Consider the following 72,089-nt stretch of genomic DNA (forward strand, 5'->3'; position numbering starts at 1 on the left):
CAGAGATAACGAGCCGACAGCTGACACTCGTTACCTCCGATTGGGAGTCACATGACGAGACAAGACACTATAACCAAAACCAAACACAACCAAAAGAACACACCCTATACCCAACACAACCAAATGAATACACCCTGGCTCAAACTACACAGTCCCGGAGCCAGAGCGTGACAGAAACCTGCGCTGTGAAACAATGCACCCAAGCAGCACAGGAAAAAAGACATCAAGCTATGATGAATAAATGAAAACCTTTACCAGACGATAACTATTATCCCTCAAATATAAAATAGAGACAATTAGTTAAACAATCACCATCCTCCTGAGCTTCTCCCTGCCTCGGTATCACTAACGATAGCATACATCTCTAACAAGAAACAAGCCAGCAAACGTAATAGTAGCTAAAAATTCCCTGAAGTAATATCAACACCATAGTTAGGCTTGAAACCCAGTCAAAAGCCACATCACTATTTAACCAAACCCGACTGGACCTCTATGGGTAAAATAAAAGTATCCAGAAAGAAAATGTAACTACCTGGCATAGTGTGGCTGTAGCTATAGTAACACCCTGGTAAACTTAGCGAGCTGGCTAAATAGCGCAGTCAACATTAGCTATGATACAACTTTACCTGGCCTGTCATTATGGCGCTAGCCATCTAGCCAGCCAGCCAGTCAACATTAGCTATGATCCAACTTTACCTGGCCTGTCATTATGGCGCTAGCCATCTAGCCAGCCAGCCAGTCAACATTAGCTATGATCCAACTTTACCTGGCCTGTCATTATGATGCTAGCCATCTAGCCAGCCAGCCAGTCAACATTAGCTATGATCCAACTTTACCTGGCCTGTCATTATCTCGCTAGTCATCTAGCCAGCCAGCCAGCCGATCCTATGAGTCATTTGGTTGTATCCTCATGTTCTAACAGTTCACTATCGACTGTATCCAAGTTCAAAAGACAGTTCCTCCTGATGTAGTAGACGGGAACAAGTCAGGGAGTTCTTTCCTCATGTATGTTTCAGCCGTCTTCACAGAGTCAAATGTGCGCTCACCATTCTTGGTTTCCATCCACAAAGTCGTCGGGTAGCAGCAGGCCGTATGCCGAGCCAGCCTGCCGCAGAAGCCTCTTCAGTGGGGAGAAAGCCATCCTCCTCTTGTGTAGTATGGGAGAAAGATCCGGAAAGATCATGATTCAGGCATCTCCGTTCTTGAGCTCTCCCTTTGCTCGGGCAGCAGAGAGGATGCGGACAGGACCTCCTGATCCTCCTGATGTAGTAGAAGTGGTAATAAATAATAGTCAGATGTACAACATTGGAGAGACTGAGAGTGATGTCAGCCAATCCCAGGAGGAGCCACCGGTGCAGCCAGGTGATGAACATGGACCCAAGAACTCTGATGGGGGGACAGGAGGAGGAGCTTCAAGGCGGCCTGGTACCACATCCACCCCTGGCTTCAATATTCAAACAAATCAGACTCTGGGTTTTGTTACGCCTGTCTCAGAGACTGGATTGGATTCAAAATTGGGTTTTAAACAACTGGAAGAAAGCAACTTACAAAGACGGGGGATTTGCAATTCATGCAAGGGGGCTGGAGCGGCACAAACAAGCAACGATTACATGGAGAGACTATCAGAAAGCTGTAAAAAGTAATGCAACACTGGTAAATGCCCTAAACAAGGAACACAATAAACAGGTTCAAGAAAATGGGGACTATATTAAAACAATAGGAGAAGTACTACTACTTACAGCCTCACAAAACATTGCACAAAGAGGACACGATGAGTCTGCAGAGTCTGATAATAAAGGGAACTTCATGGCAATCCTAGAAACAATAGCTAGCATGACACAACTGTGGAAAAAGGTTGACTTCCATTCATAATGCAAAATACACAAGCAAAGGGATTCAGAATGAGGTTCTGAGTTGTTTGGCAGACATGGTTCCAACAGAGATGATAGAAGAAGTGGAAGACAGTGAGGTCTTTAGCATAATGGCAGACGGAAAACAAAAGATGTTAAAACAAAAGGATCAGATATCTCCAGTACTCAGGTACTATTTCAGTGGAGCTGCTGATATTGAAACCATATACAATATGTACTAGAAATGGTTGTAATGAAAACCTGGGACACTCCTATAGACCTATGGAATTATGAGGGGGGGAAATTATGTATTTCTGAAAGATATCAAGTAATTTAGGATTTGAAGTCAATTATTGCGTGGGAAACTGCAGTCTGGTTTGTTTGTCTGAGTGAACAGAGCAGTTGGGGGAGGGGAATACACATACAATGTTTCAATCTCCAACTGTCTTGTTTCACAGACTCCTGTGAGAGAGAATATAGCAGACGGTTGCTGTCAAAAAGTGATTGGGGAGTTTTCCTGTGTCCTGGGAATTTTTTGTAGTGAACTTATGGAGCTGCTGTGTAGTGAGCTTGTGACCCCTTGTAGAATGAAAAAGTAATTTCCGGGTAGGTCTGCCTGAGTATAAGTAAGTGTTAGACTTGTCCTGTGAACACTACGAGCGACAAGAAACCTCAAGAGAGATCAACCACAGAAAGCTCCAGAAAACACGTCTCCTAGACCAATTCTAGGTGTGTTGTGTCCTTCATGTCTGGGCCACAAGGACAAAACCATCGATGCCATTCTTTGTGATGCACCTGATTGTTTTAACGGTGGGATTGATATTAGTGGAGGCCAACCGGACGATTCAACAGTGAAGATTTTCACACACAGCTGTCTCAACAACCTGTTTCAGCCAAAAACCGTGAGTTTTTCTCCTGCATTTCGCATGAGGGAATGGCTTAAGATAAGACTTGCTCTATGTCAGATCTAAAAGGCCCTGAATGGACCATCCCTGCCTGGGTACGCACTGGAAGAGGAAGTCTGTGGGCCAGATGATTTGAAAGTCATACGAATCTCTTCAGTAGCGTATAGTCCAGACTCCAAAGTGACAATTTTAGATTGTTCTGAATTTAATAGCGCAAATGCCACCAAATCTGTTAGTTCGTATGACAGAGGTCAACTATTTTGTGCCTGTCTTTAGCTTCAAGTGGCGAGATTGGTTTAAGGTGCTTGATATGATGAAACAAATGCAACGGTTTTTCCACCATCGTGAACATTTACGAAGATGGTCCCTTCTGTCCTCAAGACAAAACTTGGGCTTATCGGCAAGAAGGTTGATCTATCATGGAAAAGAAAACATGCGAAACCTTGAAGGCCATGGAGAGCCTGGTGGAAGAGGCAACGTCTGAGTCCCTCACAGTTTGAAGACGGGGATTTGGAGACTGATGGGGGTGTCGGGTTACAAAAGGCCCCTGAAAAGGAGAAAAATGCTGATTCTGCTTTTTTTCTAAGAATGTTTTTATTATTATAATATAATTATTAATAATTATTATATAATTATTATTTAAACATGTATTGTTTAGTACGGTGCAGTATTGTGTAATAATACAGTTTATGATCCATATATAGGTTTAGTAGTAAACATTAGTGTCATAGTTTAATATTCAATATTGTATAGTGAACTTTAATAATTTGTATATGTATGCTTACATTTATGTAGTAACATTTTAGAAGAAAATAAAAGGTTTGAAAGAAAATTGTATTTCCCTTCAATGAATTACAGCTCTCTCTCTCTCTCTCTCTCTCTCTCTCTCTCTCTCTCTCTCTCTCTCTCTCTCTCTCTCTCTCTCTCTCTCTCTCTCTCTCTCTCTCCACAAGAGCCACTGGTTCTTTGGGTTGTGTGTGTGTGTGAGCGTGTGTGGTGTGTCTTTGAAACAACTGTGTTTTAAACTGGTTTTACCTTTGTAAACCTGTTTACCCCTTTTAGAAAGAGTTCTCAGCTATCCATATTTTAATGGTCAACAGTTTGCTCATCTAGGGGTCCCTTACACACAAGGGAACTGTATGTACACATGGGGTCCCCCAAGTGTCTTTGAAACTACTTTTTTAAACCTGTTTATCCTTTAACCTTTTAAAAATAGCTCTCGGGGGGGGGGTCCGTGAATGTCCGGGAGGCGTCCGAGGATGGAATGTCCAGTGGATGTCTCAGTCAATTAAAAACAAAAAAAGGTAATTGTATTCTTAAAGATGTCCCGTTTTACTGTTGACCTAAACAGATCAATTTGACCCCATAAAAGAGCGTCCGTGGGATGTCAACCAAGAAAAAAGACCCAGAGGACCAGAAGGCCTGAAGACATACATCTTAAAGAGACTCCTTGAATCATTTATTCCTCATGGAGCATTTTGAAGGTGAGTTGAATTTTCAATATTATGAAGGCTTTTATATATAACTATGCATATATATATTATTTATGTTGTATATTATAAATGAATATTTTTAATAATGTATTGTATAAAATGATATAGTATATAATGAATGAGATGTTGTGTTATTGATTTTTTAAAACGAGAATGGACTCTACCTACATATGTATATATCCTACTGTTTATACCAAACAAATGTCAATTTTATGTGACATGTCTCAAGGTGTCTCAGAACCCATGAAAATGCATGCCAAACCAAGTCTCTACTCAAGAGTGGACCACTGGCTCCACCTAGTGGATATTCAGTTACATCACAGTTATAGAAAAATTACTAGTCAATTGATTATGTGTGTGTGTTTGTGTGTGTGTGTGTGTGTGTGTGTGTGTGTGTGTGTGTGTGTGTGTGTGTGTTTGTGTGTGCATCTAGAATGATAGTATATATATATATATATATCTACCTACATATGTATTTATCCTACTGTTTTTACCAAACAAATTTCTATTTTATGTGAAGTGTCTAATGAAGAGTGGACCACTGGCTCCACCTAGTGGATGTTCAGTTACATCACAGTTGTAGAAATAAATTACCTATCACGTTAGTATACTATTCTATATCCCTCTCTCAATGGATAACAATTCACTCAATGTATAACAATGTTTTTTTTAAATATTTAACAGTATTTCAATATTTGGTTTTTGCAGACATTTTAAGACTGAATGACATACAATTTTCAGGTAATTAATGTTATTACTATATTGTATTTTATGTTCAATATCTGTATTTTTAAGTAAAACATGTATATTGTAATATAATGTAAATTCTACAGGTTACCCTACATTTATGCAGGAGGTACCCGAAGTCATTGATGTGGATCAAGAAGCAACACCACAAACAGAAGTGATTGTTATAGAGGATAACGAGTTTGAGGAACAACAGACAGAAGCTGTATCTTTACTCAGTCACTCGCCATCAAGATATTTTAGACGTGAGTCAACATTTAAATGGGTAATAATCTTTATATAATAAGCAATAAACAAAAGGTGTACTATGTTTTAAAAACCTAATCTTGTGTTTACAGCTGACTCTCCATGTAGAAGCGTGTACAGCGTTCAACCCAGGCATTATGGACTCCTCCGTTGAATGACTGCTTGAATGATTGTGAAAACGACGTTCTCCTCTCTTTCTGTACAGCAGGCTTTGATATAGACGAAACTCCAACCAACCCAAGAACAGAGGGATTGTCATACCTAGACACGCCTCCAAACCCCCCCGAGGCGTTCAGTATATAATAGGGCACCGACACTACTTCAAAGTCCAGCACGGCTCCACAGACACATAGTTCAAGTTGACAGAATGGCTTCACCTTTGACCGAGGAGAACGATTGGTCTGAAAAGGACTGGATTGAAGAACATGCTCTTTATGGATATGGCCTGTTTTATTATAGATATAACTTTTAATGACTATGTTAAAATCAATATTATGATTATTATTTTTGTAAAAAGACTCAGACTCAGACAATGGACAGTGGGAAGAAAACACGCCTTCCATGACTCCACAGAAAAACAGGTTTAGTCAACAAACAGACAGCTATTTCCCTGTAACCCAAGTCCGAACAGTGAGAAACAGAAACAGTGAGTTAGGATATATTGATATGTTAACATATAATACATTAACTGATATACTGATTACTGCATCTAAACAAGTCAATACATTCAATGATGATAATGTCAATGATGTTAATGTTGAGGATGATGTGTTGAGCTATGATGAGGATGATGTGTTGAGGTATGATGAGGATGATGTGTTGAGGTATGATGAGGATGATGTGTTGATGTATGATGAGGATGATGTGTTGAGCTATGATGAGGATGATGTGTTGAGCTATGATGAGGATGATGTGTTGAGGTATGATGAGGATGATGTGTTGAGGTATGATGAGGATGATGTGTTGAGGTATGATGAGGATGATGTGTTGAGGTATGATGAGGATGATGTGTTGAGGTATGATGAGGATGATGTGTTGAGGTATGATGAGGATGATTGTTGAGGTATGATGAGGATGATGTGTTGAGGTATGATGAGGATGATGTGTTGAGGTATGATGCGGCTAATCAGCTTGATACAATACATTCTGAGGTAGAGCCTATACTGATTGAGGACAGCGTCAGTGGGGACGAGGATCAGGATATAGATCTTCAAGATAGGTTTCTCACAGCCTTTTACAGGGCTCTGAAAGCCAGAGAGGTCCAGTTACACACACGTATGGTTGCTTTGCTAAAACGTCAGTACATCCAAGACATAGCCATCTGGAAGAAAAACATGTCAAGTTTGATAAGCAGCAATCTGATTAAAAAACGCCCAAACAAAGGATATAGCCGTATGTAACATGGATACTTCTAGAATAGCCCTAGAACTAAGCTCATTAATCAAACAAATGAAGGATCCAGGACCAACACCTACACAACAACACACACCTCATTTAACTCATACAAATGAGGACACATTATCACAGGTACTCCCAGAACTTAGCTCCTTAATTAAACAAATTAACGAGCTAACCCCAACCTTAAATTAGACAACCCCCAACCTCACGTATATGGTGTCCTACACTGCCCTATCTGTAAAGGGCCTTTGAAAAGCAGAGACCCAGAAGTGGCTCAAGAATTGGAACATGAGTGCTACCTTCAACCATCTGATGAAGATGAACATTCAGAGAAATGTGTGTTTTATGACTTTGAGAGTAATCAGCAATCAGGGTTTGATCTGCCTATTTCTGTATCTACCATGACTTTCAAGGGTGAAAAGTGGTCGGCAGAGGACCCCAATGGTGCACTACTCTTTCTGAAACATTTCTGAAAACCCCAGTACAAAAACTGTACTTTAATAGCTCACAATTCTAGATCCTGTGATTCCTATCTTCTTTCCAATCCTTTGATCAAATCAAATCAAATTGTATTTGTCACATGCGCCAAATACAGCAGGTGTAGACCTTACAGTGAAATACTTACTTACAAGCCCTTAACCAACAATGCAGTTTTAAGAAAAAAAAGTGTTAAGAAAGTATTTAGTAAAATAAACTGAAGTAAAATAATAATAATAATAATAATAATAATTAAGGAGCAACAATAAAATAACAGTAGCGAGGCTATATACAGGGGGTACCGGTACAGAGTCAATGTGCGGGGGCACCGGTTAGTCCAGGTAATTGAGGTAATATGTACATGCAGGTAGAGGTAAATGGACTATGGTTAATAAACAGAGAGTAGCAGCAGCGTAAAAATGGGGTGGAAGCTGTTAAGAAGCCTTTTGGACCTAGACTTGGCGCTCCGGTACCGCTTGCCGTGCGGTAGCAGAGAGAACAGTTTATGACTAGGGTGGCTGGAGTCTTTCACAATTATTTGGGCCTTCCTCTGACACCGCCTGGTATAGAGGTCCTGGATGGAAGGAAGCTTGGTCCCAGTGATGTACTGGGCCGTACACACTACCCTCTCTAATGCCAACAAGGTGTTGCACCCAATGTCATAGCCCAAGGTAGTCAAATCTTGTGTTTTGTAGACCCAGCCTTTAACCAGAGATACATTGACAGTTTAAGTTTCTTGCCCATGAGATTGGCTCAAATGCCAGAGGCATTGGGGTTTTGAAAACTCTGTGAAAGGATGGTTTCTTCATTTCTTCACATCTGAGGAGAATCGACATTATATTGGATCTTATCCTGGTCCCGAAATGTACAGGTGTGATCAAATGTCTCCCAAAGAGACAGAGAGAGATTCATGACTTAGTATGAGACAGTACGCCATAATACCTTTGATTTCCATAAAGAGATGGAATTATATTGTGATAATGATGTGGCTATACTGCGAGAAGGATGCCTCAGATTCAGAGCAGAGGTAATCAAAGATGCATGCATTGACCCCTTTAGTTGTACAACTATTGCATCGGCATGCATGAAAACTTATCGTAGACACTTTTTACCTCCAGCCTCTAATGCTATTCCATCGCCCTGACAACTACCGTAGACAATACAAGTCATACTCTAATGCTATTCCATCGCCCTGACAACTACCATAGACAATACAAGTCATACTCTAATGCTATTCCATCGCCCTGACAACTACCGTAGACAATACAAGTCATACTCTAACGCTATTCCGTCGCCCTGACAACTACCGTAGACAATACAAGTCATACTCTAATGCTATTCCACCGCCCTGACAACTACCGTAGACAATACAAGTCATACTCTAATGCTATTCCATCGCCCTGACAACTACCGTAAACAATACAAGTCATACTCTAATGCTATTCCATCGCCCGGACAACTACCGTAGACAATACAAGTCATACTCTAATGCTATTCCATCGCCCTGACAACTACCGTAGACAATACAAGTCATACTCTAATGCTATTCCGTCACCCTGACAACTACCGTAGACAATACAAGTCATACTCTAATGCTATTCCGTCGTCCTGACAATTACCGTAGACAATACAAGTCATACTCTAATGCTATTCCATCGCCCTGACAACTACCGTAGACAATACAAGTCATACATTAATGCTATTCCGTCGCCCTGACAACTACCGTAGACAATACAAGTCATACTCTAATGCTATTCCGTCGCCCTGACAACTACCGTAGACAATACAAGTCATACTCTAATGCTATTCCGTCGCCCTGACAACTACCGTAGACAATACAAGTCAGACTCTAATGCTATTCCATCGCCCTGACAACTACCGTAGACAATACAAGTCATACTCTAATGCTATTCCATCGCCCTGACAACTACCGTAGACAATACAAGTCATACTCTAATGCTATTCCATCGCCCTGACAACTACCGTAGACAATGCAAGTCAGACTCTAGCGGCTCCATTCAATGGTTGGAGTACTTGTCCCAGGCTAAAAACATCTTTATTCAACATGCTTTGAATAAAGGTGAAAAAAAGATTTGCCCCTACCATGTAGATGAGTACACACAGATTGTTGAGACAGTGTTTGAGTACAACGGTTGTTTCTTCTATGGTTGTAAATCTTGCTTTCTGCCCCAGGCCATGTGTGTCTTAACCCAGAAGACTTTGGGGGAAATGTACCAAGACAAGTGGTCCTCTTTCCAGGCTGCTTATGGGGTGAAAGGGAAGGTGATGTGGGAGTACGAGGGGACAGAACTCACAAGGTCTGATCCTCATGTTCCAGCTTTCCTTTCCACCTTTGACCCCAACCCCTGGAGCCCTGCCAGGCCTTGTTTGGGGGTCGTACCAATGCTTTGACCTTACGTTATATAGCTGATGAGGAAATTGGATATATAGATTATACTTCCCTTTATCCTCATGTAATGAGTTCCTCTTGTTATCCTTTGGGACATCCTGAAATTATTCACTGTGACTTTGACTTACCACAAAACTATTTTGCTTTGATAAAAACAACTGTTTACCCTCCCGGGGGCTTGTTTTTGTCAGTGTTGCCTTACAAAGGACCTCAAGGAAAACTTTTCTTTCCCCTTTGTCGCACCTGCAGTGAAAACCACAACCAGGAAAAGCCTTGTGATCATTCAGATCAAGAAAGAGCCCTGACCGGTGTATGGTGTATGGTCGCAGTTGTAAATGAGAACTTGTTCTAAACTGGCTTACCTGGTTAAATAAAGGTGAAATAAAAAATAAAATGGGTCACCGGTGAATTCTCTAAGGCTATAGAGAAGGGGTATCGTGTGGCCAAAGTCTTTGAAGTGTGGAACTTTCCCAGGAAATCAGACACTCTTTTTTAAAGAGTACATCAAGACCTTCTTGAGAGGCAAGCAAATGGCTTCAGGGTTTCTGCATCAGTCACTGATCAAGAGAGCAAAGACAGATACATTCAGGACTATCATGAAAAAGAGGGCATACATTTACATTTACATTTACGTCATTTTTGAAGAGCTCTTATCCAGAGCGACTTACAGTTAGTGAGTGCATACATTATATATATTTTTATACCCCGTGGGTACTGGGAGGCATACGTCTTGACCCTGACAGAATAGAGGTCAACAAAGCCAAAATAAAGGTGTGCAAGCTTTTCTTGAACAGTTTGGGGGGCATATTTGCCCAGAGAAGCAATATGTTAACAACATCTATCATTAAAGATCCCGAAGAATTTATGGGATTGGTTTTTTCAGACCAATCTGACATTTCAAATGTTTTGTTCTTGAATCAAGACAAAGCTCTGGTGTAATGGAGACGTAACAAGAAGTGGTTCTACCCCCGAGTAATGGAAACGTGTTTCTAGCAGCTTTTACCACGGCCTATGGGCGACTTGAACTACACACCCTCATGGAGCACCTGCAGAGTGTGGTTCTTTACCATGACACAGACTCTGTGGTCTATGGAAGCAAACCTGGTGATTGGAACCCCCCTCTTAGCAACTATCTGGGAGGTTTAACGAGTGAACTGGAAGATGGTGACCATATCATAGAGTGGTCATCCTGTGGACCCAAACGCTATGCTTTTAGGACTAAAAACTATCACGTAGTGTTGAAAACCAAAGGCGTGACACAAAACTATGAAAATTCCCTGCGTGTAAATTTGGAATCAATCACACGCTTAGTCGAGGGTTTTATAAACGACCGAAATAGTGTTTTAGAAATGTGAAACTCCTACAAAAAGATTGTTAGGGATTAAAAGGGGTTCCATCTACGTAATGCCCCACTTACTAAAATATTCCTGGTCGTCTGTGACAAGAGATGACTTTTACCTGACGGGACCACCTTACCCTTTGGTTACTGACTTTATGTTCCAATCCTTTTACCTGACGGGACCACTTTACCCTTTGGTTACTGACTTTATGTTCCAATCCTTTTACCTGGACGGGACCACCTTACCCTTTGGTTACTGACTTTATGTTCCAATCCTTTTACCTGACGGGACCACCTTACCCTTTGGTTACTGACTTTATGTTCCAATCCTTTTACCTGACGGGACCACCTTACCCTTTGGTTACTGACTTTATGTTCCAATCCTTTTACCTGACGGGACCACTTTACCCTTTGGTTACTGACTTTATGTTCCAATCCTTTTACCTGACGGGACCACCTTACCCTTTGGTTACTGACTTTATGTTCCAATCCTTTTACCTGACGGGACCACCTTACCCTTTGGTTGCTGACTTTATGTTCCAATCCTTTTACCTGACGGGACCACCTTACCCTTTGGTTACTGACTTTATGTTCCAATCCTTTTACCTGACGGGACCACCTTACCCTTTGGTTACTGACTTTATGTTCCAATCCTTTTACCTGACGGGACCACCTTACCCTTTGGTTACTGACTTTATGTTCCAATCCTTTTACCTGACGGGACCACCTTACCCTTTGGTTACTGACTTTATGTTCCAATCCTTTTACCTGGACGGGACCACCTTACCCTTTGGTTACTGACTTTATGTTCCAATCTTTTACCTGACGGGACCACCTTACCCTTTGGTTACTGACTTTATGTTCCAATCCTTTTACCTGACGGGACCACCTTACCCTTTGGTTACTGACTTTATGTTCCAATCCTTTTACCTGACGGGACCACCTTACCCTTTGGTTACTGACTTTATGTTCCAATCCTTTTACCTGACGGGACCACCTTACCCTTTGGTTACTGACTTTATGTTCCAATCCTTTTACCTGACGGGACCACCTTACCCTTTGGTTACTGACTTTATGTTCCAATCCTTTTACCTGACGGGACCACCTTACCCTTTGGTTACTGACTTTATGTTCCAATCCTTTTACCTGACGGGACCACCTTACCCTTTGGTTACTGACTTTATGTTCCAATCCTTTTACCTGACGGGACCACCTTACCCTTTGGTTACTGACTTTATGTTCCAATCCTTTTACCTGACGGGACCACCTTACCCTTTGGTTACTGACTTTATGTTCCAATCCTTTTACCTGACGGGACCACCTTACCCTTTGGTTACTGACTTTATGTTCCAATCCTTTTACCTGACGGGACCACCTTACCCTTTGGTTACTGACTTTATGTTCCAATCCTTTTACCTGACGGGACCACCTTACCCTTTGGTTACTGACTTTATGTTCCAATCCTTTTACCTGACGGGACCACCTTACCCTTTGGTTACTGACTTTATGTTCCAATCCTTTTACCTGACGGGACCACCTTACCCTTTGGTTACTGACTTTATGTTCCAATCCTTTTACCTGACGGGACCACCTTACCCTTTGGTTACTGACTTTATGTTCCAATCCTTTTACCTGACGGGACCACCTTACCCTTTGGTTACTGACTTTATGTTCCAATCCTTTTACCTGACGGGACCACCTTACCCTTTGGTTACTGACTTTATGTTCCAATCCTTTTACCTGACGGGACCACCTTACCCTTTGGTTACTGACTTTATGTTCCAATCCTTTTACCTGACGGGACCACCTTACCCTTTGGTTACTGACTTTATGTTCCAATCCTTTTACCTGACGGGACCACCTTACCCTTTGGTTACTGACTTTATGTTCCAATCCTTTACCTGACGGGACCACCTTACCCTTTGGTTACTGACTTTATGTTCCAATCCTTTTACCTGACGGGACCACCTTACCCTTTGGTTACTGACTTTATGTTCCAATCCTTTTACCTGACGGGACCACCTTACCCTTTGGTTACTGACTTTATGTTCCAATCCTTTTACCTGACGGGACCACCTTACCCTTTGGTTACTGACTTTATGTTCCAATCCTTTTACCTGACGGGACCACCTTACCCTTTGGTTACTGACTTTATGTTCCAATCCTTTTACCTGACGGGACCACCTTACCCTTTGGTTACTGACTTTATGTTCCAATCCTTTTACCTGACGGGACCACCTTACCCTTTGGTTACTGACTTTATGTTCCAATCCTTTTACCTGACGGGACCACCTTACCCTTTGGTTACTGACTTTATGTTCCAATCCTTTTACCTGACGGGACCACCTTACCCTTTGGTTACTGACTTTATGTTCCAATCCTTTTACCTGACGGGACCACCTTACCCTTTGGTTACTGACTTTATGTTCCAATCCTTTTACCTGACGGGACCACCTTACCCTTTGGTTACTGACTTTATGTTCCAATCCTTTTACCTGACGGGACCACCTTACCCTTTGGTTACTGACTTTATGTTCCAATCCTTTTACCTGACGGGACCACCTTACCCTTTGGTTACTGACTTTATGTTCCAATCCTTTTACCTGACGGGACCACCTTACCCTTTGGTTACTGACTTTATGTTCCAATCCTTTTACCTGACGGGACCACCTTACCCTTTGGTTACTGACTTTATGTTCCAATCCTTTTACCTGACGGGACCACCTTACCCTTTGGTTACTGACTTTATGTTCCAATCCTTTTACCTGACGGGACCACCTTACCCTTTGGTTACTGACTTTATGTTCCAATCCTTTTACCTGACGGGACCACCTTACCCTTTGGTTACTGACTTTATGTTCCAATCCTTTTACCTGACGGGACCACCTTACCCTTTGGTTACTGACTTTATGTTCCAATCCTTTTACCTGACGGGACCACCTTACCCTTTGGTTACTGACTTTATGTTCCAATCCTTTTACCTGACGGGACCACCTTACCCTTTGGTTACTGACTTTATGTTCCAATCCTTTTACCTGACGGGACCACCTTACCCTTTGGTTACTGACTTTATGTTCCAATCCTTTTACCTGACGGGACCACCTTACCCTTTGGTTACTGACTTTATGTTCCAATCCTTTTACCTGACGGGACCACCTTACCCTTTGGTTACTGACTTTATGTTCCAATCCTTTTACCTGACGGGACCACCTTACCCTTTGGTTACTGACTTTATGTTCCAATCCTTTACCTGACGGGACCACCTTACCCTTTGGTTACTGACTTTATGTTCCAATCCTTTTACCTGACGGGACCACCTTACCCTTTGGTTACTGACTTTATGTTCCAATCCTTTTACCTGACGGGACCACCTTACCCCTTTGGTTACTGACTTTATGTTCCAATCCTTTTACCTGGACGGGACCACCTTACCCTTTGGTTACTGACTTTATGTTCCAATCCTTTTACCTGGACGGGACCACCTTACCCTTTGGTTACTGACTTTATGTTCCAATCCTTTTTACCTGACGGGACCACCTTACCCTTTGGTTACTGACTTTATGTTCCAATCCTTTTACCTGACGGGACCACCTTACCCTTTGGTTACTGACTTTATGTTCCAATCCTTTTACCTGACGGGACCACCTTACCCTTTGGTTACTGACTTTATGTTCCAATCCTTTTACCTGACGGGACCACCTTACCCTTTGGTTACTGACTTTATGTTCCAATCCTTTTACCTGGACGGGACCACCTTACCCTTTGGTTACTGACTTTATGTTCCAATCCTTTTACCTGACGGGACCACCTTACCCTTTGGTTACTGACTTTATGTTCCAATCCTTTTACCTGACGGGACCACCTTACCCTTTGGTTACTGACTTTATGTTCCAATCCTTTTACCTGACGGGACCACCTTACCCTTTGGTTACTGACTTTATGTTCCAATCCTTTTACCTGACGGGACCACCTTACCCTTTGGTTACTGACTTTATGTTCCAATCCTTTTACCTGGACGGGACCACCTTACCCTTTGGTTACTGACTTTATGTTCCAATCCTTTTACCTGACGGGACCACCTTACCCTTTGGTTACTGACTTTATGTTCCAATCCTTTTACCTGACGGGACCACCTTACCCTTTGGTTACTGACTTTATGTTCCAATCCTTTTACCTGACGGGACCACCTTACCCTTTGGTTACTGACTTTATGTTCCAATCCTTTTACCTGACGGGACCACCTTACCCTTTGGTTACTGACTTTATGTTCCAATCCTTTTACCTGACGGGACCACCTTACCCTTTGGTTACTGACTTTATGTTCCAATCCTTTTACCTGACGGGACCACCTTACCCTTTGGTTACTGACTTTATGTTCCAATCCTTTTACCTGACGGGACCACCTTACCCTTTGGTTACTGACTTTATGTTCCAATCCTTTTACCTGACGGGACCACCTTACCCTTTGGTTACTGACTTTATGTTCCAATCCTTTTACCTGACGGGACCACCTTACCCTTTGGTTACTGACTTTATGTTCCAATCCTTTTACCTGACGGGACCACCTTACCCTTTGGTTACTGACTTTATGTTCCAATCCTTTTACCTGACGGGACCACCTTACCCTTTGGTTACTGACTTTATGTTCCAATCCTTTTACCTGACGGGACCACCTTACCCTTTGGTTACTGACTTTATGTTCCAATCCTTTTACCTGACGGGACCACCTTACCCTTTGGTTACTGACTTTATGTTCCAATCCTTTTACCTGACGGGACCACCTTACCCTTTGGTTACTGACTTTATGTTCCAATCCTTTTACCTGACGGGACCACCTTACCCTTTGGTTACTGACTTTATGTTCCAATCCTTTTACCTGACGGGACCACCTTACCCTTTGGTTACTGACTTTATGTTCCAATCCTTTTACCTGACGGGACCACCTTACCCTTTGGTTACTGACTTTATGTTCCAATCCTTTTACCTGACGGGACCACCTTACCCTTTGGTTACTGACTTTATGTTCCAATCCTTTTACCTGACGGGACCACCTTACCCTTTGGTTACTGACTTTATGTTCCAATCCTTTTACCTGACGGGACCACCTTACCCTTTGGTTACTGACTTTATGTTACAATCCTTGTGTGTCTTAACCCTGAAGATACAATGGATGCTGTAGAAGGTTTTGATCCTAGGTTGCAACTACCATTTTCAGCCTTAATCGCAGGACCATCCAATAGTGGTAAAACTTGTTTTGTAAAAAGGATTTTAGAGAATTCTGAACATGTATTATCTCAGAAACCTGACAATATTGTGTGGTGTTATTCATGTTATCAAATTTTGTATGATGAGTTGTTGAAGAAAATAAAAATCTAATTTGTTGAAGGGATACCAGCATCCCTGTCTGATGATGAACTCTTACCACCTCATAAAAAAAAAATCTGCTGGTTTTGGATGATATGGTTTTTGCCGGTAGTGAACATCCTGAAATAGCTCAAGCTTTTATTCAATACACTCATCATCGAATCTTGTCAGTACTTTACTTGGTACAAAATGTGTTTCACCAAGGTAAAATAGCCGTACCGTTAGCTTGAACGCCAATTACTTGGTTTTGCGCAAAAACCCTAGAGACAAACTACAAATAAACATTCTAGCTCAGCAGAATTCCTACTTTATGGAAAGCTATGAGGATGCTACCAAAGCACAATTTTCTTATTTAATCGTGGATTTAAAATCGAATACTCCAGAACACCTGAGGCTCAGAACAGGATTGTTTCTGTGGGAGTGGCCAACAGTTTACATTCCGATTTTTATTTATTTTAATCTGCGTTTAAAAAGAAACCAACCGCTCTTGAGATCCCTAGTTGTGGCTACCCATAAATGACGTAAAGCCATCTTGGGCCGTTGTTCTTCAGATCTCATATTATCCCTATGTGAGGTTGCTTTGGATCTTCTCAAAGGACGCATTCCACTCACCCCGACCCAATTAAAACAGTCTAAGAGACCAAAGGCAGCGATCAAACTCTTTGCCAATAAAAGGGCAAGTATTCAGAAGAAAAGACCATACAACAGTCTGGAGGTTTTCTTCTACCTTCACTCAGTATAGCCCCTGCCCTTCATCACCAGCCTTATTGTTGCCGGGGGGGTTGAACACAGAGTGTGATGGCCAGGCGTGGGGGTTGAACACAGAGTGTGATGGCCAGGCGTGGGGGGTTGAACACAGAGTGTGATGGCCAGACGTGAGGGTTGAACACAGAGGGTGATGGCCAGGCGTGGGGTTGAACACAGAGTGTGATGGCCAGGCGTGGGGGGTTGAACACAGAGGGTGATGGCCAGGGCGTGGGGTTGAACACAGAGTGTGATGGCCAGGCGTGGGGGTTGAACACAGAGTGTGATGGCCAGGCGTGGGAGTTGAACACAGAGTGTGATGGCCAGGCGTGGGGGTTGAACACAGAGTGTGATGGCCAGGCGTGGGGGTTGAACACAGAGGGTGATGGCCAGGCGTGGGGGTTGAACACAGAGTGTGATGGCCAGGCATGGGGGTTGAACACAGAGTGTGATGGCCAGGCGTGGGGGTTGAACACAGAGGGTGATGGCCAGGCGTGGGGGTTGAACACAGAGGGTGATGGCCAGGCGTGGGGGTTGAACACAGAGTGTGATGGCCAGGCGTGGGGTTGAACACAGAGTGTGATGGCCAGGCGTGGGGGTTGAACACAGAGTGTGATGGCCAGGCGTGGGGGTTGAACACAGAGTGTGATGGCCAATAAAATGTACTTAGTGCCTCAACAAGATTTGGATAGACTTAAACAACAATTACAGGGCCCTGAAAATATCAGACAAACAGCAGGAAATGATTTGGATACGGCCATGAAGGATATTTTGAACAGAAAAGGATTGAATCCCTATGATAAGGTCCAAAAATACACAAACCTCTTTGCAAAGGTATTTTGGCCTTGGTAAAACAAGGTGAGAGAGAGACCAACCATTTATCGCTTTCTCTACCAGAACTCTTAAAGGAGGAAGAGCACAGAGAGAGGCCTGCCCTGGTAATGCCTGGACCCGGAGACCTTACAGGTTGAAGATCAAATACATGTTGAAGATAATGTTCTGCATGACATGTGGACACATGTTCCAGCACGTAACCAGAGGAAATGTTAGATACATTATGAACAAAATAAAAGACTCACCAGTCGTGGGGTCTATGTCTTCCATGGAAGCTCCAGCAGTATCCTCCAGTCCTTTGTTTCCACCAGTCGTGGGTCTATGTCTTCCATAGAAGCTCCAGCAGTATCCTCCAGTCCTTTGTTTCCACCAGTCGTGGGGTCTATGCCTTCCATAGAAGCTCCAGCAGTATCCTCCAGTCCTTTGTTTCCACCAGTCGTGGGGGTCTATGTCTTCCATAGAAGCTCCAGCAGTATCCTTGCTAAACAGCCCAGCGCTGAACTGTGTCTTCAAAGTGTCTTCGGAGTAGTTTAGTAAACATTCCAGGATAGCCCTGTAAGGATAGGTGGCACTGCTTTGACTGATAAGGCGTTCACCCAAAGTCACATCCACTTGGGAGAAGATGGTAGCCGGGGTAATTAATGAGGCTCACCTTGGCATCATTTGCAATATTGGTCCCATCTCTTTAGGCCACTCTGAGACGCAAAGGTAATAAGGTGTTGTTGAGGTCCAGGTAGTTGTCACCATGGCCTGGGATGGACAACTCTATAGGTCCATTGTCTGTGTTGTTGAGGTCCAGGTAGTTGTCACCATGGCCTGGGATGGACAACTCTATAGGTCCATTGTCTGTGTTGTTGAGGTCCAGGTAGTTGTCACCATGGCCTGGGGGTGAACAACTCTATAGGTCCATTGTCTGTGTTGTTGAGGTCCAGGTAGTTGTCACCATGGCCTGGGGTGAACAACTCTATAGGTCCATTGTCTGTAATGGCAGAGAGTGGGGGCTATCTCCACATAACAGGACCTATCTATTGGAAACTGGGTTAAGGGGTCCGTGAAAAGATGGAGCTCTGTCTTTATAGCTCCAGAGGACATGCGGTGTAAAAGAGACATGTTGATTGTTCTTTTAGAAAACGCTTCTGAGTTTATATTTTAGCAGTTTTTGGTCGAGACCTCCTCACTTTACGTCAGTCTTTGACTTACTGACTTTCTTCCAGCGGTTAACCTCCGCTTTTTAAGGAAGGACATACGTCTTCTACCCAGAGGTCTCTTTTTAAGGGAGGACATACGTCTTCTACCCAGAGTTCTCTTTTTAAGGGAGGACATACGTCTTCTACCCAGAGGTCTCTTTTTAAGGGAGGACATACGTCTCATACCCAGAGGTCTCTTTTTAAGGGAGGACATACGTCTTCTACCCAGAGGTCTCTTTTTAAGGGAGCACATACGTCTTATACCCAGAAGTGTCTTTTTAAGGGAGGACATACGTCTTCTACCCAGAGGTCTCTTTTTAAGGGAGCACATACGTCTTCTACCCAGAGGTCTCTTTTTAAGGGAGCACATACGTCTTCTACCCAGAGGTCTCTTTTTAAGGGAGGACATACGTCTTATACCCAGAGGTCTCTTTTTAAGGGAGGACATACGTCTTCTACCCAGAGGTCTCTTTTTTAAGGGAGGACATACGTCTTCTACCCAGAGGTCTCTTTTTAAGGGAGGACATACGTCTCATACCCAGAGGTCTCTTTTTAAGGGAGGACATACGTCTTCTACCCAGAGGTCTCTTTTTAAGGGAGGACATACGTCTTCTACCCAGAGGTCTCTTTTTAAGGGAGGACATACGTCTTCTACCCAGAGGTCTCTTTTTAAGGGAGGACATATGTCTTCTACCCAGAGGTCTCTTTTTAAGGGAGGACATACGTCTTCTACCCAGAGGTCTCTTTTTAAGGGAGGACATACGTCTTCTACCCAGAGGTCTCTTTTTAAGGGAGGACATACGTCTTATACCCAGAGGTCTCTTTTTAAGGGAGGACATATGTCTTCTACTCAGAGGTCTCTTTTTAAGGGAGGACATACGTCTTCTACCCAGAGGTCTCTTTTTAAGGGAGGACATATGTCTTCTACCCAGAGGTCTCTTTTTTAAAGGGAGGACATACGTCTTCTACCCAGAGGTCTCTTTTTAAGGGAGGGCATATGTCTTATTCCCAGAGGTCTCTTTTTAAGGGAGGACATACGTCTTCTACCCAGAGGTCTCTTTTTAAGGGAGGACATATGTCTTATACCCAGAGGTCTCTTTTTAAGGGAGGACATACGTCTTCTACCCAGAGGTCTCTTTTTAAGGGAGGACATACGTCTTCTACCCAGAGGTCTCTTTTTTGGTCTTTGAGACAACAGCATGAGGCCTGATCCTTCTTGATGGTCAGGATCTGATGACCCACGTCTAGTCATAGCAATAGCCACCACTTCACTTACTATGTTTTTGGCTGCTGATTTTAAATGAGGTTTGGCTATGCTAATGCCTCTCTTCATAAAGGGTATAACCATCCTAGAGAGGTTACGATATATACCCCCTATCCCCGAACCATACATGGTCTGGGTTCCATAATAACCGGGAAATCCATTACCCACTTGATCAACATAGTATGATACATAGTGGTTAGGATCAAGATGGTATTTGTCTACCATAACCATTTTATTTTTGTATTGAAATATACATATTTTATTATTATTATTGTTTTTGTTTTTTATTAGATATGTAGAGAAGCTTTGACAGGTCTAAAGTGGAGTTTTACAATCACTTTTCCAGAAGGAAACTCTATATTTTGGTTCTGATCCGTTTTGATCTCAAGCTGAATGTTTTCAAAAATATTTATTGCTTACAGTTACGTAGTGTGGCTTGTCATAGTTAACACTGACTACATCCCCATCCTTGCCATCTATATGAACTGTTCTCAGGAGGGTACATAACTGTCTCCTACCCTTTGTGTCACAGTTCCCTCAGCCAGAACCCAGAAGCAGACCAGGACAAGGAGAGTTGAACGAAGGTGAGGGTTTATTCAGATACAAAAAGGTGCAGAATAATCCAGGGACAGAGCGGGCGGCGTGGATGAGTAGTTGGGGTGCAGTTCTAGGTCCAGTGATGGCTCGGCAGCCGCCGACCATCAGGCAGAGGTGGGGTGAAGGTTCCGGACGTGTGACTGCAGATGGGACAAAAACGGAGGTAAGGAAACAATAACCCAACAAAGTACAAAACAACAAAACTCACGTTAGATACTCTAAACTGATACTCAGAACACCTACTGTTCATGGCTAACGATCCGGCAGGAACTGGATGTTTGGCCAGAGCCTAAGAAGGGTGATGATGAGGACCAGGTGTGCAGATTGCTGACGGGATGCAGGTGTGGAAAACAAGAGAGCTCCCCGGAGCGTTCCCGAACCCTCGGGAAACTGGAAACTACGAACCGTAACACTAGTCACCAGACAGGACCCGACTCAGACTGCCGGGATCGTTACAGTACCCCCTCCGACGAAACGCCACCGGGCGGACTCCCGGAGCGCCAGGATGGAGGCGGTAGAATTCGCTGATGAGGTCAGCATCTAGGACCTGTCGCCGCGGAATCCAACTCCTCTCTTCAGGACCATACCCCTCCCAGTCCACGAGGTACTGGAAACCCCGGCCCCGCCGTCTGGAATCCATGATGCGACGCACCGTGTAGGCAGGACCACCTCCGATCATCCGAGGAGGAGGAGGAGGGGGCGGAGGAGGCAACAGAGGACTGAGGAAGACAGGCTTGAGGCAGGAGACATGAAAGGTGGGATGGACTCTGAGCGTCCTCGGTAGTTTGAGTCGAACTGCCACCGGATTGATCACCTTCTCCACCACAAACGGACCAATGAACTTCGGTAACAACTTCCTAGACTCAGTCCGTAACGGAAGATCCCGTGTGGCCAACCAAACCCTATCTCCCGATGGTATAGGTGGGAGCGGGGATCCGGCGACGATTCGCCTGGAGCTGATACCGGTCCGAACCTCTAAGGAGTGCCTTTCTGGCCCGATGCCAGGTCCGGTGGCAACGACGAATATGGGCCTGAACAGAAGGCACTGAGAGCTCCTTCTCCTGAGAAGGGAACAGGGGAGGTTGGTAGCCATACAGGCACTGGAAGGGAGACATCCCAGTGGCAGATGTAGGGAGAGTATTGTGGGAATACTCAACCCAAGGCAACTGAGAGGCCCAGGAGGTGGGGTTGGAAGAGACCAGACAGCGTAGCGTGGATTCCATCTTCTGGTTGGCTCTCTCCGCCTGACCATTGGATTGGGGGTGAAAACCAGATGTGAGACTGACTGTAGCTCCAATGGCCAAACAGAAGGACTTCCAGACAGCAGAGGTAAACTGAGGGCCACGGTCGGAAACGATATCACTGGGCAAACCGTGGACCCTGAAAACCTCCCTAACCAGGATCTCGGACGTCTCCGAGGCAGAGGGAAGCTTGGCAATAGGCACAAAGTGGGCGAACTTGCTGAATCTGTCCACGATAGTCAGAACGACCGTGTTCCCCTCAGAAGCGGGCAACCCCGTGACGAAGTCCAGGGCCAGATGCGACCATGGACGCGGGGAATAGGAAGGGGGTGAAGTAGTCCAGAGCTGGGCCGATTGGTACTCTTATTCTGCGCACACACTGGACAGGCAGCAACAAAACCCCGAGTATCCTCGGCCATGGCAGGCCACCAAAAACGTCTGCGAAGAAACGCCATTGTCCGAGCCACGCCAGGGTGACAAGCCATCTTACTGGCGTGGGACCATTTGAGGACAGCAGGACGAACCGACTCAGGCACAAACAACCGACCGGGTGGACCGTTACAGGGACCGGGCTGAGTCCGAAGGGCCGCCAGCACCTCCTCCTCAATCTTCCACATAACTGCTCCCACGACGCAGTTCCGGGGGAGAATTGTCTCGGTCTTGGACCCACTCTCCTCCGTCTTGGAGAACATCCGGGACAAGGCGTCCGCCTTGCCGTTCTTAGACCCAGGTCGGAACGTCAGGACAAACCTGAATCGTCCAAAAACAACGCCCACCTGGCCTGACGGGAGTTGAGACGTTTAGCCGATTGCACGTAAGCAAGATTCTTGTGGTCAGTCCAGACAATAAACGGTTGCTCCGCCCCCTCCAACCAGGTGGCGCCACTCCTCCAAGGCAAGTTTCACCGCGAGAAGCTCCCCGGTTACCCACATCGTAATTCCTCTCCGCAGGCGAAAGGCGACGAGAGTAGTAGGCGCAGGGATGGAGTTTACTGTCCGTGGAGCATCGCTGCGACAGGATGGCGCCAACTCCCACATCAGACGCGTCCACTTCAACGACTAACTGACGGGCCGTGTCCGGTTGGAGAGAGAATCGGTGCGTTGGTGAATCGCCTCTTCAACTCCAGAAACGCTCGATCCGCCTCCGGATTCCACTTGAAGGTCCTGATACTGGAAGTCAAGGCAGTTAATGGAGCGGCCACACGGCTGTAATCCCGGATGAATCTGCGGTAGAAATTCGCAAACCCCAAAAATCTCTGGAGCTGCAATCTCGTACCGGGCTGGGCCCATTCCAGAACCGCTCTAACCTTCTCCTGGTCCATCCTAATCTCACCCCTGGAGATGATGTACCCGAGAAAGGATGTTGTGTGGGCGTGAAACTCGCACTTCTCGGCCTTCACGAACAGGCGATTCTCCAATAATCGCTGCAGAACCTGCCGGACATGCTGGACGTGGTCGGAAGGTTCCTTCGAGAAGATCAGAATGTCATCCAGGTAAACAAACACGAAGAGACCGATCATATCTCTCAGGACGTCGTTCACCATACTCTGGAATACCGCTGGAGCATTGGTCAGTCCAAACGGCATCACCTGATACTCGAAGTGCCCCATCGGTGTATTGAACCCCGTCAACCACTCGTCCCCCTCTCTGATCCGGACCAGGTGATACGCATTGCGTAGGTCTAGCTTGGTGAACACCGTAGCCCCCTGTAAGGAGTCGAAGGCAGAACTCATCAAGGGCAGGGGATACTTGTTCTTGACCGTGATGTCATTCAACCCCCGATAATCAATACACGGTCGAAGAGAGCCATCCTTCTTACCCACAAAGAAGAATCCTGCCCCCAGGGGTGATGACGAGGGACGAACGAGACCAGCAGCTAGGGACTCCTTGATGTAGGTCTCCAACGCCTCACGTTCAGGTCGGGAGATACTGTATAACCTTCCCTTGGGGTAGACAGCTCCAGGGACCAGGTTGATGGCACAATCATATGGTCGGTGGGGAGGGAGTGACAGAGCCTTCTGCTTACTGAAAACTTCCCCCAAATCGTGATATGTCTCGGGAACCAGGGACAAATCTGGGGTTTAGCCTCAATCACCTGACTGGGAACCGAATGGGGGGCAGGCAGTCTTGAGACAGTTAGCATGACAATCCAGGCTCCAACTCGTTACCTTGCCCGTCACCCAATCGAACGTGGGATTGTGTTCCTTCAGCCAGGGGTATCCAAGGACCAGAGGAACATGGGAAGACGGCAGAATGAAAAAATGAAATCATCTCAGAATGATTCCCTGACAACCGCATCTTAACCGGTTCAGTCCTCATCGTGATACGTGCCAGACTACTGCCGTTCAGAGTGGTCGCTTCAATGGCTTCCGGCAATTGCTCCTTGGAAAGCCCCAGCTGTTCCACCAACTTCGGCATCAAGAAAGCTTCCATCGGCACCTGAATCGATAAAAGCGTTAAGCGCTAAGCTCTGATTCCTGTTCACAAGGGTAGCCGGGAAGCGGGGTCTGACAGAGGTACTGAGAGGTTGAAACTGGCTCGCTAAAAGTCCTCCCAACTTTAGCGAGCCGGGCAGTTTGACGACCGCCGGGAGCAAGTGGAGATGTAATGTCCCGAGCGACCACAGTAGAGGCAGCAGTTGGTCCTACGTCTATGTTGACGCTCCTCCTTGGTTAACCCGTGACGCCCCACTTGCATGGGTTCAGAATCGGGAGAGAGGTCCTCTCCACTAATCCTTTGTGGTGGAGAATGATCGACGTGTTGTGGTCCACCACCCGACCCGACTGGGAACTGAGAAGCTGATCGATTGGACGGACCCCATTGCTTCTCCCTCCTTCGCTCTCGGACTCGATTATCCACCCGAATAGACAAGGCTACCAAGCTGTCCAGGTCACTAGGCTCCGGATAGGAGATCAACTCATCCTTGAGCTGCTCCGACAGACCCTGGTAAAGGCCGCTTGCAACGACTCCTCGTTCCACCCACTCTCCACAGCCAACGTCTTGAACTCGATCACGAAGTCGGCCACGCTGCAGTTCCTTGGTGAAGAGAAAACAGGCGCCTAGCTGCGTCCCTCCCTCGGACGGAATGGTCGAAGAGCTTCCTCATCTCGGCCGTGAACCCCTGGTATGAAGCCATGCAGGGATCCTGTCGTTCCCAAACGGCTGAAGCCCACTCCAGCGCTCGACCACGCAGCAACTCAATCACAAAGGCTATCCTAGCCTTGTCTGTGGCATAAGAGTAGGGCTGTAGATCGAACACTAATCCACACTGCATAAGGAAGGAACGGCATCTTCCCAGCTCCCCCTCATATTTATCCGGCGTCGGAACCTTGGGCTCACGGAGGGACACAACTTCAGAAGCGGCAGGCGAGATGGGTGAAACCGGTAGTGGGTCCTCCACCGGACACTGGCGTTGGTTCTGGACCTCCATCAGGCCGGTAGAAAGGTTCCGAACTGACAACGCGATCTCCTGTAGTACCGTGCTATGATGGCCCAACATCTTCTCCTGCTGGGTAATGGCATGGCGAACTGAGTCCAGGTCCGCTGGGTTCATAATTGGCCGGATCGTTCTGTCACAGTTCCCTCAGCCAGAACCCAGAAGCAGACCAGGACAAGGAGAGTTGAACGAAGGTGAGGGTTTATTCAGATACAAAAAGGTGCAGAATAATCCAGGGACAGAGCGGGCGGCGTGGATGAGTAGTTGGGGGTGCAGTTCTAGGTCCAGTGATGGCTCGGCAGCCGCCGACCATCAGGCAGAGGTGGGGTGAAGGTTCCGGACGTGTGACTGCAGATGGGACAAAAACGGAGGTAAGGAAACAATAACCCAACAAAGTACAAAACAACAAAACTCACGTTAGATACTCTAAACTGATACTCAGAACACCTACTGTTCATGGCTAACGATCCGGCAGGAACTGGATGTTTGGCCAGAGCCTAAGAAGGGTGATGATGAGGACCAGGTGTGCAGATTGCTGACGGGATGCAGGTGTGGAAAACAAGAGAGCTCCCCGGAGCGTTCCCGAACCCTCGGGAAACTGGAAACTACGAACCGTAACACTAGTCACCAGACAGGACCCGACTCAGACTGCCGGGATCGTTACACTTTGATAGGATATGATGTCGGTATGCACAAACATGGGGTCAAACCCTGCATGTATATCCACAGGGTATGGGAATAATCTATCCGTCACAGCCACCCCTTTATTGGGCGTCGTCCCCAACATGGTGTAAAGCCCTGCATGCATATCCACAGGGTATGTGAATAATCTATCTGTCACAGCCACCCCTTTATTGGGCGTCGTCCCCAACATGGAGGATAAATGACCACTGGTCTGTATAGCTAGCTCATCACCCCCTGTGATTTATACACGTTGTTGAATAGGGTTGTAGGTCAACACTATTTTCATATGATTCAGGGCTAGGAGGCCGTTCATCTCAAAGACCATCCTCTCTACAGTTCTACAGAATCATTTGTTTAAGCTTAACAGGTTTAGGGGGTTCAGATATCCTTTAAAAATAAAAATCACCGTCATTTTCCTTGACATTATACCAACTATGGGGGTATGTAATCTCGCTGAGACCTACTTCCCAGGCCTCTGATAACTCGATAGGTTTTGGAAAATTGGTTGTAAAATCCAAACTTGTGTTATTCCTATATATATCTGCAGACAAATTACTGGGGAGAGTCGGGTAAAATCCACTGTGCTCCATGATGCACTCCAGTGTACACTGGAATGGAAGTGTGTTTATCATGCGTGAGGGTTTAAGTTTACGCCCCCTGCCTCCACGACCTCTTCCTCTAAAACCCAAATGTTTATTTTTTGGGGGCCAGTTTTTCCAACGGACCAACACCCATGTTTTCCCCTTTTCTCTCTTTTGATCCAGAATCTTCTCCACATGAACGACTTTGTCTATACCCATCTTTACCTTCTGGAGTTCCTTCTCGTAAAAGGACCCCTCTATATGCTCCCCATCATAATCTTTTAACTTGTAGACAGGAGGTATACGGGGTGAACATTCTGTAACTGTGAACAGCTCATCCTTTAACTTGTAGACAGGAGGTATACGGGGTGAACATTCTGTAACTGTGAACAGCTCATCCTTTAACTTGTAGACAGGAGGTATACGGGGTGAACATTCTGTAACTGTGAACAGCTCACCGCTGTAACCTTGCTCATATGTTTTGTCTAAAAACACCCCTCAACTTGGAGATACGTACCAAGTCACCAACTATGAATTTAAAATCAATTTCTTTCTTACGGTGAAGGGGATCAACCCATACAGATTTTTAAAGACATGAAAAGAGTTATCCAAAGACACCTCATAGGGCTTCATACGGACACTCTTGTGGTAGCTGTAGTTATACCCCTTTACTAAATCTTGAACTATAGCCACATATCTACGGGTGTTGTGAGCCGTAAAGTATTTCCACATCCTCTCCTTCAAAGTCCCGTTAAAGCGTTCGACCACTGAAGCTTTAAAATCCGAGCCTGTAGCAAAATGCACGATATTGTGCTTCTTCACAGTTTCTGAAAAATGCTTTACCACCGTCAGTCTGTACTTTCTTGGGTGCTCCTCCTTCCTCCAAGACAGAGTCAAAGGCCCGAGTCTCCTCTGCCCCACCTCTTATTTTTTAAGACCCTTACAAAAGCTATTTTAGAGTAAAACGTCTATAACCAAGTTAGCATGTATCGATCTCCATCATTTTTATCGGCAAGTGCCTGCATGGCACATAGATCAGCCTGAAACTGTGACAAGGGATGAATAGAAAAAAACTATATTTCGATGAAAATTGTTTTTCGCACAGGTTTATGCAAAGTGTAAGCATCCTGCTCTGCTAGCCAATCGGTCACTTGGTCATCATTTAACCTGCGGCCTGTTTCTTCAGCTGCAGCTGTCTGGAACCTCTCCTTCCCACCCAAAGACCCTGGGTTAGAGGGGTATAATACATGACCCTGGGTTAGAGGGGGTATAATACATGACCCTGGGTTAGAGGGGGTATAATACATGACCCTGGGTTAGAGGGGGGTATAATACATGACCCTTGGTTAGAGGGGGTATAATACATGACCCTGGGTTAGAGGGGGTATAATACATGACCCTGGGTTAGAGGGGGTATAATACATGACCCTGGGTTAGAGGGGGTATAATACATGACCCTGGGTTAGAGGGGTATAATACATGACCCTGGGTTAGAGGGGGGTATAATACATGACCCTGGGTTAGAGGGGTATAATACATGACCCTGGGTTAGAGGGGGTATAATACATGACCCTAGGTTAGAGGGGGTATAATACATGACCCTGGGTTAGAGGGGGTATAATACATGACCCTGGGTTAGAGGGGGTATAATACATGACCCTGGGTTAGAGGGGGTATAATACATGACTCTGGGTTAGAGGGGGTATAATACATGACCCTGGGTTAGAGGGGGTATAATACATGACCCTGGGTTAGAGGGGGTATAATACATGACCCTGGGTTAGAGGGGGTATAATACATGACCCTGGGTTAGAGGGGGTATAATACATGACCCTGGGTTAGAGGGGGTATAATACATGACCCTGGGTTAGAGGGGGTATAATACATGACCCTGGGTTAGAGGGGGTATAATACATGACCCTGGGTTAGAGGGTATAATGCATGACCCTGGGTTAGAGGGGGTATAATACATGACCCTGGGTTAGAGGGGGTATAATACATGACCCTGGGTTAGAGGGGGGTATAATACATGGCCCTGGGTTAGAGGGGGTATAATACATGACCCTGGGTTAGAGGGGGGTATAATACATGACCCTGGGTTAGAGGGGGTATAATACATGACCCTTGGTTAGAGGGGGGTATAATACATGACCCTGGGTTAGAGGGGGTATAATACATGACCCTGGGTTAGAGGGGGTATAATACATGACCCTGGGTTAGAGGGGTATAATACATGACCCTGGGTTAGAGGGGGTATAATACATGACCCTGGGTTAGAGGGGGTATAATACATGACCCTGGGTTAGAGGGGGTATAATACATGACCCTGGGTTAGAGGGTATAATACATGTTATTAATCAACTGCTCAGCCATCCTTCTGGCCTCTTTGATGACCATAACAATAATTCACCCATTTCAAATAACGAGAACATTTCATTTGCATTTTTGCATTTTATTTTTGCGTACATTTTTATGTATTACGTATCCATTCAGTTTAGGTTGTAAAGACATATCTAGGATGATCAATGGAAACAGGATGCACATGAGCTCAATTTCCAGTCTCAAAGCAAAGGGTCTGAATACATCTGTAAATAAGGCATTTCAGTTTTTATTTTTAATACATTTGCAAACATTTCTAAAAACCTGTTTTCGCTTCATCATTATGGGGTATTGTGGGTAGATTGATGAGGATTATTATTTATTTTTTTTAAATAAGGCTGTAACGTAACAAAATGTGGAAAAAGGGAAGGGGTCTGAATACTTTCTGTATATGGGGAAATGCCATTTGGAAGATATATTCTTGTTTTACTGAACCATCACAATAATAAATAGAATGTTAGATCACACATTTTGAACATACTTGGACATTGTCCCAGGTCATTGAGAACGTTCCGTACATCACCGTTTCCTCCTGGGAATAGGCCAGTCTCCTCTTAAATATCTTAGTCTGGAATTAACATTGAGATTACTGACATACACGTAATAACCACTCATTGTACTCATAAATAAGGTAGCCTGTGTAATCACCTTGAAATAACAGAATTATGAAATAGGCTGAATCAGATTGTGTTTACATATGTTTAAGACTCACACTTACCTCAGCCTGTTTCTTCCACTTCATGATCTGGGTATCATTGCCGACCCTCAACCTGTTAACATGTCCTCTAGTGGCATCAGAACATAGGCAGATGGCCATGGAGTTCAGAGTGAAGAACATCTTCTCACAGCATCCTCCCCTCCACAGCTCCATCTCCAGGCATGTTGGTACAAACTTCATTATATTTTGCCTGCTGGTGAACAAGGCCATTGACAGCACCATCCATGTCCCTCTGTCATGGAGGTCCTGCTTCTTACGTTGAAAGTCGTCTCTGAAAGAGGAGACATTAGAAGGTTTCTTGTCTTAGTTTTGTCTTTTGTTTCGGACAAGGCTTACATGTCAGAGGCGTACTTACTTTACTAATTGACTTGTAGAAACGGTACAACTATATACAACATGTCAATTGTGAAATGATTGATATTGGACATCTAGTGTGAACATGATATTGGGTTAATCCTCACATTGTGGTGATTTCTCTACCTTTGATGAGGTCTACTTTGAGGTTTCTGGCCTGGGGAAGGGTTGCCCTCTAACAGGTGGTCATCAAGGTGCCTTCTCCTCTGCCCACGCCAGGAGTCTCACTCCAGGAAAAGGTCTGAAAGACCTCTGTCTCCACCGGTTGGGACAAGGGACCATCTTTTTCCAGCACTAACTCCTTTCTCTGAGAAGTACATAGAAATCACACAAACCTATGATCCTACATTGTAGATATATGGTATGGCATATCAACTGAATTATAATCTCAAGTCTAAAAAACAATCACTCTTATCACATACTTCTACTACCTTACCTCTTGATGATGTCCTCTTTGTACTTCTTCACGTGTGACCTCATAAACAAAGCATGGAGGTATCGATGGCAATCCAGGTAATATCTGGCCATGGCAAGGGACCAGACCCATAGACTGGAGGTGTCCTCTTCACCTCGGGGACAGGGGACTTTGTTGGTCTTCCAGACAATCTCACCTTCTTCACCTTAGCTGGTGTAACAGCCAATCTCACCTTCTTCTCCTTAGCTGGTGTAACAGCCAATCTCACCTTCTTCACCTTAGCTGGTGTAACAGCCAATCTCACCTTCTCCTCCTTAGCTGGTGTAACAGCCAATCTCACCTTCTTCACCTTAGCTGGTGTAACAGCCAATCTCACCTTCTTCTCCTTAGCTGGTGTAACAGCCAATCTCACCTTCTTCACCTTAGCTGGTGTAAGAGCCAATCTCACCTTCTTCACCTTAGCTGGTGTAACAGCCAATCTCACCTTCTTCACCTTAGCTGGTGTAAGAGCCAATCTCACCTTCTTCTCCTTAGCTGCTGTAACAGCCAATCTCACCTTCTTCACCTTAGCTGGTGTAACAGCCAATCTCACCTTCTTCACATTAGCTGGTGTAACAGACAATCTCACCTTCTTCTCCTTGGCTGGTGTAACAGCCAATCTCACCTTCTTCACATTAGCTGGTGTAACAGCCAATCTCACCTTCTTCTCCTTAGCTGGTGTAACAGCCAATCTCACCTTCTCCTCCTTAGCTGGTGTTCCAGCCAATCTCACCTTCTCCTCCTTAGCTGGTGTAACAGCCAATCTCACCTTCTTCACCTTAGCTGGTGTAACAGCCAATCTCACCTTCTCCTCCTTAGCTGGTGTTCCAGCCAATCTCACCTTCTCCTCCTTAGCTGGTGTAACAGCCAATCTCACCTTCTTCTCCTTAGCTGGTGTAACAGCCAATCTCACCTTCTTCTCCTTAGCTGGTGTAACAGCCAATCTCACCTTCTTCACCTTAGCTGGTGTAACAGCCAATCTCACCTTCTTCACCTTAGCTGGTGTAAGAGCCAATCTCACCTTCTTCTCCTTAGCTGGTGTAACAGCCAATCTCACCTTCTTCACCTTAGCTGGTGTAACAGACAATCTCACCTTCTTCACCTTAGCTGGTGTTCCAGCCAATCTCACCTTCTTCACCTTAGCTGGTGTAACAGCCAATCTCACCTTCTTCTCCTTAGCTGGTGTTCCAGCCAATCTCACCCTTCTTCACCTTAGCTGGTGTAACAGACAATCTCACCTTCTTCACCTTAGGTGGTGTAACAGACAATCTTACCTTCTTCACCTTAGCTGTTTGTGTGTGTGTGTGTGTGTGTGTGTGTGTGTGTCTATATAGTAAATGCTATATATATATTATATGGTTATATATTGATCATTATATATTATATTTATATAAATGACGGTAGTGTGTGTATATATATATATATATAAATATAATGTGTAAAACTAGCAGTGTAAATGTTATAGAATAAGAGTTTACTGAAAATAATAAGTAATTAAGTGAATAATGGAACAAATGTAGTGAATGTGTCTGTTTGTAAATGAAACCTAGGCTATACAATTATTGTAATATGTAAATAAACATATATTTTTATGATTTATCTTTCCTGGTTGTTTTTTCTCAGTATCTCTAAACAGAAAATGTGCCAATCAATAAAGTTTTCTTTGGATTGAAGCACCATCTGTAGATTGTGTGATTTGATTGGACAACGAGTATTTAAAGAAAGACACGCAACTACAGAGGACAAACATTTTATGATTCATTATTTTTTGAAGTATTGACCTTGGGAGAATACCTTTTTAGTGTTTTTCAAAAATTGTATTACATGACACGTTCAAGGCAATTTTGTCTGTATTTTGAAATGATATATACTTATGTCTTATGCCTTAATTGTAGTAGCGTAACTGTGTTGTGAGATCTTAACTAGAACAATAGAAACTATTACTGGATATAGTCAATAGGATAGTTGTTGTCATGGTAGACTTTTAAAAATAATTATGTTGCTGGCCACCCCTTTACAACTCGGAAGGCATGGTTTTGCAGATAAATGAGTAAACCGTGAACTACACTCTTAAAGAAAAGCTTCCTGTAGAATCCTTTAGGATAATATAAGGTAAAAATATACTTTAAGATGAATTTCCAAGCCTATACTCTGCCATCAGCTCGTTGTTGAACCGTTGTAGACTTCAGGGGTTCTTTGAAGAAGCCTTTTCAAAAGAGGGGTTCGGTTTGGAACCAGCAGCGCCTTCCTGAGTAAAGGGCGCTCGAGCGCAGAATTCAAATTGAGACCGTTGGTGAAAAGACAACTGGAAGCGGGAAGCGCGCGGATGGTTGGAGAGACGCGACCAATAAGAGATGACTTGCAACGGATTGACGTGAAAGGTGAGTGAACCTTAGCTATTCGCTTAGCTAAGATAATAATTCATCAAACTACTATCAAATAACTTAAAAACAATACATGATGTAATGTACTCTTGGTTTTCATTAGCTAGCCAAGCTACATAGCCTGTAATGTTAGCTGGTAATTGTTGTATAAATGTTGGTACGTTTTAGCTAACGTTAGCTACAGTAGCTAGCTAGTTACAGTTACTGTAACGTTAGCTAACTTTAGCTAGCTAGACTCAATATTGAGAAATTGTAGTCATTTAAACCCATGATATACTTTCTCACCATCTCCTTCCATCCTCCTCCCTTTAGTACCTGGCTTATCCTGCCCCTGTCCAGTTAAGTGGTGGAGAGTTTGGGAGCTGTGAGCTCGGATAGAAAAATGTATCAACCACCACGAACAGGTAAAACAGACACACACACACACACACACACACACACACACACACACAGATGACCCAATGTAGATTATGTTCGACTTGACAAAAAGAAGAATACATAAAGCAGATCAGATTAGTTAGATGCATTTGATATTGAATACTCATGTTGTTTATGTTGTGTTTGTGTCTAATTGATGTCTTTCAGGTTGGTGTATTGGGGCGGATTGTTCTGTCCTCTGTATTTCAGACCAAAGCAAGACAACGTTTAAAGCTCACTATGGATCTACTAACAGGTTAGCCTCTATAAAGTATTTGGATGTATTTGAAGTGTGATTATAGTGTGTTCTGTGTAATTCCTTTAGTCTTTTCCAATACTAACTGAATGGTGAATGAATATATTTGCAGTCAATCAATCAATCAATACAGTGTTTGAACAAAATTCAACTCCAGTTGAAGAACTGGGACAAGCTACAAATGTCATTGTGGGGTAGGCCACATGTTATGAAGATGGTTAAAGCTCCTAAACTGAATTACATCATCAGCATGTTTCCACTGTCCATACCTGCCTCACCTTTAACACCATAGACAAAATGATTCATTTGGACTATTAAAAGGGCCAGGATGAACCAAGCTAGATTACAGGTAAAGACTTAGAAGGGAGGATTAAAGCTCCCTAACATGTAATTATAGCAAGAAGCCTTTATAACTGCCCAGATAGGCTCTCTTTATTGAAAACTCTAATAGGCCAATTTGGGTTGACATGGAAGAATAACTTAATGCCCCATTTGGAGCATCATATTATCTGAGTCAACACTTAAATGTGGGACTGCAGAATCCCATAATGTCCCATACTAAGAAATATGGCGTCAGATAAATAAGAGACAGACATCTTCACCTTTCCTGACAAGCTCTGCTTCGTTATGGAACAACCATAAATACAAATGAGGAGGGTGGTTGTCTGGAAAGACAACATTTTTTTTCACTTTTGCTTCATGTGTCAACTTTAATTTGAGTGTGGCTGTGGAAGACTGGTCCCGTGATGATGTCTGCAAGTGGCTGAGTACCAATGATCTCCATGATTCCATCCCATCATTCCAAGGTTCACAATCTTTCTGAAGAATGCCAACTCTATTCAATTGTCCACTTTGCAACGAGCATACTGTCTTTGTGTCCAGACGACTCACACATATTGGCCTCTATCACCAGCATGAACCACATTTTCTAATTACCTGTGGAATTAATGGGTGTGGGAAAACAAATGGATGTTTTAGCGCCTGTCGGTCACACATTTACCAAAACCACAGAGCTTTTAAGCCCCAATCTCAGGGACTTGCTTAACAACTCTGAAGTATTTGAGAATGCATTAGATGCATAAGCTCTGAGTGGATGCTGGAGCATTACTGTGTGAAAGAATTGGGCATGGTCAGGCCAATTGAAGTACCACTGAGCAACAAAGAAGGTTATAAAACAAGGTGATTTCAATACAGCTACATAGTCCCTAGGGTATTTGAATATAAAGAGACATGAGACAAAACAATCATAATGAATAAGATTACATGGACAGGGAGACCTGATCCTAGGTCAGCACTCCTCCTCTGAGACACTTCCCAGGAGTCACCAGGACCAAGAAACATAACACTTACTGTTGTAAAGTCTAGTTACAGCAGGTGTTTACTGCCATCTAGTGGAAGATACCAATAAAACACTTTATTATCAGGGTGTGGAGACTGCTGAGTGAAACAGAAAGTAAATGTTTTTTTTTTTTACAGGATCCATTTTGAGACGACAGAGCAGAAAACACTATATGGAGAGAACTAAAAAATAAAGTGAGTATTTCTAAGTATTTCTGAACAATAATCTATTCTAAAGGCGAGTAAGAATGAATACCTGGAATGAGATATTACTAGTTAGTAGAACTGCTACTTGAGTTTGAGTTGCTGACAGACAGCAGTTTTCAAAGTGGAAACTAATCAGTAGGCCCACATGTTATGAGGTAGGCTATTATCATTGTCATTAAAGTAAGCCTATAACTTCAGTTTATTGTTGTTGTAGCCTTGTGTTATTATGTAATTAATAATGGCCGTGTTTAGTTAATTCAATTGGAAGTTATCAAGTGTCACCATGGTCACAGTTCTATTGCAATTGCTGATCAGATGTTAGAATGCATTAGATTGAAGGTAACAGTCAGCCAGATTAGGCTACAGGTATAAAAATAACCCTGGCTGTTGTTGACAAGCATGGACCTATTCAGTTCATATCCATATTATTAATATTTCATTCATTGATTGAAATTACGACCCCATTCTCAGTAGCCTATTCCAGCAGGCTACTGGGCAACAGAAGCACTTCCTACCTCAACATCGCCTTGCTGTTCATGTTAAATAAATGTATCTGTCAATTTGAACTAAGCAAGCTGCTAAATCATTCAGCTTACATCTTGCCTACATCTTGCCCAGGCTATCAGGGGCTATGTTTTGGCCTAGTTTTCAGGCCTTGTTGGTGGGTTTTGAGTAGTCATTGGGCTAGAAAAAGTCATTGCATTAAATCACCTGACTGTTTGGATGCGTCTGTTAGTAAACTGTTTTATTTTTGAGAGATCATGAATAAAAGAGAACAATGGACATTCTAGAATGAGTTGTCACTGTGTTCACCACAACCAACATGCTGCATCTCTGTTTAGGGGTCAGTGCTCTAAAATGAGTCTCTCTGGGGAGAGAGAGGAGGGGGCCCTGCCTCTAAAATGAGTCTCTCTGGGGAGAGAGAGGAGGGGGGCCCTGCCTCTAAAATGAATATCTCTGGGGAGAGAGAGGAGGGGGGCCCTGCCTCTAAAATGAATCTCTTTGGGGGACATGACACCAAAACTAAGAGGTGAGCTGACAATATTGTTTAAGAATTTATATTCCAAAGTGCTATATAGGAGTAAAGAAAATCACATTTGTGTTTTTTCATCAGAAATGATTACTAATAGGTACCTTCAATATAACTATTGTAGATTTGAGATGTGATTTAAAACCATTGTTTTGCTGGAATGTAATGTTCGTATCCTGTATATTTGACTGTGATACGTGGTCGTCTCACCTAGCTACCTTAAGATGAATGCATTTACAGATGCCATATCTTAATTTGACCCAGTTTCTCACAGCAGGAACATAATCCTGGAGCAATAGCAAATGTGTATTTTTAGGTGGATTATAATTAGGGATATTTTCTGAAGGGGTTCATACATTTTTCATCAGGGAAAATCAAGTCTGACATTTTAAAGTGGAAATTACACACTTTAGACACCTTTATAAAGCCTTGTAGTGGTTTAATAATTTATTTAAACAATAAAAGCTAATTGACCAACATTTCTGAAAATTGATATATAGCGTTTTGGAATGAAACTCTTCTTATGTTTCCCCATCTGAGCTCAGAGTAGATGGAGACGTAATGTTTGTCTCTGTTGTGTTGAAGTCCAATCAAGCAGGAGAGACCCAGCCTCCCCTGTACCCAGCTGTGTGTCCATGAAGAGTGACCGGTCTATGAATCGTCCTATAAAGTTTAGAGAGGGAGACTTTTCTACTGAACAAAGGTAAGAAGAACTCATGGGTCATGGTCAGTGAGTTAAACAACACTGTCTCTAGTCATTTCTCCTATCCCATTTTCCCATTTATTTTTGTTGTTTTCACAATCCATAGGCAAATCCTTTTTTCTATTTTCATAGTCCTAAAACAATATTAAACTAACACAACATTCCTTCCCTGTGTGTGTGTGTGTGTGTGTGTGTGTGTGTGTGTGTGTGTGTGTGTGTGCACTCCCTGGATGAGGAGATTTAATCTCTATCCTGATTGCCTAGTCACTTTTACCCCCTACCTACATGTAAATATTACCTCAACTACCTGGTACCCCTGCACATTGACTCAGTACTGGTACTCCTTATAGCCTCATTATTACATAAACTACCTGGTACCTTGCACATTGACTCAGTACTGGTACTCCTTGTTTATAGTCTAGTTATTACCTCAACTACCTGGTACCCCTGCACGTTGACTCAGTACTGGTACTTCTTGTATATAGTCTAGTTATTACGTCCAACTGCCTGGTACCCCTGTACATTGACTCAGTACTGGTACTCCTTGTATATAGTCTAGTTATTACCTCAACTTCCTGGTATCCCTGCACATTGACTCAGTACTGGTACTCCTTATATATAGTCTAGTTATTACCTCAACTACCTGGTACCCTGCACATTGACTCAGTACTGGTACTCCTTGTATATAGTCTAGTTATTACGTCAACTACCTGGTACCCCTGGACATTGACTCAGTACTGGTACTCCTTGTATATAGTCTAGTTATTACCTCAACTACCTGGTACCCTGCACATTGACTCAGTACTGGTACTCCTTGTATATAGTCTAGTTATTACCTCAACTACCTGGTACCCTGCACATTGACTCAGTACTGGTACTCCTTGTATATAGTCTAGTTATTACGTCAACTACCTGGTACCCCTGGACATTGACTCAGTACTGGTACTCCTTGTATATAGTCTAGTTATTACCTCAACTACCTGGTACCCCTGTACATTGACTCAGTACTGGTACTCCTTGTATATAGTCTAGTTATTACCTCAACTACCTGGTACCCCTGGACATTGACTCAGTACTGGTACTCCTTGTATATAGTCTAGTTATTACCTCAACTACCTGGTACCCCTGGACATTGACTCAGTACTGGTACTCCTTGTATATAGTCTAGTTATTACCTCAACTACCTGGTACCCCTGCACATTGACTCAGTACTGGTACTCCTTGTATATAGTCTAGTTATTACCTCAACTACCTGGTACCCCTGCACATTGACTCAGTACTGGTACTCCTTGTATATAGTCTAGTTATTACCTCAACTACCTGGTACCCCTGTACATTGACTCAGTACTGGTACTCTTATATATAGTCTAGTTATTACCTCAACTACCTGGTACCCTGCACATTGACTCAGTACTGGTACTCCTTGTATATAGTCTAGTTATTACCTCAACTTCCTGGTACCCTGCACATTGACTCAGTACTGGTACTCCTTATATATAGTCTAGTTATTACCTCAACTACCTGGTACCCTGCACATTGACTCAGTACTGGTACTCCTTGTATATAGTCTAGTTATTACCTCAACTTCCTGGTACCCTGCACATTGACTCAGTACTGGTACTCACTTGTATATAGTCTAGTTATTACCTCAACTTCCTGGTACCCTGCACATTGACTCAGTACTGGTACTCCTTGTATATAGTCTAGTTATTACCTCAACTTCCTGGTACCCTGCACATTGACTCAGTACTGGTACTCCTTGTATATAGTCTAGTTATTACCTCAACTACCTGGTACCCCTGGACATTGACTCAGTACTGGTACTCCTTGTATATAGTCTAGTTATTACCTCAACTACCTGGTACCCTTGGACATTGACTCAGTACTGGTACTCCTTGTATATAGTCTAGTTATTACCTCAACTACCTGGTACCCCTGGACATTGACTCAGTACTGGTACTCCTTATATATAGTCTAGTTATTACCTCAACTACCTGGTGCCCCTGGACATTGACTCAGTACTGGTACTCCTTGTATATAGTCTAGTTATTACCTCAACTACCTGGTACCCCTGCACATTGACTCAGTACTGGTACTCCTTGTATATAGTCTAGTTATTACCTCAACTACCTGGTACCCCTGGACATTGACTCAGTACTGGTACTCCTTGTATATAGTCTAGTTATTACCTCAACTTCCTGGTACCCTGCACATTGACTCAGTACTGGTACTCCTTGTATATAGTCTAGTTATTACCTCAACTACCTGGTACCCCTGGACATTGACTCAGTACTGGTACTCCTTGTATATAGTCTAGTTATTACCTCAACTACCTGGTACCCCTGCACATTGACTCAGTACTGGTACTCCTTGTATATAGTCTAGTTATTACCTCAACTACCTGGTACCCCTGGACATTGACTCAGTACTGGTACTCCTTGTATATAGTCTAGTTATTACCTCAACTACCTGGTACCCCTGGACATTGACTCAGTACTGGTACTCCTTGTATATAGTCTAGTTATTACCTCAACTACCTGGTACCCCTGCACATTGACTCAGTACTGGTACTCCTTGTATATAGTCTAGTTATTACCTCAACTACCTGGTACCCCTGCACATTGACTCAGTACTGGTACTCCTGTATATAGTCTAGTTATTACCTCAACTACTGGTACCCCTGTACATTGACTCAGTACTGGTACTCTTATATATAGTCTAGTTATTACCTCAACTCTACCTGGTACCCTGCACATTGACTCAGTACTGGTACTCCTTGTATATAGTCTAGTTATTACCTCAACTTCCTGGTACCCTGCACATTGACTCAGTACTGGTACTCCTTATATATAGTCTGGTTATTACCTCAACTACCTGGTACCCTGCAAATTGACTCAGTACTGGTACTCCTTGTATATAGTCTAGTTATTACCTCAACTTCCTGGTACCCTGCACATTGACTCAGTACTGGTACTCCTTGTATATAGTCTAGTTATTACCTCAACTTCCTGGTACCCTGCACATTGACTCAGTACTGGTACTCCTTGTATATAGTCTAGTTATTACCTCAACTTCCTGGTACCCTGCACATTGACTCAGTACTGGTACTCCTTGTATATAGTCTAGTTATTACCTCAACTACCTGGTACCCCTGGACATTGACTCAGTACTGGTACTCCTTGTATATAGTCTAGTTATTACCTCAACTACCTGGTACCCCTGCACATTGACTCAGTACTGGTACTCCTTGTATATAGTCTAGTTATTACCTCAACTACCTGGTACCCCTGGACATTGACTCAGTACTGGTACTCCTTGTATATAGTCTAGTTATTACCTCAACTACCTGGTACCCCTGGACATTGACTCAGTACTGGTACTCCTTGTATATAGTCTAGTTATTACCTCAACTACCTGGTACCCCTGCACATTGACTCAGTACTGGTACTCCTTGTATATAGTCTAGTTATTACCTCAACTACCTGGTACCCCTGGACATTGACTCAGTACTGGTACTCCTTATATATAGTCTAGTTATTACCTCAACTACCTGGTACCCCTGCACATTGACTCAGTACTGGTACTCCTTGTATATAGTCTAGTTATTACCTCAACTACCTGGTCCTGTACATTGACTCAGTACTGGTACTCCTTATATATAGTCTAGTTATTACCTCAACTACCTGGTACCCTGCACATTGACTCAGTACTGGTACTCCTTGTATATAGTCTAGTTATTACCTCAACTTCCTGGTACCCTGCACATTGACTCAGTACTGGTACTCCTTATATATAGTCTAGTTATTACCTCAACTACCTGGTACCCTGCACATTGACTCAGTACTGGTACTCCTTGTATATAGTCTAGTTATTACCTCAACTACCTGGTACCCCTGGACATTGACTCAGTACTGGTACTCCTTGTATATAGTCTAGTTATTACCTCAACTACCTGGTACCCCTGCACATTGACTCAGTACTGGTACTCCTTGTATATAGTCTAGTTATTACCTCAACTACCTGGTACCCCTGCACATTGACTCAGTACTGGTACTCCTTGTATATAGTCTAGTTATTACCTCAACTACCTGGTACCCCTGCACATTGACTCAGTACTGGTACTCCTTGTATATAGTCTAGTTATTACCTCAACTACCTGGTACCCCTGTACATTGACTCAGTACTGGTACTCCTTATATATAGTCTAGTTATTACCTCAACTACCTGGTACCCTGCACATTGACTCAGTACTGGTACTCCTTGTATATAGTCTAGTTATTACCTCAACTACCTGGTACCCTGCACATTGTCATACCTAGACACGCCTCCAAACCCCCCCCCCCCGAGGCGTTCAGTATATAATAGGGCACGGACACTATTTCAAAGTCCAGCACGGCTCCACAGACACATAGTTCAAGTTGACAGAATGGCTTCACCTTTGACCGAGGAGAACGATTGGTCTGAAAAGGACTGGATTGAAGAACCAGCTCTTTATGGATATGGCCTGTTTTATTATAGTTATAACTTTTAATGACTATGTTAAAAACAATATTATGATGATTATTTTTGTAAAAGACATACTCAGACAATGGACAACGGGAAGAAATCACGCCTTCCATGACTCCACAGAAAAACAGTTTTAGTCAACAAACAGACAGCTATTTCCCTGGAACCCAAGTCCGAACAGTGAGAAACAGAAACAGTGAGTTAGGATATATTGATATGTTAACATATAATACATTAACTGATATACTGATTACTGCATCTATACAAGTCAATACATTCAATGATGATAATGTCAATGATGTTAATGTTGAGGATGATGTGTTGAGCTATGATGAGGATGATGTGTTGATGTATGATGAGGATGATGTGTTGAGGTATGATGAGGATGATGTGTTGAGGTATGATGAGGATGATGTGATGATGTATGATGAGGATGATGTGTTGACTGCAAGAAGCCGAACAGATATAATGTTTGACTAAAATATAATTACTCAAACCTTGATTATGATCAGGTACCTCTATTATGCATGGGGATACTTGAACTGATTTCTTAAATAAAATTCATTGAATTAAATAAATAAAAAATGGTGTGGGGGGGGATAGAACCACCCACGGGCCAAATTCGCCCGGAGTTGGGGAACCCTGCTTTGTTCTCACTGTCACTCAGAAACTAATTCCAATGTTGCCTGGTAATGGTTCTCTCACTGTCATCAGAAACTAATTCCAATGTTGCCTGGTAATGGTTCTCCCTCACTGTCAATTAGAAACTAATTCCAATGTTGCCTGGTAATGGTTCTCCTCCCTGTCACTCAGAAACTAATTCCAATGTTGCCTGGTAATGGTTCTCCTCCCTGTCACTCAGAAACTAATTCCAATGTTGCCTGGTAATGGTTCTGTTCACTGTCACTCAGAAACTAATTCCAATGTTGCCTGGTAATGGTTCTCCTCACTGTCACTCAGAAACTAATTCCAATGTTGCCTGGTAATGGTTCTCCTCACTGTCACTCAGAAACTAATTCCAATGTTGCCTGGTAATGGTTCTCCTCCCTGTCACTCAGAAACTAATTCCAATGTTGCCTGGTAATGGTTCTCCTCCCTGTCACTCAGAAACTAATTCCAATGTTGCCTGGAAATGGTTTGAGTTTGAGTTTGAGTTTATTTTTACAGGGACAGTGCACATTAATCAACGTTTCAGTAAAAGTGCGGTTTTAGCCAGCCGGCTAATTTTCAACCGCATGTCCCTGGGCGGGTTATTAAAAACAATTACAATATAGACAATAACAACATAGAACAAGACATAGCATACAGGCATAGCAACATAGGACAAGCAAGACGTAGCATACAGACAGAGCAACATAGAACAAAAAGCAGCAAGACAAAATTCATAAAAGCAACAAAGTGTTTCCACACCTCACAAGTTACAGACAACAGACATGGAAAGCGGCAACACACAGCTAGGGACCATGTTCACAAATCTGATTGACCTCCTCACTGTCACTCAGAAACTAATTCCAATGTTGCCTGGTAATGGTTCTCCTCACTGTCACTCAGAAACTAATTCCAATGTTGCCTGGTAATGGTTCTCCTCACTGTCACTCAGAAACTAATTCCAATGTTGCCTGGTAATGGTTCTCCTCCCTGTCACTCAGAAACTAATTCCAATGTTGCCTGGTAATGGTTCTCCTCACTGTCACTCAGAAACTAATTCCAATGTTGCCTGTTAATGGTTCTCCTCCCTGTCACTCAGAAACTAATTCCAATGTTGCCTGGTAATGGTTCTCCTCACTGTCACTCAGAAACTAATTCCAATGTTGCCTGGTAATGGTTCTCCTCCCTGTCACTCAGAAACTAATCCCAATGTTGCCTGGTAATGGTTCTGTTCAAAACAATACGATGTTGCAGGCAGCGGATGTTGAGGCCTGGAAGGGGTTGAGGGAGCTACTCCACATGCCTGCAGTGGAGCTGGAATGTCCTCCACCCAACGCCGTCTGCAGTGGAGCTGGAATGTCCTCCACCCAACGCCATCTGCAGTGTGTGTAGAGTTTTGGAGGAGGCTGAGCTATGGCGCGGTGGGGATTGTGGCTCCGATAAATATTTCTGTGCCACTTGTGCCGTGAGAACCACAGCACTCCCAACATTGTCCACCAGTTGGAGTTATGGAAGGTAATACATTTTTATGTTATGTCAACAAACCGGTTGGAACCAGCAGCGCCCTCGTGAGTAAAGGGCGCTAGCGTAGAATTCAAATTGAGACCGTTGGTCATAAGACAACTGGAAGCGGGGAAGCGCGCGGATGGTTGGAGAGACGCGGCCAATAAGAGATGACTTGCATCGGATTGACGTGAAAGGTGAGTGATACCTTAGCTATTCGCTTAGCTAAGATAATAATTCATCAAACTACTATCAAATTACTAAAAAACAATAAATGATGTAATGTACTCTTGGTTTTAATCAGCTAGCCAAGCTACATAGCCTGTAATGTTAGCTGGTAATTGTTGTATAAATGTTGGTACGTTTTAGCTAACGTTAGCTACAGTAGCTAGCTAGTTACAGTTACTGTAACGTTAGCTAACTTTAGCTAGCTAGACTCAATATTGAGAAATTGCAGTCATTTAAACCCATGATATACTTTCTCACCATCTCCTTCCATCCTCCTCCCTTTAGTACCTGGCTTATCCTGCCCCTGTCCAGTTAAGTGGTGGAGAGTTTGGGAGCTGTGAGCTCTGATAGAGAAATGTATCAACCACCACAAACAGGTAAGACACACACACACACACACGCACACACACACACACACAGATGACCCAATGTGATTATGTTCGAACTTGACAAAAAGAAGAATACATAAAGCAGATCAGATTAGTTAGATGCATTTGATATTGAATACTCATGTTGTTTATGTTGTGTTTGTGTCTAATTGATGTCTTTCAGGTTGGCGTATTGGAAGGCGGATTGTTCTGTCCTCTGTAGTTCAGACCAAAGCAAGACAATATTTAAAGCTCGCTATGGATCTACTAACAGGTTAGCCTCTATAAAGTATTTGGATGTATTTGAAGTGTGATTATAGTGTGTTCTGTGTTACTCCTTTGTCTATCCAATACTAACTGAATGGTGAATGAATGTATTTACAGTGAATCAATCAATCAATACAGTTTGATTATAGTGTGTTCTGTGTAATTCCTTCATCTTTTCCAATACTAACTGAATGGTGAATGAAGGTATTTGCAGTCAATCAATCAATCCAATCAATACAGTGTTTGAACAAAATTCAACTCCAGTTGAAGAACTGGGACAAGCTATACATCTCATTGTGGGGGTAGGCCACATGTTATGAAGATGGTTAAAGCTCCTAAACGGAATTACGTCATCAGCATGTTTCCACTGTCCATACCTGCCTACACCTTTAACACCATAGACAAAATGATTCATTTGGACTATTAAAAGGGCCAGGATGAACCAAGCTAGATTACAGGTAAAGACTTAGAAGGGAGGATTAAAGCTCCTAACATGTAATTATAGCAAGAAGCCTTTATAACTGCCCAGATAGGCTCTCTTTATTGAGAACTCTAATAGGCCAATTTGGGTTGACATGGAAGAAGAACTTAATGCCCCATTTGGAGCATCATATTATCTGAGCCAACACTTAAATGTGGGACTGCAGAATCCCATAATGTCCCATGCTAAGAAATATGGCGTCAGATAAATAAGAGACAGACATCTTCACCTTTCCTGACAAGCTCTGCTTCTTTATGGAACAACCATAAATACAAATTAGGAGGAAAGGTGGTTGTCTGGAAAGACATTTTTTCTTCACTTTTTGCGCTATGTGTCAACTTTAATTTGAGTGTGGCTGTGGAAGACTGGTCCCTTGATGATGTCTGCAAGTGGCTGAGTACCAATGATCTCCATGATTCCATCCCATCATTCCAAGGTTCACAATCTTTCTGAAGAATGCCAACTCTCTTCAATTGTCCACTTTGCAACGAGCATACTGTCTTTGTGTCCAGACGACTCACACATATTGGCCTCTATCACCAGCATGAACCACATTTTCTAATTACCTGTGAATTAATGGGTGTGGGAAAGCAAATATATGTTTTAGCGCCTATCGGTCACACATCTACCAAAACCACAGAGCTTTTAAGCCCCAACTTAGATGAGAATTGCCCTCATGATGAATTTGAGACGGGGACTGATCCCATTGAAGATGACATGAGCGATGTAGAGAGTCTGCCAGAGGCTGAATATGTTCAAGCCACAGAGATCAACACTGAGCAGCTAATTGAAGGTCTCAAAAAGAATATCTATTTTTTGATTTTGGAAATCAGGAAAGAACACTGCATCCCTGCTACGGTACAGAATAGCATTGTTGAGGACCTCAGAACCATTTTTGATGCATTTATGACACACTACAGTGATCCCCTCAGGTTTCATCTTCATATAAGCAAATACATGTGGATGAAGATGGGACTTGCTTAACAACTCTGCAGTATTTGAGGAATGCATTAGATGCACAAGCTCTGAGTGGATGCTGGAGCATTACCGTGTGAAAGAATTGGGCATGGTCCGGCCAATTGAAGTACCACTGAGCAACAAAGAAGGTTATAAAACAAGGTGATTTCAATCCAGCTACATAGTACCCAGGCTATATGAATATAAAGAGACATGAGACAAAACAATGGACCTGTAGAATGGAATAAGTTATAAGACCTCTATGATTCATTTCATTTGTCAGTTCTTCCAGCTAATGTGAGATGTTTAGATGACATAACATTTGAGGACACATACTGTAATTTAGCTGGCCATCTTTTCCCCTCCCTTTCTGGCTGTCCTCCCCCTTCCCTTCTAAGTTCAAGTTGGTTTATTTGTCATATACATGGAGTTAACAGTGCAATGAAATGCTGACTAGCAGGTTAACCTCTTGACAACAACAATAGAACAAGTCAGTAGCTAAGTTAATATAAAGAGTAATACAATAGTAATAAACCCTGCATTCATAACTATCCTTAACATACCTGGGGTGTTTCTGGGATAGAGGGTTGATATAAAAGGCAATATAATCAGCATACAGGAAGATTCTGAGACACAATCACTTACTATTGGTCAGCCGTAGGGAACCGCCAACGTCTCAGGAGATATGTATTTTAGGCAGTAAGTAAAACTGCCTAGGCCTTGGAGAATCTGCCCCAAAAAGATAGACCATCTGTTTATCTGTAATGTACTGATCCTCATATAGTTTACTCACTATCTCCTGGATTAATCTTTGTGTTTTCCGGTTGTGTTGAGTGGGACAATGGAACATAGTGTTTACCATTATCCTATTGTCTATTGGCTTCAAGAAGATATTCACTTTATCCATTACAACAATCTGAGCCCCCCTTATCTGCTGGTTTAATCACTATATTCTGATGTTCAATGTTTCTAGAGCTTGATTTTTTAGAAAGATGTGTAAGGTTGAGCTGATATACAGGTCTGGTTCTGAATTGGGAAAAAGGAAGCCACATCCCAACGTATAACAGTCTGTATAGTTTCTGACACTGACTCCAACTGAGGTTCCCAATGTGAGGGGTTTGGAAATAGTATATGAGGAAAATCTGTTTCATAATCAAAATGATCTAATAACTTCAATCTTCTATGATAGAAGTGTAGATCCCTCCGGAGCTCCCCGCAGTCCACCTGTTTAGGAGTTGGTATGAAAGTCAGTCCTCTTTCTAGAACCTCACTCTCGGCTTGGTTGAGCCCAATGGGACGTTGCTGGTCAAGACCTCAAATCGGTCGTGAAGTAGTATGGACATATTGATGGAACAAGGTCACTAAACTGGTGGTTAGACAGGGTAGATCCAAGAGCAGGCCTCTGCTGTCATCTAGAGGGCGTTTCTCTGTACTGCTTGACACATGGAGACTCAATGAGGCCCAGTGCAAGTGCTCAAAGTAAGGCCCAAACAATTGTTTGTCAGGCTGGGATCTATAAAGCAGTATGTTCTTCAATTAGATGCCAACTAATATTCATACAGGGACAATAGGTGGGGCAGGAGGAAGAATGGTGTTCCTGATTTTCAGAGGAATTCCCCTTTTTTCTTTAGAGCTTCAGATTGAGATTGTTGTTATTCTCCAATATGTTTTTCTTCAGTGAGCCACTCTGGATTCTCCAAGGGAATACTCCTCTATTCTCCACTAGAGAGTTGTAGCTCCATGCTTTTGCTGGGAATTGTCCACTTGTTGGTATACATTTATTTGGCCCCCCAAATACCAAAATAAAAAGGTGTATTTGTCTAGTTTTAGCTGAGTCCCCAGTTAGAATCCATGTGATTCATTTAAAAGTTTCTAAAAAGATTAAAAGTACATTTTAAAAATGTGCTCCTGACGTTTCACCACAATAGGCTTCTTCAGACAATGGACGAAAGTAGCCAAACAAAGCCAAAGGAAGAGTGATGAGCAGCAGCAGCATCATCAAACCAGCGGGCCGCGGCAAGCCCAACAGTGATGATGCTGCCGAGCTCCAGTTAGCTCCGTGTGCAGAGCCTACCCACCCCTTCCACAAGACCGCCAGGATAAGGCTCCACAGCCCCCTCCACTCCGACTGTTCCTGACTATCTTGGAACAGAGGTGCCAGCCAGATTAGCCTAGAATTCTACCGTAGCCGCAGGTTTTCTGTAAAAAAAACTTCATTTAATAGCAACTGGTTCATAAGAAGAGAGTGTCTGGAATACTGCTTACTGAAGATGCTGCATTGCTGAAAGTTCTGCGTGGGGTCCATCTATTGGGAGATAGCTAACTAGTCTGTATTTTCCACTGATTCATATGGATGCCAGTAACATTTACATTGGCTGTAAAACTTTTACATTGGCTGTAAAAGTGGGTAAAAACAGAAAAGCATATAACTGTAGCTATGTGGTCTTTCCTTGGGTGTGTTTCAGCAGGGTGAGGTCAGAGATGCTTCCAAGTCTGTATTTTTCAGAACTCATAAAATCCTTTACACAATCTGATGGGATGAATGTTCAACCCCATTTAAATGACCATAAAGTCTATATAGTACCTTTGAGTTAAGACCTCACAGATCTGTTCATGGCAAGCAGTTCAATTAATGATATTAATATTTCTGTGAGCTTGTGTGGCCTACCACTTCACGGTTGAGCAGTTGTTGCTCCTAGATGTTTCCACTTCACAATAACAGCACTCACAGTTGACCGGGGCAGCTCTAGCAGGGTAGGAATTTGACGAACTGACTTGTTGGAAAGGTGGCATCCTATGACGGTGCCACGTTGAAAGTCACATATGCATCGTTTTTCAAAACATAGTGAACCTGGAGGCAAAAAGCGAACCCCACATTCGAACTAAATGTTGTTTATTAGCACTCAAATATATCCATGGCGTTTTCGGCACTTGGTGAAAGCCCCAAAGGGTTCAAAAGCCTCTGTTTCCCACCACTAGTGGACACCCCCCATGAGTGTCTTTCAGAACCCCTCCTAAAACCACCTGTTTCGTTTTGGTTGTTGTTAGTGACTCTTTGTTAGTTCCTTCTTCTGTTTGAGAGACAATGTTTTATTTCTTGTTGAGGAACGTAACAATGTTCATGTGATTAAATTAAATCACGCGACTGTTTGGATATGTCTGTTAGTAAATGTTTTATTTCTAAGAGATCATGAGTAAAAGAGAACAATTGACATTCTAGAATGAGTTGTCACTGTGTTAACCACAACCAACATGCTGCATCTCTGTTTAGGGGTCAGTGGTCTAAAATGAGTCTCTCTGGGGGAGAGAGGAGAGGGGCCCTGCCTCTAAAGGGAGTCTCTCTGGGAAGAGAGAGGAGGGGGGCCCTGCCTCTAAACAGAGTCTCTCTGGGGGAGAGAGGAGGGGGGCCCTGCCTCTAAATGCATCTCTCTGGGGAACATGACACCAAAGCTAAGGGTGAGATGACAATTTTATTAAGAATTTATTCGTTTATTTCTAAAATAAATAGCTATCTTAAGATGAATACACTTACTGTAAATCGCTCTGGATAGAGCATCTGCTAAATCAGGAGTTCTCAATCCGGGATTCGCAGAGGTACTGCAGGGGTTCTGCAGCACCCTGACTGGACTCGTTGCAATGTAAAACATTTGATAGAATTTTAATACGACACAACCACTTTGCCTACTCTTCATTATTGCCTAATATAATGTAATGTAAATATTTTTAACCAATTCTGATGGTTGTTACAAGCGGAATTTTGACAAGATTACGCGTTATACAACACACTCTTCAACCGTTTAACAACTCTAAATAGCTTTGGCATCGAGGCATCACGTCCCTTGCCAATAATGTTGCCTACTACGTTGCATACAATGTTCATTTTCCTCGAACATATATTTCGCCCTAGATGCCTTCAATTGCCCAATTTATAGCCATGCCAATTTAGGATGATTTTTAACAACGTGATATTCAGCTCCAAAAGGATAACTTGAAATAGCATGACTTAGGTAATTAAATAATCAAAAGAAAACATGTTTATTATACACTTAGAAAATAAGGTTTGTTAGAGCCGTTTGGGCTATTTTGTATAAAAGACTGAACATACTGAGCTCCATGTACATTTGTGTAAATATATTAAATATTAATGTATATGATGAAATATTAGGTACGTACCTTTATGATTTATTTACCGGATTGAGATATATTCATTTGTTATTAGTGTAACTCAGTTTTGGCCCCCCCTCTCGCCCATTCATTGTACTGTGTTAATTGTGTTGGTATAAAGGCAGAAGTTGGGCGGGGGAGGAGTCCTTGCTGATGCGGGAGCGGTATAGTTTTTTGACCATATAGACATACAGAAATACAGACAGACAGGTCATATTATATTATGTATTTGCATTTCAAGTAATCTCTGCTTTAAGTTGATTGGAGAATACCTTTTTGTTAGATAAGAAGAATAAACATTTTTGTTGCACTATATCCCTGGATCTCAGTGAATGTTTGGACGTTTGGAAGCGTTGAGTGTGGACTGTATGCGTCGAAACAACCCGCTTCAGGCTAGGGCAGTGGCTTGGTAAAGAGGAAAGGAAGCCACTACATTCAAGTCAAAAAACTCCGTGAAGGATTACACGGAAGGAAATCTCCGGTTCGGACACACGCTGGATTTTGTTCTATTTGTAATTGCATTCGGACCATAAGGACAGCTCGCTTGGAAGGATTTGAACTCCTAGATTTCGGTAGCCGTGAGTAACTCACTGCGAATGAATGAGCTGCCCTGTTCAGCGGCGTTTGATCATGCATATTATGGAAGCGCAAATGTGCTTATAATTGGAATGTTTGATAAACTTGGGAATGGAATTCAAAATACAGCGCTGTGAAAACAATTAAAGTTTAAGTTCGGGAAACACAGATCCTATGCACAATGTAGCCTAATCATATATCTAATATTTGGCCTAACGTGGAAATGCAATCCATCAACATCGAATGCAACTGAAGGATCTAAAGATACTGCGTGTTAAAACTTCATTAAAGGGACAAAACCTCAACGGGATGAAATGTTTAAAACGCATCTAAAATGCCAAACTTGCACATGTGCAATTCAAAATGGGTCAATATGCTGAAATGGATCTGTGTTTTTAAAGATTAAAGGAGGTCTAAAGGGGCATTACGTTTAACAATCAAACCAAGAACCGTATTGTTGTAAATTGAGTGAACTAAAAGTGAATGATGGAGGAAATCCCAAATAAGACTCCACTGGAGAGGGCAGAGGAGCACTCTAAATTCACTCTATGCAGCCCGGAGAGGCAAACTTGGAGTGTGTACACGCAAAATAAATGAAATAAAAGTCCTTCTTGTTGATAGAGGAAACATTGCAACTGTGAATGAGAGTCTTGAAGCATTTGATGCTGTGCTCAATGACTTTAAGAGGCTCATGAATCTGTGCTAGAGCTGGTCACAGAGAGAAACAGGAACAGAAGAGCATTAACTATTATCAACCAAGAATGAGAACTTATGAACATTTCCTGAAAGAGGTGGAAATATGGGAAAAGGCTGAAGTTGAGCCACAAACGCTCATTGAACCACATGACAGCATTTCCAATGTGTCAAAAAATATCAAGTAAAACTAAGTATTCTAAGACTGCTTCCTCAGTGTCCTCTGAACGCCTTAAAGCCGAGGGGGCAGAACGAGCAGCTCTACTAGCTCGCCAAGCATCATTACAAGACAAGCATGCATTGGAACTGGAGAAAGCTCAACTGAATGTTAGGATGGAAAAAAATGCCACTAAAGCGGACATAGCAGCATGTAATGCCAAACTGAAGGTCCTGGAGAGTACCGGAGTCAACTTCTCAATCCCATTCTGTGGCAGCCCATTTACTAAGCCAAGAAGATGGAATGAACTCTTATTTTGAGAAACAGGAACCAGAGGTCTATGTGGAACCTGAACCATCACCTGTTGAGTTTGCTGCATTAGGTGCAGTTCCAAAGACCCCACTACAAAGAGTTTTACAACAACCGACCACAAAGCCATCAAACCCTATTCGAAAACAATCGTAAACCACACTCTTCAGCAGCCAACAGCAAGGTCTAGCAATCGACACAGAATCAACACTGCGGGTATCAGCCATAATACCAGCCATGATAACCTCTCTACTGTCATGCAAAGGCAGAATGAAATTGCTGACCTCCTTGTACTACAGCACAAACAAGCCACACTCCCTGTTAGGGAGATACCTATGTTTGACAGTGATCCTCTAAACTTTAGGCCATTCATGCGTGCATTTGAGCATGGTATAGAAGATAAGACAACAGTCACCAGGATAGGCTCTATTACCTGGAACAATAACTCTGGTCAGCCCAAGGATCTAGTCCGTAGTTGTCTGCATATGGAAGCCAGAAGAGGCTATGCAGTAGCTAAGAGGTTGTTAAAGGAACACTTTGGCAATGAAATCAAAGTCACCACTGCTTACATGGAAAAGGCTTGGAACTGGACAAACATCAAACCCGATGATGGAAAGGGACTGGGTGGTTATGCACTCTATCTAAGAGGTTGCTGTAACGCTATGCAAAGACCTACAGAACATGGAAGAGCTTTAATCTTCCTCCAACATAAAGCTGATCATGTCAAAACTTCCCTACAAACTAAAGGGAAAAATGGAGGTCTATGGCATGTGATATTTTAGAGAGAAGTCACTGAGGGCCCAGTTCAGTGACCTGGTAACGTTCATGGAAAAACAGGCCAAAATACTGCAGGATCCGTTGTATGGAGATATTCAGATCCCCTGTACAACAAAAAGGTTTTTAAAACCCAAAACAGAAGCTGACTTTAAACAGCAGTTCAAGTCCAAGAGTAGGGGAAGCAGCTTTGCCACTACAGTAGCTGTAGTGGCAGATTGTGACTCTGAAAAACCTTTAAAAAGAACAAACATTCAAAGTAAAGAGACCAGGCACCTACCCTTCTGATGCTCCCAGTATCTCATGTATATTTTGTGCTGGTGCGCATTTGTTGTCGACTGCCAACAGGTGAAGGCACAGCCACATGAATTCAAGGTTGAGTTTCTGAGATCAAAAGGCCTTTGTTTTGGCTGTTTGATGAGAGGACACTTAAGCAGAGAATGTAAAAGAAGGATGACCTGTCAGAGCTGTCAAAGAAAGCACCCCACTATCCTGCACATTGAAGGAAGAGAGAGATTTAGATCTCAAAAGGCAGATATGAGTGGTGTGAGTAAAGCGGGAGGAGACTGTCAGCAGTGCTCTTGTTTCACTGGAAGATACCGGGGCCGGTACAGATTGTGCACTTGCAATTGTGCCAGTTCAAGTAAAGGTGGCAAATGGAAGCAAGTCTGTGTTAACCTATGCGTCTCGATTCTGGTAGCTCAGCAACATTTTTGTACGGAGAGACTCATGAGGCAGTTGCAAGCTAAAGGCAGTGTGACTGAAATTCTGCTACGCACAATGGGGCAGGAGAGTCCTACCAAGAGCTTCGAGATATCTGGATTAGAGATTGGCAATGTGGAAGGCGACACATTTCTTGCATTACCAAAGGTCTACACCCAACATAAGATCCCAGTGACAAGAGAGAACATTCCCACTCAGAAAGAGCTCAAAAGGTGGCCATACCTGAAAGAGGTTCAGTTGAAGGAGATTGATGCCGACGTCGAACTTCTGATTAGGCGTAAATGCTCCAAAGGCAATGGAACCCTGGCAAATCATAAATAGCCAAGGCAACGGACCGTATGCAGTGAAAACCCTCTTTGGATGGGTGATGATGGTCCTCTCAACAGCTGTACCATGGCAGAAGAATCCGGGCGTCCTACATTGATGTGCCAATCGTATCTCAATGGCCGACCTGGGGGTTCTTCTTGTAAATCAGTACAACCATGACTTCCCTGAGAGAGAGTATGAAGAGAAAAGTGAGATGTCAGCTGAGGATCGTAGGTTTATGGAGATAGTGTCAAGCTCCATAACCCTCAAAGACCATCACTACTACTTACCGTTGCCCTTTCGCAACAAAGATGTAGTCCTGCCAAACAACCGTGACATGGCAAAGCAGCGGGCTCTAAATATTATCAGGAAGTTCAAGAAGGACAAAGGTTACGCTGCAGAGTACAAAGGGCTTCATGGAAGAGATGATAACAAAGGTTACTCCGAGAAGGTACCACAAGAACAGCTCCTCAGAGAGAAAGGCAAGGTATGGTACATACCACACCATGGCGTTCACCATAAAGCGCAAAGGAACGACACGAGTGGTGTTTGACTGTTCATCATCCTATAAAGGTACATCTCTTAACAGTGAACTCCTTCAAGGCCCTGACCTGGCAAACACGCTATAGGAGTCTTGCTAAATTTCGGCAAGAGCACATTGCCATGATGGCAGACATCGAAGGAATGTTCCATCAAGTGCGTGTCCATGAAGATGACTTAGACTTCCTGCGATTCCTATGGTGGCGGATGGTGATAGTAACAAAAGATTGGAGGAGTACAGAATTGACAGTACATCTTTTCGGTGCTAGTATCCTCTCCAAGTTGTGCAAACTTTGCACTGCGAAAGACTGCAGAAGACAACTGTGAGGTGCGATGAAGAGGTGATTCAAACAGTCAAGTCCAACTTCTATGTTGATGACTGCCTCAAGTCAGTGGCCACAGAAGAACAACCACTAGCTCTCACAAGAAACCTCAGGGATGTGTGCTCTCAAGGTGGGTTCAAATTGACCAAGTGGGTCAGCAACAGCCGCACTGTACTAGCTTCTATCCCTGATGAACACAAAGCCAAGCAGATAAAAGAACTGGACCTGGACAGAGAAAAGCTGCCTGTTGAAAGAGCACTTGGAATCCGATGGAACATTGAAAGGGATGTGTTTACCTTCCAGGTCACTGTCAAGAACAGACCCCTTACAAGAAGAGGTATTCTCTCAACTGTCAGCTCTATTTATGATCCATTAGGTTTCTCGCCCCATTCGTATTAAAGGCAAAGCAAATTCTTCAAGTGCTCTGCAAGCTAAAGTGTGGATGGGACGAAGTCATCCCTGAAGAACACTCTATTTCATGGAAGAGATGGCTCTCAGAGCTGGACCAGCTCTCCAGATTCCAGATCAACAGGTGTATGATGCCGGAGAACTTTGGTCAAATCAAGACCGCTCTGCTGCATCACTTCGGTGATGCAAGTGAACAAGGTTATGGCACGGCAAGCTACCTTAGGTTCAAAAGCGTTATGGAAAAGGTCCACATCGCATTCATACTGGGGAAATCAAGGGTGACCCCACTCAAGCAGATGACGATCCCCAGACTGGAACTAGCTGCAGCAACATTGGCAGTGCGAGTGGACAGGATGTTAAGGTTAGAGCTCCAGATTGAACTTGAGGAGTCAACTTTCTGGACAGACAGCCAGTCGGTGCTAAAATACATCATAGCGATACCAAGAGATTCCATACTTTTGTGGCTAATAGGGTTGCTATGATCCGTGACCTATCGAAAGCAAAACAGTGGAGGTATTTGAACTCCAAACACAACCCAGCCGATGATGCCTCAAGAGGATTACATGTTGAAACTTTCCTGAACTCAAAGAGATGGCGCAAAGGACCAGAATTCCTGGAGAAAACAGAAACACAATGGCGAAAGTCCCCGAGGAGCTTGGCTCCATCCCTCCAGATGATCCAGAGGTGAGAAAAGACGTCATCGTAAACAGTACATGTGGAAGAAAAGAGTCCGACCAGCAAACTGATTGAGTACTATTCAACATGGAACAGCTTGAAGAAAGCAGTTGCCTGGATGCTGAAACTGGAAGAGACTTCTACTACAGTTAAGGAAAGGAAAGTTCTCACCCAAACCGATCCAGGATCAGATCAGAGTCTGACAAACTCACTGAAGGAACAAATTGACAAGTTCAAACTGACGTTTGGAAAAGAAAGTCTGTCTGTAGATGACCTAGATGAAGCAGAAAAAGGTCATCATTCGATTTGAGCAACGACAGCACTTTAAACAAGAAATTGCACTAGTTGTAAAAGGAAAACAATGTGCCAAAGAAGCGGCTCAATCTGTAAGCTTGATCCAATAGTTGACAGTGGCATTCTGAGAGTGGAGGAAGGTTAAGCAAAGCTGCTATGCCTACGGAACTAAAGAATCCTATGATCCTGCCCAAAGACTCCTACATCTCCAGACCGATCTTACTCCCACATCCATGAGCAGGTTGGCCACTCTGGGAGAGGTCACATGCTTTCTAGACTTCGCCAGCGATATTGGATACCCTGTGCCAACTCCTTAGCAAGGAAGATCCTTAAGAGCTGTGTCTTCTGCAGGCGGATACAAGCTAGAGCTGGGGAACAGAAGATGGCTGACCTTCCACAAGATCGGGTAGCACCTGATTTGCCGCCTTTCACCCATGTGGGCATAGATTACTTCGGCCCCATAGAGGTGAAGCGAGGCCGCGTTCATGTGAAGCGGTATGGTGGATCTTTTTGCCTTTAGTCGGGCTGTCCATCTGAGTTGCTAGTTATCTGGATACTGATTCCTGCATCAATGCCCTGCGCAGGTTCATCTGTCGAGGGCCCAGTAACAAGTATCAGAACAGACAATGGCACCAACTTTGTCGGAACACACAGAGAGCTAGGAGAAGCTCTGAAAGAGCTGGATCACAACAAGATTCAAAATAAATTACTGAAGGAAGGAGTGACATGGTCATTCAACCCTCCCTCTGGAGCCACCATGGGGTATGGGAAGGTTGATGGCTGGTGAAAAAGATCCTCTATTCAGTCCTTAAAGAGCAAGTACTGGATGATGAGGCTTTGCAGACAGCACTTGTGTGAAGTTAGCGATTATGAGCACAGACCAATCACTACTGTAACAAATGGCCCTGCGATCCAGAACCCCTGACTCGAACCATCTGCTTCATCTGAAAGCAAAGCCAGTCCTGCCACCAGGACTATTCCAGAAGAAGTGACCTATATTCAAGAAGGAGATGGAAGCAAGTACAATATATCACTGACCTCTTCTGGAAGAGATGGATCAGGAGTATCTTTCCACTTATGCAGGACGGAACAAGTGGAACAAAACTAAGAGAAACTTCAGTCCTGGTGACCTTGTGGTCATCGTCGGTGACTTACCGCCCCCAAGGAACTCTTGGCTAATGGGGCGTGTGGTGGGAGGTTTGCCAGGGCCAAAGGTCTTGTCCGGAGCGTCATGGTTTAAGACTAAGACCAATATCCTACAGAGACCTATCAATAAACTCTGTCTGCTCCTTGAGGCGGCGAAGTGAGACACACACACACACAGTGCTCCATCTTTGAATCACGTGCACCTCTGATTCGTTGATGTCTTACTCTTACATTCTTTGATGTCATACATTTTGTGGGGCGTCAAACTCTTGACATTTTTTTGGAAGTTGAACACCTTTACACTTAAACTCAGACTGAGATCTATGGACTATTTTCCTATATAGCACCTTGTATATTTGTATATAGCTATGAACTGTAATGGTGCTCTGGTATAGAATGTTTTTGTATTGGCTCTACGTTTGAATATTAAGTAATTGTTGTGCATTCAGTGCAGTCAACAATTAGGGGGCCGGTATGTTAGAGCCGATTTGGGCATATTTTTGTATAAAAGACTGAACATACTGAGCTCCATGTACATTTGTGTAAATATATTAAATATTAATGTATATGATGAAATATTAGGTACGTACCTTTATGATGTATTTACCGGATTAAGATATATTCATTTGTTATTAGTGTAACTCAGTTTTTGGCCCCCCCTCTCGCCCATTCATTGTACTGTGTTAATTGTGTTAGTATAAAGGCAGGAAGTTGGGCCTTCGGGGGAGGAGTCCTTGCTGATGCGGGAGCGGTATAGTTTTTTGACCATATAGACATACAGAAATACAGACAGACAGGTCATATTATATTATGTATTTGCATTTCAAGTAATCTCTGCTTTAAGTTGATTGGAGAATACCTTTTTGTTAGATAAGAAGAATAAACATTTTTGTTGCACTATATCCCTGGATCTCATTGAATGTTTGGCCGTTTGGAAACGTTGAGTGTGGACTGTGTGCAGTCCGAAACAACCCCGCTTCAGGCTAGGGCAGTGGCTATGGTAAAGAGGAAAGGAAGCCATACAAGGTTCCTTATAGAACCAAAAAGGCTTCTATCACTTCCTTAATATATGGAACCACTAAAAGTTAGATACATTTTTGGGTTCAGTGAAGAACAACCTCTAGAGTTCTGATCAACAAAAGTAGAATGTTTTGAGGATGTGAACCCAGCAGCCTTCCAGTGGTCAGATCAAGCCCGCCCATTTTCCAGCGCCCGGCCCGGGATTCGAACCAGCCACCTTTCTGCCATAGGTCCAACTCCTGCCACTGCTCCAACTCCTTAGCCGCTGGGGCGAAAACCTGAGTTAATCTTCAGAAATAAGCATGAGTTAATCTATGCAGACATACATGGTATCACTTATACATAATTATTATACAAAATCATTGCCAAAAGCACAAGACATATCTATATTATTTATGGATTGATCATATAGAAATATATGATCTACTCCAAAACAATTACATGTGGCGCAGGAACCACTGACTCACTGCATTATTCTATAGTATTATCAAGACACCTGCTGTTAACTCTTAACTGGTTAGGACAGCTCATGAGGTGTCCTAAATATCTACCGACTAGGTGGGACTAGAGGCTTCATGCATAGCTTTAATTTATACCCATAAGAGTAGAAGTCTTTATTCTCAGCACTTATACGACCAATTTTCTACTCTGAGATACTTTGTGGATATGGGCCCAGATCTCAAAATATTGTTATAAAAAAAACGTAGAATGTTTGTTTTACATAATTAAAAAAATGCAAGCCACTGTAAAGACTGGGTTTAGTTTATTGTGTGGCTCTGCTCATGTCCGCGTTCTGGAACTGCCCGCGTCCACGTACAGAACTGCCCGCGTCCACGTACGGTTTGGCGCCAAGCATATTGTCCAGTTAGGAGCAGAGTGGTCTGAGGTGATCTTGGGGAACAACAACGGAGTTCGATACAGTGTTGAGACACCAACGTTTATTGTCCAATTTGCTTTTTGGTTTACGGTCAGGGACAGTATGAGTGTAGCCAGATCCTTTTCACTCGCTATTCTTGTTTCATTTGTAGTTAACCAGATTCGTCATCATCCTCGAGACAAGGGACAGACGAATGACCTGCTAGCTAGCCAAGCTAGTCGGTACAGCTAGCTAAGCTAGCTACTCTACCAGCAGCATCCTAGTTACCCTAGCTACCACTAAATCATTACCGGCTTCCTGCATTTATTGTGGACCGATGGAGCTCCCTGGTTGTTTCTTCCACCTGTTAAATACCGTGGAGGGCTTCTCCCCTCTCGTTGACGGATGCTGGCCTACGCTCCCTCTGTCGGTTCTCTCTCTCTTCACTAGATGGACGGTAACTTTAATGTTTAACCCCTCTGTGTCCAAGGACTGAACTTTTGAATATTATTTTCGGGGCGACTCAATTTTTTACAACGTTTTTTTTCTGATAAAAGTAGTTAATTGCATCTATGGAGCCTTGTTTCATAATATTACCTTATGTCCCTGGTTATGAAGTAATCGCGAAAAAACAGGCCTTATGTTTAGTCATTTTTCACCCTACCAGCTCCTATTAGTTCTATTGAGCTCCGTGACACCGACTCGCCTTCAGAACATTCTATTCCCAGCCCATTGTTCTGCGTCACAATGCCAGCTTCACTATTGTTGTCAGTGAGAACGACCTGCCTTTGTTAAACCTGTAGGTTTACCTCAGGTAACTTATAATTAACAAGGTTACGGCTACTTGGTGAGCGTTAACCCTGTAGGTTTACCTCAGGTAACTTATTATTAACAAGGTTACAGCTACTTGGTGAGCGTTAACCCTGTAGGTTTACCTCAGGTAACTTATTATTAACATTGTGTTAGAAATTGCGTAATTCAAATCTGGTATTGGAATAAGAGAATATCAAGAGATATTCAATCCAAGCTAAATTTATTATATGCAAAATGTATGTATGATAAGTATGATGGTTCGTATACGGGCTCACTGAAATACCAATAGCGCAGACAGAGAACTGATCCATTGTTATGAGTTCTTCTTAAAATACTCTGACAGAGATAGTTCCCGCTCCCTGCTGGCCAATCAGAGTAGAGACTGAGCGTGGTTTAGACTTATTCAGCCTATCCGTTGGCGCACCGGCTGGTCCCAGGCCCTTGGCGCTCCACTGTTGCCAGGTGTCTAGTTGTTTTGCAACTTATCCAGAAAGTCAGCACTTTTGCAGTACACGTCCTTGGGACGGTTGACGGATCACAATACAGGCAGTGTAGTCTAGTATTTTGAGACACAAGTTCTTATCTCATCCTACCCGCTAATGTTCCTCACATGAATCACAGCTTGTTATGTGAAACAATTTATATCAGTACAGTACAAACCTTTTATGTTTAATCACCAATGCATTCCTTCTAAGCTATTCATCACATACAGATCCAATTATGAGAAAATAGAACCCCACAAAGGTTACGGCTACTTGGTGAGCGTTAACCCTGTAGGTTTACCTCAGGTAATTTATTATTAACAAGGTTACGGCTACTTGGTGAACGTTAACCCTGTAGGTTTACCTCAGGTAACTTATTATTAACAAGGTTACGGCTACTTGGTGAGCATTAACCCTGTAGGTTTACCTCAGGTGACTTATTATTAACAAGGTTATGGCTACTTGGTGAGTGCGCACACTGTTCACCTGAGTACATGTTGTGGTCTCCAATAGTGAGGTGAGACACAGTTTTAGAGGCGATGGCTGGCGGATAGCCATCAAACATTAAACATTTTCTGGTCATGGTTAACCATATTTGTTTTAAGAAAAAAGTGTACAATCTAAATAAAACGCATGTCCCTGTCCTCTTTTTCAAGATGTGGGCGATTTAAACAGCCAGAATAAATTTTTTAATTAAGAAATAACCTTTTCTTTGAGAACTTGTTGTTTCTAAAAGGCTGCTGTGTAATTTGATAATTTGATATGCATCGAAGTCTTCGTTCGTAGGCATCAAATTGAGCGAATGCTGCGCAGGTTCACTGAGTTGCAAACCAAATGGGTATAATGGGGTGATTGTTGTCTAATCGGGTGGTCTAGCTAATGGATTTGTAGATCTGAGGCAGTTGCTACCTCAGATTATGAGCCTAGCAAGTGTCATGAAGTGTCAGGTCTACCGAGTGGCGCAGTGGTCTAAGGTACTAGAGATCCTGGTTCGAATCCAGTTTCTGTCGTAGCCGGCCTCGACCGGAGACCCATGACAAAAAATAAATGTAAATGTAATGAATGAGTTATGTAGTACCCATTATACGGCCACAAGGGGAGGAGCAAGAGTGCCATAAACCCATACAGTTTTTTTGCCATATAAACCCTAAACCTAACAATCAATCAAATGTATTTATAAAGCCCTTTTACACCAGCAGATGTCACAAAGTGCTATACAGAAACTCTTACCCTACTTATAACCTATTTTTAGGCTACAAGCAGCAATATGATTGACATAAAATATTATGCAACCAAATACTATATGCCCCATGATTTTCTAAGTTGGTCACTCATTACTTTAGTTAGCTATATATCTCGTATTAGGCCTGTGATGCTTTTGGAAGAGCAACAAAATAGTGACTATAGCAGGTGTTGAACCCTGGGTAAATAATCACTAGTCAGATGCACTAACCTCAACCCTAGTTTACATGCATTATAGAAAATAATCTTAATATCTGATATTGTGAGTAAATAACCTCGGAATAGAAAGACAAGAGTGCATCTTCCAGCCCGCCAATAAATTACATCAAATCAAATCAAATGTTATTTGTCACATACACGTGTTTAGCAGATGTTATAGCAGGTGTAGCGAAATGCTTGTGCTTCTAGATCCGACAGTGCAGTAATATTTAACAAGTAATATCTAATAATTTCACAACATATACCCAATACACACAAAACTAGTAAGGAATGGAATTTAAGAATATATACATATATGGACAAGCAATGACAGAGCGGCATGGACTAAGATACAGTAGTATATAATAGAATACAGTATATACATATGAGATGAGTAGTGCAAGATATGTAAACATTATTAAAGTGAACAGTGATTTCAAAAGGCAGCAGCAGCCTCTAATGTGTTAGTGATGGCTATTTAACAGTCTGATGGCCTTGAGATAGAAGATGTTTTTCATTCTCTCAGTCCCAGCTTTGATGCACCTGTACTGACCTCGCTATTGGATGATAGCAGAGTGAAGAGGCAGTGGCTCGGGTGGTTGATGAATCTGACTATGAATGAATGTACTAGGAAAATACGTTTTTCTCGACCAGAGGTGACTAAATTAATGTTCAAGCTTATTGCGTTAGCAGTGTGGAAAGGGACAGTAAAAAGCGTGTGCAGGAGTTTTCCTGTGAGGGGGAGTGGTGGTGTATCCAGGGAGAAAACTAAACTAACCTTCTGAAATGTCATTCATGGTCTTATGCTGCTATCTATTGGAATTATTTAGCAACTACAGTAGTACTGAATAAAGTGTATATCCTTATTAAAGTAGTAATTACTCAGAATTGCAAATATGACATTTTCTAGTTCATTTTACCACTTACAACAATAAAACAACAATTTGTAGCATAGCACAATGACACTGACATAAACCAAAAACAACATACATTTAGTTAATTATAAAAAATAAATAAAAAACGATGTATTTAGATGGGTGACATTATCTGCCAAAGTAACACCTCGATCGAGCGTTCTTTTTGATTATTATTACTGTGTTAAACCTAGCAGTACTACTAATTTCTCTGAGAGTGAGGCAGATATATTATTACTGTGTAAAACCTAGTAGTACTACTTATTTATCTGAGAGTGAGGCAGATATATTATTACTGTGTAAAACCTAGTAGTACTACTTATTTCTCTGAGAGTGAGGCAGATATGTAGTATTTAGCAAAAACATGATTCTTGGTCTCTCTGAAATGAAACCATCAAGTGATAGATTTTAAAACAAATACATGTCTTTCATTGAACAACCCCATGCCATGATTAGATAGTGAAAAAACAAACCAATCTCTTTCATAATTTCTTTAAACAATAAAAGCTAATTTACCAACATTTCTGAAAATGGATATATAGCGTTTTGGAATGAAACTCTTCTTATGTTTCCCCATCTGAGCTCAGAGTAGATGAGAGATGTAATGTTTGTCTCTGTTGTGTTGAAGTCCAATCAAGCAGGAGAGACCAGCCTCCCCTGTACCCAGCTGTGTGTCCATGAAGAGTGACTGGTCTATGGCTGAACCTATATTCTTCAGAGAGGGAGACTTTTCTAGTGAACAAAGGTAAGAAGAACAAATGGGTCATGGTCAGTGAGTTAAAAAACACTGTCTCTAGTCATTTCTCCTCTCCCATTTTCCCATTTATTTTTGTTATTTTCATAATCCATAGGCTAATCCTTTTTTCCATTTTCATAGTCCTGAAACATTATCAAACAAACACAACATTCCCTGTGTGTGTGTGTGTGTGTGTGTGTGTGTGTGTGTGTGTGTGTGTGTGTGTGTGTGTCAGTGAGTGTGTGTGTGTGCACTCCCTGGATGAGGAGATGTAATCTCTATCCTGATTGCCTAGTCACTTTTACCCCTACCTACATGTATATATTACCTCAACTACCTGATACCCCTGCACATTGACTCAGTACTGGTACTCCTTGTATATAGTCTAGTTATTACCTCAACTACCTGGTACCCCTGTACATTGACTCAGTACTGGTACTCCTTGTATATAGTCTAGTTATTACCTCAACTACCTGGTACCCCTGCACATTGACTCAGTACTGGTACTCCTTGTATATAGTCTAGTTATTACCTCAACTACCTGGTACCCCTGCACATTGACTCGGTACTGGTACTCCTTGTATATAGTCTAGTTATTACCTCAACTACCTGGTACCCCTGCACATTGACTCGGTACTGGTACTCCTTGTATATAGTCTAGTTATTACCTCAACTACCTGGTACCCCTGCACATTGACTCAGTACTGGTACTCCTTGTATATAGTCTAGTTATTACCTCAACTACCTGGTACCTCTGCACATTGACTCAGTACTGGTACTCCTTGTATATAGTCTAGTTATTACCTCAACTACCTGGTACCCCTGCACATTGACTCAGTACTGGTACTCCTTGTATATAGTGTAGTTATTACCTCAACTACCTGGTACCCCTGCACATTGACTCAATACTGGTACTCCTTGTATATAGTCTAGTTATTACCTCAACTACCTGGTACCCCTGCACATTGACTCAGTACTGGTACTCCTTGTATATAGTCTAGTTATTACCTCAACTACCTGGTACCCCTGCACATTGACTCAGTACTGGTACTCCTTGTATATAGTCTAGTTATTACCTCAACTACCTGGTACCCCCTGCACATTGACTCGGGTACTGGTACTCCTTGTATATAGTCTAGTTATTACCTCAACTACCTGGTACCCCTGCACATTGACTCAGTACTGGTGCTCCTTGTATATAGTCTAGTTATTACCTCAACTACCTGGTACCTCTGCACATTGACTCAGTACTGGTACTCCTTGTATATAGTCTAGTTATTACCTCAACTACCTGGTACCCCTGCACATTGACTCAGTACTGGTACTCCTTGTATATAGTCTAGTTATTACCTCAACTACCTGGTACCCCTGCACATTGACTCGGTACTGGTACTCCTTGTATATAGTCTAGTTATTACCTCAACTACCTGGTACCCTGCACATTGACTCAGTACTGGTACTCCTTGTATATAGTCTAGTTATTACCTTAACTACCTGGTACCCCTGCACATTGACTCAGTACTGGTACTCCTTATAGCCTCATTATTGTTATATCATTATGTTACTATTTCCTTTTTTTATTTAGCTAATTTTTCTTACGTTTTAACTGCATTGTTGGGAAAGGGCTCGTTAGTAAGCATTTCACGGTAAAGTGTACAGCTGTTGTATTCAGCGCATGTGAGAAATACAATTTGATTTGAAGGTCATTGGCAGAAACACATCATTGGCTCTAACGGTCGTCTCGTGCCGAACAGCGCATGTTCGGATGTTGAAGCACTGTGGCTAGGAAAAACACCCTAGAAAGGCAGGAACCTAGGAAGAAACCTAGAGAGGAACCAGGCTCTGAGGGGTGGCCAGTCCTCTTCTGGGCTGTGCTGGGGGAGATTATAAGAGGATATGGCCATTAAGGCCAGATCATTCTTCAAGATGTTCAAATGTTCATAGATGACCAGCAGGGTCAAATAATAATCACATTGGTTATAGAGGTTGCAACAGGTCAGCATCTCAGGAGTAAATTTCAGTTGCCTTTTTCATAGTCGATCATTCAGAGGTTGAGACAGCAGGTGTGTGTGTGTGTGTGTGTGTGTGTGTGTGTGTGTGTGTGTGTGAGAGAGAGAGAGAGAGAGAGAGAGAGAGAGAGAGAGAGAGAGAGAGAGAGAGAGAGAGAGAGAGAGAGAGAGAGAGGAGAGAGAGAGAGAGAGAGAGAGAGAGAGAGAGAGAGAGAGAGAAGGCAACAGGTAAAAAATAAATTACCTGGCTGTTGTTGACAAGCATTGTCCTAATCAGTTCATATCCATATTATTAATATTTGATTCATTGATTGAAATTATGACCCCATTCTCAGTAGCCTATTCCAGCAGGTTACTTGGTAACAGAATCACTTCCTACCTCAAAATTAGTTAAATAAATTAATCTGTCAATTTGAACTAAGCATTATTTTATACGTCGCTTGTTTGCATCAATTGCAAAGACATTTGCAACTTTGTATTTGTAGTCAACTTTGTTCAGAATTTATCGGCGGTCACAGACAGACAGATAAACCGTGTGATTCTATGTTTAGCGGAGATCTTCTGTGTATAAAGTGTTGCGGGAGGGCAAAAAAGCATCTAACGACGCACTTGCCTGTTCTACAAGTGGTCTGAGGCAGGTGTTAGAATATGAGCGTTTTCAAGTGCAACGTTAATAACGATGGTTTTGGGAAACAGCTCAGAGATTTAACAATGCTCCTACGAAGGTTCTAACGGTTAACTTAGCCTTAAGATGCTTTTGGGATACCAGGCCCTGGAAAAAAACATCTGCTAAATGTTTTACATACAGATCTCATATTACTGGATTTATTTTTTTAAACAATTTTTAATATTGATGTTACAAATGTATCATGTGTAGAGTTCTTTATAATTTTTTTTGTTATTTGTTACATTTGACTGTGTACAACCTAGCAGTACTACTTATTTCTCTGAGAGTGAGGCAGATGTACATTCAAGAATTAGTTTTCACTGTGTTAACCACAACCAACATGCTGTATCTCTGTTTAGGGGTTAGTGGTCTAAAATGAGTCTGTCTGGGAGAGAGAGGACCAATTTTCTACTCTGAGACTCTTTGTGGATACGGGCCCAGATCTCAAAATATTGTTTTAAAAAACGATTAATTTTTGTTTTACACAATAAAAAATTAATATTACTAATGTACCTGACTTTAAAGACCTGGTTTAGTTTATTGTGTGGCAGTGCTCATGTCCGCGTTCTGAAACTGTCCGCGTCCCCGTACAGAACTGTCCGCGTCCACGTACGGTTTGGCGCCAAGCATATTTTCCAGTTAGCGCGCAAAGTGGTCAGAGGTGATCTTGGGGAACAACAACGGAGTTCGTTACAGTGTTGAGACACCGGAAGTTTATTGTTCAATTTGCTTTTTGCGTAATGGTCAGTGACAGTATGAGTGTAGCCAGATCCTTTTCACTCGCTATCCTTGTTTAATTGTGTCGTTCACCGGATTCGTCATCATCCTCGAGGGACAGACGAACGACCTGCTAGTTAGCCAAGCTAGTCGGTACAGCTAGCTAAGCTAGCTACTCTACCAGCAGCATCCTAGTTATCCTAGCTACCACTACATCATCACCGGCTGCCTGCATTTCTTGTGGACCGATGGAGCTCCCTGGTTGTTTCTTCCACCTGTTAAATACCGTGGAGGGCTTCTCCCTCTCTCGTTGACGGATGCTGGCTACGCTCCCTCTGTCCGGTTCTCCTCTCTTCACTAGATGGAAGGTAACTTTAGTGTTTAATCCCTCTGTGTCCAAGGACTGAACTTTTTAATATTATTTTCGGGGCGCCTCAAGTTACATTTTTTACAACGTTTATTTCTGATAAAATTTGTTAATTGCATCCGCCATGGAGCCCAGTTTCATAATATTACCTTCTGTCCCTGGTTATGAAGTAATCGCGAAACAACAGGCCTTATGTTTGGGCATTTTTCACCCTACCAGCTCCTATTAGTTCTATTGAGCTCCGTGACACCGACTCGCCTTCAGAACGTTCTATTCCCAGCCCATTGTTCTGCGTCACAATGCCAGCTTCACTATTGTTATCAATGAGACCTGCCTGCGTTAACCCTGTAGGTTTACCTCAGGTAACTTATTATTAACAAGGTTATGGCTAATTGGTGAGCGTTAACCCTGTAGGTTTACCTCAGGTAACTTATACTTGGTGAGCGTTAACCCTGTAGGTTTACCTCAGGTAACTTATTATTAACAAGGTTACGGTTACGGTTACTTGGTGAGCGCGCTCAATGTTAACCTGAGTACATGTGGTCTGAGGTGATCTTGGGGAACAACGACGGAGTTCGTTACAGTGTTGAGACACCGAAGTTTATTGTTCAATTTGCTTTTTTGCGTAATGGTCAGTGACAGTATGAGTGTAGCCAGATCCTTTTCACTCGCTATTCTTGTTTAATTGTGTGGTTCACCGGATTCGTCATCATCCTCGAGGGACAGATGGACGACCTGCTAATTAGCCAAGCTAGTCGGTACAGCTAGCTAAGCTAGCTACTCTACCAGCAGCATCCTAGTTATCCTAGCTACCACTACATAATCACCGGCTGCCTGCATTTCTTGTGGACCGATGGAGCTCCCTGGTTGTTTCTTCCACCTGTTAAATACCGTGGAGGGCTTCTCCCTCTCTCGTTGACGGATGCTGGCTACCTACCATCCCCTCTGTCCGGTTCTCCTCTCTTCACATGATGGACGGTAACTTTAGTGTTTAACCCCTCTGTGTCCAAGGACTGAACTTTTGAATATTATTTTCGGGGCGCCTCAAGTGACATTTTTTACAAAGTTTATTTCTGATAAAATTAGTTCATTGCATCCGCCATGGAGCCCAGTTTCATAATATTACCTTACGTCCCTGGTTATGAAGTAATCGCGAAAAAACAGGCCTTATGTTTGGGCATTTTTCACCCTGCCAGCTCCTATTAGTTCTACTGTAGGTTTACCTCAGGTAACTTATTATTTACAAGGTTACGGATACTTGGTGAGCGATAACCCTGTAGGTTTACCTCAGGTAACTTATTCTTAACAAGGTTACGGTTACTTGGTGAGCTCGCTCAATGTTAACCTGAGTACATGTTGTGGTGAGCCACAGTCTAAGAGGCGTTGTCTGGCGCAAAGCCATCAAACGTTAAACATTTTCTGGTCATGGTTAAACATATTTGTTTTAAGAAAAAAGTGTACAATCTAAACAAAACGCATGTCCCTGTCCTCTTTTTCAAGATGTGGCAGATTTAAACAGCCAGAATACATTTTTTAATTAAGAAATAACCATTTTCTGATGACTTGTTGTTTCTAAATGGCTGCTGGGTAATTTGATATGCATCGAAATCTTCGTTCGTAGGCATCAAATTGAGCGAATGCTGCGCAGGTTCACTGAGTTGCAAACCAAATGGGTATAATGGGGTGATTGTTGTCTAATCGGGTGGTCTAGCTAATGGATTTGTAGATCCGACGCAGTTGTTACCTCAGATTATGAGCCTAGCAAGTGTCATTTAGCTCAGTTGGTAGAGCATGGCGCTTGCAACGCCAGGGTTGTGGGTTCGTTTCCCACGGGGGGCCAGTATGAAAATGTATGCACTCTACTAACTGTAAGTCGCTCTGGATAAGAGCGTCTGCTAAATATGTAAAATGTAAATGTAAAAAATTTAATGAATGAGTTATGTAGTACCCACAGATGGCCAAAGGGAGGCGCAAGAGTGCTATAAACCCATACTGTTTTTTGCCATACAAACCCTAAACCTAACAATCAATCAAATGTATTTATAAAGCCCTTTTTACACCAGCAGATGTCACAAAGTGCTATACAGAAACTCTTACCCTACTTATAACCTATTTTAGCCGTAACCCCTAATTCTAGGGTAGGGTAGCCTAGAACACTTTTAGAAACTATTTTAGTAATAATATTATCTTAGTAAATACAATTATAGTATTAAATAGCGTTTTGATTATTTTGTTGTTATTTTATTATATGTATAATAGCAAGACAGAACACTTGATAAATAAGACACATTTGTATTATTTTTCAAATGTGGTTTGAATTGGGTGACCTAATAACCTCTGTGTGAAAGTCCAGCAATTGGTGTGGAGCAGGTTTGAGACTGATATGTGAATTAATAACTTTTAATAGCTAAATTTTTCCAATAGATGGCAGCATAAGACCACGAAGCATCAGTTATAGGCTACAAGCAGCAATATGATTGACATAAAATAGCATGCAACCAAATACTATATGTCCCATGATTTTCTGAAATGGTCACTCATTACTTTAGTTAGCTATATATCTCGTATTAGGCCTGTGATGCTTTTGGAAGAGCAATTAAATAGTGACTATAGCAGGTGTTGAACCCCGGGTAAATAATCACTAGTCAGATGCTCCAACCTCAACCCTAGTATACATGCATTTTTAAATATCTAATATTGCGATTAAACAACCTCGGAATAGTTAAGACAACAGTGCGTCTTCCAGCACGCCAATAAATTAGATCGTGCAACCCTCCCCGTTAGCAAATGTACCTCAACATGCCCCTCGCTTGTGCTAGAAGGCAGGTGTCGCTGCTATTTATTTAGATGGGTGACATTATCTGCCAAAGTAATACCACTGTAGATAAAGAAGAGCTCTCCAGTAGGTGAACCAAAACATTCAAAGGCCATTTTCTCAAAATTGAGGTAACTAGTTTATCATCTTTCAAAGCAGAATTACTTTCCCATTGTTCTTCAACTATAGTGTATGATATACCTTTTTCTAGCTGAGTCTCTACTTTTATCCCATGTAAAAAAACACAATTTCAAATTTTGCTACATAAGACCGAATCGAGCCAGTCGGCCACATTTGACTGTATAAAACATAGCAGTACTACTTATTTCTCTGAGAGTGAGGCAGATATATATATATTATTACTGTGTAAAACCTAGCAGTACTACTTATTTCTCTGAGAGTGAGACAGATATATATATATATATATATTATTACTGTGTAAAACCTAGCAGTACTACTTATTTCTCTGAGAGTGAGGCAGCTATATATATTTTTACTGTGTAAAACCTAGCAGTACTACTTATTTCTCTGAGAGTGAGGCAGATATATATATTATTACTGTGTAAAACCTAGCAGTACTACTTATTTCTCTGAGAGTGAGGCAGATATATATATTATTACTGTGTAAAACCTAGCAGTACTACTTATTTCTCTGAGTGAGGCAGATATATAGCATTTTTACAAAAAAATAACATTATTTGTCTCTGAAATTAAATCATCAAGTGATGAATTTTAAACAAATACATGTCTGTCATTGAACAATCGCATGCCATGATTAGATAGTGAAAAAACACACCAATCTCTTTCATAATGTCTTTAAACTATAAAAGCTAATTTTCCAACATTTCTGAAAATGGCGTTTTGGAATGAAACTCTTGTTATGTTTCCCCATCAGAGCTCAGAGTAGATGAGAGACGTAATGTTTGTCTCTGTTGTGTTGAAGCCCAATCAAGCAGGAGAGACCAGCCTCCCCTGTACCCAGCTGTGTGTCCATGAAGAGTGACTGGTCTATGAATCGTCCCTATTCTTCAGAGAGGGAGACTTTTCTAGTGAACAAGGTAAGAAGAACTCATGGGTCATGGTCAGTGAGTTAAACAACACTGTCTCTAGTCATTTCTCCTCTCCCATTTTACCATTTATTTTTTGTTGTTTTCATAATCAATAGGCTAAACCTTTTTCCATTCTCATAGTCCTGAAACAATATTAAACAAACACAACATTCCCTCCCCTGTGTGTGTGTGTGTGTGTGTGTGTGTGTGTGTGTGTGTGTGTGTGTGTGTGTGTGTGTGTGTGTGTGTGTGCGCGCACTCCCTGGATGAGGAAATGTAATCTCATGTTTTGTCCACAGAAACCAACAGGAGAGATCAGAGTCAGTGATTCTCAGTGGTCAGTCTTCCCAGAGTCATCAAACAGACCTGGCCTCCATATTCAGTGTATGTGGTCCTGTTATGTACATTTGTTTTTGTTTACCTCAAGTAAAGTTGATCTGTCAATCATTCATTCATGTGTTAATGAGAAAGCAATTATTCTCTTGCTTAACTTATTTACTTGATTTATTTCAGTTGCTTGAAGAGAATATTATGACATTTGTGAAGAACGAGCTGAAGATGTTCAAGAGGATTCTTAGTCCAGAACTCCCAGAAGGCTTTGAGAGTCAGAAGCAGGATAAGGACGTGGTGGATGCTGAAGATGAGAAGCAGGAGAGCAGTGCCAGAGAGGGGGCTCCTGAAGATCAAGCACTGCACGTCCTGAGGAAAATGAACCAGAAGGAGCTTGCTGACACACTGGAGAAAAGTAAGAGCTGTCTGCCTCATGTTGAATGCTGTTTTATAACATTTAAAAGCTGTAGCTAAAGTACAGCTAAAGTAGCTGTGTAACTCAATGATATTGTAGCAGCATTAACACAACACCTAGTGATCTCATCAAGTAGCAGCAGGGATGTGTTGTGTGGATTCATTTAGACAGAGGAGAGAGAGAGAGAGAGACAACATTATTAATGCCATCAATAATACCAATAATGATATAAATCAGTCACACCAGTGTGTAATGAATTATGAAAACATTTACAGATTTATACAGACAAGAGAATAAATTATTATAATTTAAACTTTATAAGACAGTCTTAGAATACTGTAGGCATTAAAACAGATGTAATATTAATATCCTCTGTG

General features: G+C 42.7%; 2 long non-coding RNA genes across 3 annotated transcripts; one reads left to right on the top strand and one right to left on the bottom strand.

Annotated features, from left to right (window-relative positions):
- Positions 1 to 29,227: 29,227 nt before the first annotated feature.
- On the bottom strand, positions 29,228 to 29,936 carry LOC123484366. The gene is made up of 2 exons (XR_006658502.1): positions 29,657 to 29,936; positions 29,228 to 29,381 (listed from the first exon to the last, which is right to left on the bottom strand). It is a non-coding gene; the product is annotated as an uncharacterized LOC123484366 (long non-coding RNA).
- Positions 29,937 to 33,446: 3,510 nt separating this feature from the next.
- On the top strand, positions 33,447 to 49,297 carry LOC121556459. Of its 2 annotated transcripts, XR_006658505.1 has the most exons (4): positions 33,447 to 33,489; positions 33,671 to 33,758; positions 34,479 to 34,564; positions 35,235 to 35,275. It is a non-coding gene; the product is annotated as an uncharacterized LOC121556459 (long non-coding RNA). The 2 variants fall into 2 exon arrangements; XR_006658504.1 differs by lacking the exons at positions 34,479 to 34,564; positions 35,235 to 35,275 and adding an exon at positions 49,266 to 49,297.
- Positions 49,298 to 72,089: the final 22,792 nt, after the last annotated feature.

This window comes from Coregonus clupeaformis, unplaced genomic scaffold, assembly GCF_020615455.1.
Source record: "Coregonus clupeaformis isolate EN_2021a unplaced genomic scaffold, ASM2061545v1 scaf0288, whole genome shotgun sequence".
Lineage (NCBI taxonomy): Eukaryota > Metazoa > Chordata > Actinopteri > Salmoniformes > Salmonidae > Coregonus > Coregonus clupeaformis.